This window comes from Neoarius graeffei, chromosome 18, assembly GCF_027579695.1.
Source record: "Neoarius graeffei isolate fNeoGra1 chromosome 18, fNeoGra1.pri, whole genome shotgun sequence".
NCBI classification, from domain to species: Eukaryota; Metazoa; Chordata; class Actinopteri; order Siluriformes; family Ariidae; genus Neoarius; species Neoarius graeffei.
Window position 1 is genome coordinate 1,711,333 of NC_083586.1, and position 72,089 is coordinate 1,783,421.

At 42.2% G+C, this 72,089-nt stretch overlaps 2 protein-coding genes, 1 non-coding gene and 1 pseudogene across 3 annotated transcripts; 1 reads left to right on the forward strand and 3 right to left on the reverse strand.

Annotated features, from left to right (window-relative positions):
* Positions 1-29,249: 29,249 nt before the first annotated feature.
* Positions 29,250-30,721, reverse strand: LOC132865879 (uncharacterized). Its single transcript, XM_060898392.1, has 2 exons — positions 30,531-30,721; positions 29,250-29,930 (listed from the first exon to the last, which is right to left on the reverse strand). Exons 1-2 carry the CDS (start codon positions 30,715-30,717, stop codon positions 29,491-29,493), a joined length of 627 nt encoding a protein of 208 aa, XP_060754375.1. The 5' UTR covers positions 30,718-30,721; the 3' UTR covers positions 29,250-29,490.
* A 1,072-nt stretch (positions 30,722-31,793) lies between these two features.
* On the reverse strand, positions 31,794-31,912 carry LOC132866868 (5S ribosomal RNA; annotated as a pseudogene).
* An 86-nt stretch (positions 31,913-31,998) lies between these two features.
* Positions 31,999-32,117, reverse strand: LOC132866862 (5S ribosomal RNA). Its single transcript, XR_009650634.1, has one exon. It is a non-coding gene; the product is annotated as a 5S ribosomal RNA (ribosomal RNA).
* A 14,884-nt stretch (positions 32,118-47,001) lies between these two features.
* LOC132865915 (zinc finger BED domain-containing protein 4-like) lies at positions 47,002-47,783 on the forward strand. The gene is made up of 2 exons (XM_060898421.1): positions 47,002-47,258; positions 47,459-47,783. Exons 1-2 carry the CDS (start codon positions 47,086-47,088, stop codon positions 47,610-47,612), a joined length of 327 nt encoding a protein of 108 aa, XP_060754404.1. The 5' UTR covers positions 47,002-47,085; the 3' UTR covers positions 47,613-47,783.
* Positions 47,784-72,089: the final 24,306 nt, after the last annotated feature.

A 72,089-nucleotide genomic window follows, 5' to 3' on the forward strand; every position in this document is an offset into this window, starting at 1 on the left:
TGATGTCCCTAAAGAGTGCTCTGCAGACCACACCCACTCTGGGACTGCCTGACCCCAATAAACCATTTTGCTCAAAGTGTAGATGAAAAGAAGGGTTTCATGACCTCTGTTCTTTTGCAGAAACACGGGGATAGATTGAGACCTGTAGCTTACTTCTCCAGCAGGCTGGATCCAGTGGCGGCTGGACTTCCTGTTTGCCTGCGTGCAGTTGCTGCAGCTGAAAAGGCGGTAACTGCCTCCAAAAATATTGCGGGGTATTCTAACTAGGGATGCACCGAAATGAAAATTTGTGGCCGAAACCGAAACCGAATAACAATTAAAATGCTTGGCCGAATACCGAAACTGAAACCGAATATCAAATGCGGTTAAGTTTTACATTTTTTAAATATTGCATAATAGCCGAAAATAACTGTAGACATGTTTTTTCAAAGAAAGTAAATGTTTATTTAATAGTCTTCAAATGTTCCCGTAGAACTGCCAGTAGGTATAGTTGTTCATTTGATTTTTAATTTCCTTTTTTCCCATTTTCATTAGACAAGGCATTCAAACAAAAAACTCCAAAACAACACAATCCAAATCAAGTGTATAATTAACTCAAACACTTAAACAGCCTGTATGAATCATGTACTCAACATATTACTCTCTGTTCTACCCTGGGGTATGACGGTAGACAAATATAGACCAAACATTAACCACTGCACCTGTGTATCAAGCCCCAAATAAAATGTATAAAAAAACTATTTGAACTTAGGTGGACCTCTTCTGTAAGCATTCCAACAACAACAAAAAAATGCATCAACGTGCAAAATCGCAAATGAATTATGGAGTGTCCTTCTGGCATAGAGTGTACTTAGCCTACTCCTTCAGGAACAGTGGCAGGTTCTTCTTTATGAACAGTAACTTCTCTGCTTTGTCACATGTCAGTCTGTTCCTCCTCTCATCAAGAACATTGGATGCAGCACTAAACAGCCTCTCGCTATCTGTGCTTGTGCATGGAGCAGCCAAGTACCTTGTATGGGAATAACATTGTAGGTTCAGTTCTTTATTATCAAGCAATAAAAAAAGACATGCAGAGAATAAACCATTCCATTATTGTTTTAAAATATTGTGCTTCATTTTTGTGCACTGTCGTTGTTGTATTCCAATATTGTTTTATATTACATTCATTAAATTAAACCTTTTGTTTTGTAAAACCTATTGACTTCTTACCTGCGTGCCATCCGTGCCAACTCAGGAAAGCGCCCTCGATTGGTCCTCCAATATGTTAGAGGATCATCATTCCTGGGGATCAGGACTTCTGACAGGTAACAGTCCAGCTGCTGAGCAGTGGCACTCAGCTGCCTGAGATCTGGGTCGCTTTCCTGGATGATTTCCTCGAACATGTCCGAGAGTGAGGGCGCACGCACTGACTCTGTAGTGCAGATTCTTTTTGTTTGAGTACCCTCGGCCCCTTCTCTGTGCTTCACTTCGCCGTCTCCAAGCGGGTTTAACAAGTCCAATTCAGCCTGGACCATTTCCCTTACTCTCCGTTTTTTCTCAACATCAATGTAGTAATCCTTATATCGTGGGTCAAGCACAGTTGCGATGCAAAACAGGGGTTCCGTGTCTGCCTGACAAAAACGTCTGTTGACAGCCTCTAACAGTGCACTTTTTGTTGTTTTGACTCCGTGGTCCATTTCACTTTCTTTCTTGAGAAGACGCGTGAGTGCTGCAAGCAACGGGATAACATCTGCAGCAGATGCTTTAGATGAACTTATTTCCTTTGTCAACTGCTCAAACGGGGCGAGAAGAGAAAGTGTGTTCTCAATTAATAACCACTGGTAGGAGGTGAATGTTGTGGGCAGATCATTATCGGCAGCGTAGGCAGCCAGGACTTGTTTTTGTGACAAAAGGCTCTGGAGCATATAGTAGGTACTGTTCCACCTAGTACTTACATCCTGCTGGAAACGTTTTGGAGGCATTCCAAATTGTTCTTGAAGGGCCTGGAGGCGAGAATAAGCAAGCGGGGAATGCTTAAAGTGGCCTACAATTTTCCTCCCTGTTGATATTATATCCACAATACTGCGCTGGCTCAACACACCTTCATTCACAGCAATCTGCAGAGTGTGAGCCATGCACCGTATCCCTTTCAGGCCATTATTTTCCATAGCTTTCACCATATTCCGAGCGTTGTCGCTGACCACAGCATGCACTCTGGCCCGGTCTATCTGCCAAGACTCAAACATTCTGTTGAACGCATCGGAGATGGCTCCTGCTGTATGCGATCCTTTAAATTCCTGTGACTGAAGTACGACCTGCCAAAGTTTGAAGTTCTCGTCGACCCACTGCGCTGTTAAGCTCAGCATGCTGGTTGGGCTGACATCGGAGGTCCATATGTCTGTCGTGAAGCTCAGGTAAGCATTGCTATCTTTGGCCAAGAGCTCGTGCACGCGAGTCGCAATGCTATGGTACAGCTCTGGTAGGCACACGTCCGCGAAATAACGCCTGCTCGGTAAGGGGTAACGGGGCTCAATGTACGCCATGAGTCTTCGAAATCCAGTGTCCTCCACAACACTGAATGGTTGGTCATCTAAAGCCATGTATTCCATTATTTTTTTAGTAATCCCTATTGCTTTGGGACTCTCAGAGGCGAATTTTTTTGTCTTTTCAAAGACGTCGGCCACAGATGGTGCGCTGCTAGCCTTTCTCTTAGCTGCAGCAGCAGCTGACTCTCTCGCGTATTCATCATGTTTTGCTGGATGGTTGGTTTTTAAATGGCTAATTAAACCTGAAGTGCTAAACGTCTTAGCATTAATACCCCCTCTAGACACTTTCGCGTCACATTCATTGCAAAGTGCAACCCTATTCTCGCTCTCAGATACTTTAAAATATTTCCACACCGCCGACATTTTCAAGAAGGCGCCATTTCAATGTTGCCAGGTCTGACAAGATGAATAAACAACTGGCACCACGAAAACAAGACAAAAAGCTAATGGGAAATGGGTCTCACAAAGGGAGAGGACGTTTGTGTTTTATTTTATTAGCATGTATCATTTTTATACCACTAAGTTCACTAACTTGGAGAACGTGAGAAAGAAAAAGTTAACATTCAGAAACGTTTCAATCAAACATTCGCGACTTCAGTGCTGGAAACCCTGGCCAGATCATCGCATTGTGTTGTTTCATTGCGTCTTTGCGCCACACGTAACTTTTCGGCCTCACTTCTAACTCAGTCCACCGAAAACCGAAAGTGGATTTTTTTTCCATTTTCGGCCGAAAATTTTCGGTGGCCGAAAATTCGGTGCATCCTTAATTCTAACCTCACCCTTTTGGTCCCACATGCTGTCTCCCTGCTTCTGTTGGAGAAAAAGACATCACATTTGTCAGCACAGAGATGGTTCAAGTATAACACTGTCATACTTGATATGCCTAACATCATTGTGAAACGTTGTACTGTTCTGAATCCTGCCTCTCTTCTCCCTAGAGGACAATGGAGAGCCACATGACTGTGTTGCTTTCACTAATGATTTTTGTTTCCCCAGGGCAGACTTAAAGAGTGACCCTTTGGAAAATCCAGACATGGTCCTCTATGTAGATGGTTCAGCCTCCAGAGACCCAGAGACAGGAAAGAAGAAAGTAGGTTTTGCCGTAGTCTAAGATCACGAGGTCCTCAAGGTGTCGTGTCTGCCCTCAAACCTGTTGGCGCAGGCCGCAGAGCTCTGTGCCCTTATCGAGGCATGCAAGTTGGCTGCAGGGCAATCTGTCAACATTTTTACAGACAGCAGGTACACATTTGGCGTTGTGCACGATTTTGGCACCATTTGGAAACACAGAAATTTTCTCACTAGCACAGGATCTCCCATTGCACATCATAAACTGGTCTCTGAGTTGTTGGATGCTATTCTACTCCCTAGAGCCATTGCTGTGTGTAAGTGTGCTGCCCATACTAACAATACTGATCTTGTGTCTCAAGGGAATGCCAGGGCAGATGCAGCAGCTAAGTGTGCAGCCTCAACTTCCAGTTCACCCTCTAACCTTGCTTTTCCTCAGGTTTCTACCCCCTGTTTACAGCTAGCGGACCTTCAGAGCACTGCCCCCAGGACAAGAGACGAGTCTGGAAACAGGCAGGCTGTATCTTTGCAAACTTGGTCTGGGTTTGTCCTTCGGGCCATCCCTGTCTACCAAAATACATGTTCCCTTTCTATGCAAAATTGGCAAATGGACCCACCCATGTGTCAAAAGGGGGGGATGGTAGCAGAAGTAACAGAGATGGTTCACAGAGGGGTTTTCAAATTATGCTGCGAAATTTTGCAAGCAATGCTTGATATGCACACAGCATAATGCAGGTCAAGGTATCAAACTAACTCAAGCAGCACACCCAATACCAGACAAACCATTTGATCATCTCCAAATGGACTTCATTGAACTGACACTTAGAGAGGGAAAATGGGTCCCTTAAAATAAACTAAGCAAAGCTTGTGCAGAAACAGGGCTCGGATGGACAAAGGACCTCCCTGTAGTACTCACACAAATGAGGATGCAAACTAGACCTAAACATGGGTTAAGCCCATTTTGAAATTCTGTTTGGACGAGTACCCAACACGGGGATAGGGCCAGCTCAAGGAACACTGCTGGACACCACACTGTGTGATGATGCAATGTTGAATTACTGTGCAACGTTGTCCTCTGCTTTGAAATCCATCCACAAACAGGCAAAAGAAGCACTTCCCAAACCCGCTGAGGGACCTCTGCACGATCTACAACCAGGGGATTAGATAGTGGTGAAGGACTTCCGACGAACCAAGTAGAACAAGCCAGGATGGAATGGCCCATTCCAGGTCCTGCTCACGACCCCAATGGCAGTGAAGGTCACAGGCAGAGTGATGTGGATCCACGCTAGCCACTACAGGAGGGTTCCTGAACCAGCTGAGCAGGAGGAAGAGGAAGGCCTAAGTGACCAGACGCTGACTAAAGCTCATGAGGAAGAAAGGCATCACTACATGGAACAGTGTGAGTATCACATCAATCACGCACGCACCCTCAATAGGGAAGAGTATTTCAGTGTCTAGCCGATAGACAAGTCTTAGGGTTTTGAGTTTCCTCCAAGTCCCGGTGAGGTGGGACGAGGGCTGATAGGGCGTGCCCGCCCTCTGAGCACCAATACACGTCAAGAAGGGCAAGGGTTAACTCGGTAACATTACTGAAGCACTGAACAAGATGTGCAAGGTTGCTGAACAATTATGAGCAGATGAACATGGAGGAGTCGAAGACAGCTGATGGCGTTGGTTTAATGGATGGAAGACTCTAATTCTATCCACCATACCGGTCCTGGGCTTAGTGATTGTGATGCTATGTTTGCTCCCTGTTTTCTGTCAATGTTGTCTGTCTGTGTTTCAGAGGCAGCTGACAAATATCGGTTACCAGATGGTGAAAATAGACTCGGACGACTTGCCTGACTGGCCTCCAAACCCAAACAAAGACCGTTCGATGACATCAGCACAGTTGACATGAAACTAGTCCTGACTTAAAACACTTTCATTATGATTGTTTCCTGTTCTATTATTCCTGATCTATGTATATGGCTTGCTAGCATTTATTTAAGACGCCTACGTCTTATAAAAAACAGCCTTAGCATTATCCCTGTACACTCAATGACGTGTTAAGTCGAATCTCTCTGAGAACTCTTATCACTGAAACCGTGTAGAGTTCTTTTCTTTCTTTAGCAATTATTATCCTGTAGGATAAAAAGGGGGGAGAATGTGAGGGAAATTTAGTGGATGAACATTCCTATTCTCTGTGTTTCTGTGTGTTGAGCTCAAGTGGCCTAATATACTGAGAAAGATGTTGTAATCGCTTTTCTGTGGCCTTGGTGGTAATGAGCAGGGTGCTTGAGTTCGTCCTAACTACGCATCTTCTCATGATGTAACCACCTTTCCTGACCTCGGTGGTGATAAGCAGGGAGCTTGAGCTCTCCCTAACTTGCATCTGCCTGCATGTACCAAAGCACAAATTGTCAACATTGAAAACAACATTGTAACAAATTGTCAACATTGAAAAAGAAAGAAGTAATCTTCTTCTGCCCCGGACAGTCTTTGGCTTTCTTCCGTTTCGTGCCGTGGGATGACATCTTTAAATGCCCAAGTGTCAACAAAAACAACTCGCGAACTACTTCTGTCAAAAGCTCCCGCGCCGGTGGGTGAAAGGTCATTCAGTCTCGAGAAATCTCGCTCTACAAGTCAGCTGACCTTGTATGTAACCCATGTGAAATCTCGCGAGAGCAGCCGCGACAAGTAAACAACTAAACAACATGGCGCCTCAGTCTGGAAAACGCCAATTCGGATTGTTTTTGCACTGTCTGGCGGTGTATCTACTATGATTGGAATATTTTTGGAGCAATTATAATGTATTTGATGATCAGACACATTGTCACGTAGTGTTGCTGGGATGTTTTCTCGGAGTCGGTAAGGGGGCGCATGCCGAGAGTAAGAGGGCGCAGCACCCCTGTTCCCCCGTTTAGACGAAAGCCTGATCGATACAGCCAAAAAACACAAATCAGAGTGCACGTACTCTCGGCATCAGAAGTGGTGTCTTCTCTTCTTTTCCTTCCTATTTTATATATCTGTTTATATGATCTACTATAATAAATAACTGAAAAGATGACTGCTAAGCGTTCTGAAGTGTTTATTAGAAATTTCCATTACAACAGTAAGCACAGGGACACCCCAAGGCTGTGTGCTCAGTCCACTCCTGTACACCCTCTTCACCTACGACTGCACCCCCACCCAGAGCAACACTTCCATCATCAAGTTCGCTGACGCCACCACTGTCATTGGGCTGATCACCGGCGGAGATGAGAGAGTCTACAGGGAGGAGGTGCAGGGGCAAAGACAGGTTTTTAATTTGGGCACCATGGCGAGCCAAAATTTTTTTTTTTTACTATTTTTGCGCGTAGCGTGCCGAAATTTTTTGACGTATCATTTTTAGTAATTTTTTTAACCAATTATAAATATATCGAGCAATAAAAATAATAGAAATTACATAATCATGTGCAAGTATAAAGTAGTGCTGTATCTAAAAAGTCAAAAGTTTTCTCCAACATTCTGAATAAATAAAGATAAAAATAGTTCATGAATTTTTTTATATGCATGAAAAATGGGAAACAATATGTAATATCAATCTATTTGCACAAGAGCATACTCTTGTGCAAATAGATTGATATTACATATTGTTTCCCATTTTTCAAAGAACTTTAAAATCCCAAACAGTGAAACAATAATGATCTAGAACAATCAAAATATAAAAAATAAATAAACTAATAACTGGATTTTTAATTGTGTGCAGCCCTTAAAGAATAATTATTATCATAATTAAATGTATGAGTTAAGCCATGTTTTTAAACATGAAAAGTAAAAAAATCAAGTACTAGATATAATAGCTTATGCTATATTTTGTAAGCCTAATTATGATCACAGCATCTATTTGGGCGCACATCCATTTCAATTCAACCTCCAATATAATTTGGTATAAATTAATTTGGGCATAAATGGGATAAAATTTTCACTTAAGTTTAAAAATAAGCTGCTACAAAGCAGATTACATAAAAGTCTCACATAAAATATGTAATAAAAATCCATAGCGTACCTGGCAACTGTAAGGCAGCTGTTGCAGACGACAAGTCAATGACCTCGACCTTGTCAACAATATTGTTTGATGTCTTCTGACTGTTCTGTCGTGTGATAAACCTCCCCATTCCCCCGCCTGTAGACTTAATAATGCCATCGATTGTGCGTTTTCCATGAATATATGAACTGCTGTTTTTATTATGCGATTTACCAGTTGTCTTAGGTCGACCACAACCCGGCATGACGACCACTTGTCAATCTATACTATCAACAGTATCACAAACCGACAGCCACGTGTTATCATGAATCGTTGAGAATTTCACAACATAAACAAAGGAAGTATATTTTATGACATTCAGACGTCAGAGACTCCGACACGGTTTACGGTAATCGCTAGACGCATTTCATGTTCATTTCATGTTATGAAGCGACTGAACAACAAATTGAAATATATATGCCAAAAAATAACATTTAACAATAATTTAAAAATATTTTGGGTTCTCCACCCTTATGAAACAGGATATTTTCTTCTAATTTGGGCCATTTTTGTAAGTTCTCTTTTGGGCCTTTTGACAAGCCCGTAATTTGGGCGCCGTTATACGGTATGTAATTGGGGCTCTATTTGCCCTTGTGTTATGTCAAAGACACTCAAAGTTACACAGTTATGACATCGGATTCTGACATCAGCCATCTCAGTAACCAAATTTTAGTTTTGTTTTTCTTAACCAACATGATCTTGTGTGTATATCTTATAACATAGATCTTCGTTTTCCTTGTTAAATGTATACTTACATGGTACTTGGTTAATTAATTGCAACTGATTGAACCAAATGACAAGACATAACTTGGTTTAAAATTTGGTCTCCCAGTGAAGCTGGTTTGGCATTGACTAGGAGACCAAATCTTGCGTGATTTTTTCGTGACTACGTCGCAAAAAAATCGTAGAATGCTGAACAAAGTAATAGCACACCGAGTCCGATCGAGCCGCACGTTTTGATGTATTGTTTGTCTGTGTGCGATGTACAGTTATTGGGTTATTCGAAATCAAAATTTGTACGGAAGATGAATAAGTTTAAGAAGAAGAAACACGCAGAAGAAGAAGAGTTTGCAGTGCCTAATAAAGCCCTGCGTATAAAACCAGCCCTGAGTTAAAGTAAGAGGTTTCATTGCTGCGAGAGCTAATAGACCAGTTCACACATATCGCCGTGCATGTGCAGAGGTCAAAGGTCGAGGCCTCATCGGAGATGAAAACATGGCGGCAAACAAGCCAAACCTTAGCAAATACGCCTTATGGAAGAAGGCAGAATTGCAGAGGCATATGAGAGAACGGGGATTGCCAACTACCATGGGGGTAGAAGAGTTAAGGGCGCTTGCATATGCCACAGATATTTTGAAAATCCAGCCTGTACCGTCCAAGGAAGATGAAGAAAAATCGAGGTATGTACCCGGTGATACTGCCACGCCCACTGCAGTTTTTGACAGGTCAACCTCTCATAGTTATAGTTCTATATCTGACACGGAGAAATAATATAAGTCGTGCTGCCTACCAGATTACAGTCGTCTGTTTTATTGTATCAGTACTAGTATCACTTACTACAGTGTTTCCGCTATGTACAATTGGCTGCGGCGGGCCGCTGCACCTTGATTTTTGCCGCCGCACCTTCAGGAATTCCTGAAGGGGGGGCCGTGGCCCAGGTAACTTTTTGAAAATTATTTTTGAAAATTATTTAAAAAATAGGCTAAACCAATATTTTTTGACGTTGAGCGGACTCGAGCCTGGCATGAACCGCTCCGACGCGCTATAATGACACCAATCTATCACCAGCCAATCAGGAGACTTAATCAAACGCATCCCCCGCCCACCAATCTATCACCAGCCAATCAGAAGACTTAATCAAACGCATCTCCCGCCCACTTGTGTCCGCGTCTGAGACGTTGAATTTTCACAGAAGGAGGGAAGAAGTAAGACTGTGTGATAAATTAACGAACTAATAAGAGAGGAATTTCAACATATAGGGCTTAAGTTTGTTACTGTTAAATAAGCATTGCTTGTACAGTAGCGTTATGTCGTTACAACGTTGACCCACTTTTAACGTGCCGAGTACCAACTGTAGTCGCTAACATGCTAATTAGCATGCTGTCAAAAGTGCAAAGACCTTAAATTGCTCTGCGTAAATTAGAAAATGGCGCAACTTCCTCTGTAGCCGTCAAGAGTTTTGAGCCGATCACAACAGGGCAGCACTGTGGCCTGAGGTAAAACAGGATAGTTTTAGTTTGTTTAAATTACAAAAATGAGTAACCCAATGACTGGCTCATATACTCTTCATATACTCACACTGTTTAAGTAATGCAATAAAACTAATCTTTAAAAGTGGTATTTACTCAAACTGTTTGCATAGAATGAACTTTGGGGTTAACAGTGTAATAGTGTTGCAGTGTTCTGCAAATTTGCAATTTAATATTTCAGATCTTGAGACATGAAAGTGCTATTTTAAAAAATAAAAGGTCAGAAATGTTTTCTTTGTCGTCTATTTAGTTCATTTTATTTCCTCAATAATTTTCCTTGATTGAGAAATCGGTCTGGGCTCTTATGGGTTAATCAGTAGCCTGCATGCTAGTATATGTTCCATTTACAGTCAAACATTTTGATGAACTCCAGGCTCAGTTTTGATTCATCAAAAATCTGCGTAGTAGTACAGTCTGAAGATGCTCTTGCACATTTGGTGTCAATTGAACAAAAATTATGGGAGGATATAGGTTTAATAAGTTTTACAATTTTTGAAGTGAGTGATGGATTGATAAGTTTAGATATGTTCAATATTTTCTTATCTTCAGACATAATATTGTAGATGTTTCTTTACCTGCTTGATAGTTTTGACCGGGACTCCAATCTTCCTCAGAAGAGAGTCATTAGTCCTTAAATTAAATTCATTATAGACATGAACTTGAAATCATTGTTTTATTTTATGGGCTCGGTGCCCTGGCTTTTGGCCTTCGTGCCCTCGGCATCAGCAGAGCATTCATTTTCCACACTTCGTCGACTGAAATCATACCTCCGATCCACAATGACACAAAAGAGACTGAATGACTTGATGAACTGCCATATTCACCGTGACATTCTGGAACAAACTGACATGACAGCCATGGCAAAGGAGTTCATGCAGGCCAATGACAGACGCAGGCAGGCCTTTGGGAAGTTTTAAGGGTAAGTCATTGGTTACTTCTATTAGCACCGCCGAGTGCACTGCTTCCTCTGTTTTCAGTGTTTCTATACTGCATTGGTACTGATACAAGCAAGTTGTTTAAGTTGAGTTAGCCTACTACCAAGGTGCTTTTGTTGTGTACTGTTGGCTGTTTTAGCATTTTATTCTGCGCAGTTATGTGCTGGCATGTTGTGGGCTAAAGTCATGACTGATGGATTAATCTATGTATAGCCTTCTGTGCTGTTGGCTGTTTTTATCCTCGTACTGGGGTGGGACGTCTGAGCGCAGGTCTTGCCACTGCACCTTCAAACATTTTCTAGGGGAAACACTGTACTATACTCATCAGTCATGTACTTCATCTACATCTGACCCTCAGCCTGCTGCCTCAACAGCTGACCTTGCTACGGTATATCAACTTTGTCCAAACCTGACTCTCCACCAAAAGGCAGGAACAAACCAGCAGCCAAAAAGACCAGGCGAAGAAAGACCCAAAAGGACAGAGGGGACATAACAGAAAATGATGACAATAGCGTAGGATGTGATCAGTGCTATAAGTGGTATCATTGGGGGGGTGTGGACTTTGATCTTTGCTGTCTTGATAATGACTGGTTATTGTTAAATTGTAATGTTACTGGTGAACTTCTCGCATGCAGGTCTTTTGTTAATACTTATCAATAGTTCATCAGAACTTCTGTGTTTTTATACCATTTTGTATTACTTTATCATGTATTAAGCTGTACTAGTAGTGTTAGTGTTTTATGTATTTAACCGTGTATTATATGTAGTAAACTGTAGTAAAAATATTACTTGCAAAATTTTTAATTCATTAAAACAAAAATATAGTTGATCAACATCTACTCCTGTTAACCAAAAGGTAGTGGGAATATGTGAAATGCATTATTCTTTGCTTAGTATATTTAATAGTAGACAAGGATGTTTCATTTTTGTATCCATTTACTTTTCATTTTGTGAAATCTGTGAAATTTAAAAATTAATATAAATTACAAGGCTTCCATCATTTTGGGACTAGTAGTAGTCATTGCTGGTGTAAGAACTACAGTCACAGAAACTTGTCAGATTTTTATTACAACCAACATTTTACATTTTAAGGCACATAAAAATCAAGATAATACTGTTGTTCAGACAATGATTATCAGCGAGAGTGAAAATCAAGGCGGGTCCATGAACATGAATCTGACAAGGTCGGGATATAAACGAACTTTTGCGTTAAACTGTGTGCTTGGATTCACATATTTTTTTCTGTATACACTCACTTAAATGTACACTACAGTCTTCTCGCATCCACTGTTCAAGCAGTCAACATCCATTGTGGCAACCGACAACACAACAGTGTCCCCACAGCGAGCCTGTAGCCTCCGCCATTGTTGACGTGCTCTACTTCCGCTCGTTTATGAGGCCTTAACCTTTGACCTTTCCCACAACTCCTTGCGCGTTGCCATGTTTGTGAACTAGTCTATAGAGGGCTACCGCGTGACGTCACCGTACCGCGTGATTTTGTTAGGGCGCCATATTGGAAGACCAAGTACATACATACATGCATACTCACAATACAAAACAAACTACGAGCGAGAGTGAAGTGATATTACAGCTGTTGTGAAGTGACACGATGGCTGATAATTCTGGTTATGTGAGTACATTACCAGCTGCAGAAAGGGCACGGTATGTGGAGAAACTGGCTATGATAGATGGGTTTGACCCATATGATAAGACTCGGGGCAAGGGAGAATGGAAACATAAGGATCTATGAATTATTTGGACATGGGGAAAAACTATATTTAAAATCCAAAGAGGGATGGAGGGAGGAAAATTAAAACAAAAAGAAATGAAATATATAACATAAATGTGATAAAATTAAGGATGTTTTTATTCAGTAAACATTTAAAAAAATGTTCTACAACACTCTAGCCTAGTGACTTAACAGTAACAAAATGGTCTGAACATATTCTGTACTGTTGTAGACTTGAAGTATTCAGATCAGCTCTGCATAAAGCAGCTAAATCCTCTCTCTGTCTCCTGGCAGAAAGCTCCTTGGTTTGCTCCCCTTGTGTCTCAATCACAGCTGGTATTCTGTAGAAAGACTTCTTTTCACCTTTCCCATCAACTTTGTTAGAACACCCTAACACAGCACAAAAGTTTACCATTGTAGGTTTTTGATGAATCAAGTGCCTCGTGGGTTCACATACCGCACGCTGCCGTTATTTCCCCCTAATCACGAGTTTGTTGGTCTTCCAATATGGCGCAGGGTTTGTTTACTTCCGGTTTCGGGTGACGTCAGTGCAAGGGGTCTATTGTTAGACACAGTTCTCTCTCTCCAGGGATCAGAGGCTTCAAGCTCAACACCATACGATTCTTCCAATAACAAGACCTCCCGGTTCGGGAAACCATGCCTAAAACAGTCCCCTATGATTTCATCCATTTTCATTTTCAGTGTGGAAAGCTTTCTGCTCAACACGCTGCAGAGGGGGTGATTCTGCCTGATTAGCTTAACAATAACAATAATACTACTACTAATAATGATAATTTAAAAAAATAAATAAAAACCCCGAGGGAAAAAAAGTCTGCGAGAAATCAAGTCGGAATTTTGAGAAATAAAAAGTCGGAATTGCGAGGAAGTTGCAATTTAGAAGAAAAAAAGAAAGCGATGGAAATGAACTTGAAGTGAAAATTTAAATACTTTCAATATACAACTAAACAGGTTAGCCAAACTACAACTCTCTCCTGAGTGGATAAATAGTGCACTATCTAGGGTGCACACGGCATTATTTCATACTGAACGGAGTTCCTAAAACAGTAAAGTGGAGATTTGGGATTCGACCACACACCTTCAGTCAGGGGCGTATCACCCGCGGGGGATGCGTACGTTTCATCCCCCCAACTTTTGTTGAAACACAATTTCATCCCCCGCACTTTTGTCTAGGGGTCGACCGATAATCGGCCTGGCCGATATATCGGGCCGATATTCTGCATTTTTAGGGTTATCGGTATCTGCCATAATTTCCACCAATATGCCGATAACATGCCTTTTTGCAGCCATTTCGTTCCTAACGCGACTGTAACTGCACGTCCTTTCCTGCACTCGCCTCTCTGAGTTCAAGAACACGGTCCCGTCCACCACAACATCTGATTTGTTTGGCACAAGAGATATAGCCAATCAACACGCGTAGCTAACTGCTGTGAACTGTTTCAAGGCGGCCATGTGGGCACTCGGGCAGAAGCAGATCCCACTTCAAGGTAAGGACACGCTGCTTTTGCCGCAATAAGTCACAAACACACAAGTTGCAAAAGCACAACATCATTATATATTTACATTCTTCATCTGCTACTCGTTAAAATTGTCCATTTGCATCTGTGTAGCCAGGCAAACTTAGCTTACAGAAGGAAGCACTTGAATTAGCCTACAACCAACTAGTCTCGCTGAAACTACATGTAATATTGTCCATAGTAAGCAGTCCCCAGCATAACGTAGGCTGCAGTCATTTTTAAATCCCCGTCTGGAAACGTTGTGAAGGTGTCAGTAGTTCTACTCGAACAGTAGAATGACAGCCATACAGAGAGGTGGTCAAGGGAAGACGAAATAAAACGTAGTGTTTGTGCTCTGTAGGCTAGCGCACGCCTACTGGCTATTTGTTATGGTGATGAGTAAACTTCATGACGTGACTCGTGCTCAAAAAGCGCATTGCACTTGTATATGTTGGGTAACTTTATAAAGCGCTATTTGAACATTTAAACAAGCCAGGTCTGATATGGTGCTAGCAGGCTATGGAATACTGTCGGGAGTTTGTCAGGACGCTTGTTGTGGGCTCAGTAATTAATTGTGTCGTGGATGCACACTTGCTTGGATAAACGGTAATGAACGAAATACATCAATTAAACTCTTGACTTAAATGTTCTTATGCTACTTCACATTGCGCTGTAATGTACTCCACTGGTATTTATAGTTCTTGCGCAAGTGATTCTCCTCGCTAGCGCTTCTGATTCGGAAAGCGATATACTCTTAAAGGAGCAGCCGCTCCTTTTAACCAGAGCTTTTAACATGCAGAGCAACTGTGCTTCCTTCACTACAATATAATCCTCCTAAATTGGGAATATTAGGCTTGGGCATTAAAAGCATTAGAATGTAGACGGTTACTTGTTAAGTTGTTACATAATAGAGAGTGATAGCCTACTGTATGTTTGATTTTACTTTTTAAAAAATGCTGCAGGCAGCTCCCTACACTTGATTTGTTATTTAAAAACTACTTGAAGTTGGTAAGTCTTACTTAGTTCTTAGTGTAAAAGAATCCAGAGTGTATTTTCATTTATTTTCCACTGAAAATGGTGAACTGTAATATAGTAGGGAGTGATTTATTTTTTTATTGGTGAATATTTATTTTATCATTATTTTATTTCTCATTTTATTCTAACTAATGTTTGACTTTATTGTACAAATGCTGCTGGCATCGCCCTGCACAAAATTTCATGTTCAATTTTACAATTAAACATACATTTCATGGATATGAAGGTCTGTGTCAGTGTGTGCTATGTTTAATTTCATGTGAATTGTAATGTTTACATTTATCAGTTGCACATATCGGTTATCGGCATCCCAATTCCATAATAATCGGTATCGGCCCTGAAAAAAACATATCGGTCGATCCCTACTTTTGTCAGATTAAAATGACATCATTATGAAAATTATACAGCTACTATAAAATGTGTAACAAGGAAGTAAACTATTGCCATAACGCATAGACCGCGGAACCGCCCGGGCCAGGGGGGCTGTGGCCCAGGTAACTTTTCGAAAATTATTTAAAAAATAGGCTAAACCAATATTTTTTGACGTTGAGCGGACTCGAGCCTGGCATGAACCGCTCCGACGCGCTATAATGACACCAATCTATCACCAGCCAATCAGGAGACTTAATCAAACGCATCCCCCGCCCACTTGTGTCCGCGTCTGAGATGTTGAATTTTCACAGGAGGGAAGAAGTTGACTGAGGTAAGACTGTGTGATAAATTAACGAACGAATAAGAGAGGAATTTCAACATATAGGACTTAAGTTTGTTACCGTTAAATAAGCATTGCTTGTACAGTAGCGTTATGTCGTTACAACGTTGATCCACTTTTAACGTGCCGAGTACCGACTGTAGTCGCTAACATGCTAATTAGCTTGCTGTCAAAAGTGCAAAGACCTTAAATTGCTCTGCGTAAATTAGAAAATAGCGCAACTTCCTCTGTAGCCGTCAAGAGTTTTGAGCCGATCACAACAGGGCAGCACTGTGGCCTGAGGTAAAACATGATAGTTTTAGTTTGTTTAAATTACAAAAATGAGTAACCCAATGACTGTCTCATATACTCTTCATATACTCATACTGTTTAAGTAATGCAATAAAACTAATCTTTAAAAGTGGTATTTACTCAAACTGTTTGCATAGAATGAACTTTCGGGTATATGTTCCATTTACAGTCAAACATTTTGATGTACTCCAGGATCAATTTTGATTAATCAAAAATCTGCGTAGTAGTACAGTCTGAAGATGCTCTTGCACATTCGGTGTCAATTGAACAAAAATTATGGGAGGATATAGGTTTAATAAGTTTTACAATTTTTGAAGTGAGTGATGGATTGATAAGTTTAGATATGTTCAATATTTTCTTATCTTCAGACATAATATTGTAGATGTTTCTTTACCTGTTTGATAGTTTTGACCGGGACTCCAATCTTCCTCAGAAGAGTCATTAGTCCTTAAATTAAATTCATTATAGACATGAACTTGAAATCATTGTTTTATTTTATGGGCTCGGTGCCCTGGCTTTTGGCCTTCGTGCCCTCGGCATCAGCAGAGCGTTCATTTTCCACACTTCGTCGACTGAAATCATACCTCCGATCCACAATGACACAAAAGAGACTGAATGACTTGATGAACTGCCATATTCACCGTGACATTCTGGAACAAACTGACATGACAGCCATGGCAAAGGAGTTCGTGCAGGCCAATGACAGACGCAGGCAGGCCTTTGGGAAGTTTTAAGGGTAAGTCATTGGTTACTTCTATTAGCACCGCCGAGTGCACTGCTTCCTCTGCTTTCAGTGTTTCTATACTGCATTGGTACTGATACAAGCAAGTTGTTTAAGTTGAGTTAGCCTACTACCGAGGTGCTTTTGTTGTGTACTGTTGGCTGTTTTAGCATTTTATTCTGCGCAGTTATGTGCTGGCATGTTGTGGGCTAAAGTCATGACCGATGGATTAATCTATGTATAGCCTTCTGTGCTGTTGGCTGTTTTGGCAGTTTATTCTGCGCACTTCTGTGCTGGCATATTGTGGACTAAAGTCATAACTGATGCTGGGGTTATTAGTGTTGGCTGTTTTGGCATTTTATTCTGCGCAGTTATGTGCTGGCATATTGTGGAAACGCACACACACACACACACACACACACATAGACGCGCACTCGCAGACACACACGCAGCTCTGACAAAACTGCAGGCATATTCCCATACTTTCCTCTGACCGAGCACTGCCAAGTGCACTTCTCTGTGTTCAGTGTTTCTCTCTATAGTGCTTTAGTACTGGTACAAGCAAGCAGTTTAAGTTGAGTTACCACCGACCACCAAGGTGCTTTTCTTGTGCATTTTAATCTGCGCGGTTCTGTGCTGGCTGTCATGACTGATAGCATTACGTGCGTGTCCGTGTATAATGTAGCCTATATGCATCATGTCCGACCTAACATTTCGGTGACACCCTCTTGCGATTGTGGCCCCCCCGTTCAAATGCGTTCCGCGGTCTATGCCATAACACTAGACAAAAAACAGCCACGCAATGGACTCAAAACAGTTTTTCTCACCTGACCAATCAGCAGTTGCGTGAATATAATAGCCAGTTTGCGTAGCGTGCCGAAAGCACTCAGTAATACAGTATCTGGCTGCAGAGCCAACACCAGTTTTACTGCTCCTGATTCACCGTTCCAGGTTTGACGTTGCATGCGGCGCTTACTGTGCCTGGCTCTGCGGCTCTGCAGACAGACCCTTCTCAAAGCGCTTGCGATGCCGTCGTTCAAACAGTTGTCCCAGGTGCCATGCCCTAAAAGACTGTGTTGAGATTTAAAGGCATTTCAAATCGAATGAATGTTCAATAATTGTTGTACAGTAATGTTATTTGGCCATTAAGTGTTTGTTGTATGTGTAGTCTATTGCATCATTTTCAAATTTTATGCATTAAACCTGATGTAATGCATGATGCAAACAAGTTTTGTACACGAGTTTGAATAATTAAAGACATTAAACGCAGGAACTGCCCCGTCTTATTTGAATGGTCCTTCCTGAATGGTCCTAAAGAGGTCCTTCCAGGATGCTGCGCTTCTCCAACATGAACTGATTAGCCATGCCTCCTGCTCACACAAAGTGATCCCAGTCCAAACTGTTATGCATGATGTGTATGACTTCTTGGCCTATGTGAAGTTTTTGGTTTTGTATATATCAGTGTATACCAGTGTAGGCAGCAATACTGACATCTCTGTTATAGAACAGTATCCTCATCTCATCATCTGTAGCCGCTTTATCCTGTTCTACAGGGTCGCAGGCAAGCTGGATCCTATCTCAGGCGAAAGGCGGGGTACACCCTGGACAAGTCGCCAGGTCATCACAGGGCTGACACATAGACACAGACAACCATTCACACTCACATTCACACCTACGGTCAATTTAGAGTCACCAGTTAACCTAACCTGCATGTCTTTGGACTGTTGGGGAAACCGGAGCACCCGGAGGAAACCCACGCGGACACGGGGAGAACATGCAAACTCCGCACAGAAAGGCCCTCGCTGGCCACGGGGCTCGAACCCAGGACCTTCTTGCTGTGAGGCGACAGCGCTAACCACTACACCACCGTGCCGCCCCAGAACAGTATCCTGTTACCTAGAATTATCACTCAATACTTTTTGCCTTCACTTACTGAATAATTACATAGCCCTGGCAGTAACAACACCAAAACCCAACATGATAGATCTCTGCATGAAATGCAGAACTTGGCTGGAGTCAACTGGATTTATAGGCTTTCTGGTGTCCTCCCTTTCATTTGCATCCATGGACCATGGGTATGAAAAAGTTCCATATCGGTCATTGACAGTACATCACAGTGTACACGCCGGGCGTGTATATAGCCATAAACTGATTTCTAATGATATGGCTTCCCCATTCCAGAACACCACCACTTTTGGAAAGCTTGATACACCCCTGCCTTCAGTTTAACTTACCTCAGGGTTTTAAATCCTCAGAGCCAGACACAATAACGTGTTTTTATTTTTATAACTCAAGGGACTAAAGGGTTTTAAATCCTCAGAGCCAGACACAATAACGCGTTTTTATTTTTATAACTCAAAAGGGACTAAAGGGTTTTAAATCCTCAGAGCCAGACACAATAACGCGTTTTTATTTTTATAACTCGAGGGGCTAAAGCGGCTCAGACGAGCAGCGTTTTTTTCTTCTCCAGTGTTTTCTGGCGGTTGGAGAAGCAGCTACTGGACGCGTTACCGCCAACACCTGGACTGGAGCAGAGTTTCAGGGTGGAGGACGCCTATCCCAGCCGAACCCAAAAGCCAGTATCTCACTGGGCTGCGACAAATTGCGAACGTCATGCGCGAGAGAGTTTCAAAAGTGTCTTGAAACATTCGCGGGGCTTCTCAATTTCCTCTCATGAGTCGCAAAGTGTCGCTCCTTCATCGCTGATATTTTGAGCATGTTCAAAAAATTAGTGCGACAAAATTTCTCTCAAAATAGCCGCAAACGCATCGCTGGTGTCACAAAGCTGTCACGAACATAGACATATAAACATAGACGCCGCATTGAGCTGGTGGCCCCGTTGCTGGGATACGTCAGAGTGTCCGCCATATTGGATGTGGCAAATCTTCCCCGTAAACCAATGCAAGTAAATGGACTGAACTTCATAAAGCCCCTTTCTACAATAATATTTAACTCGATGTCTTTTATTCACCCATTAAGACACACACGTATATATTTGGGAAACAAACAGGCATCAAAACAACACATAATATATAACTTTTAATGTGATGGTTATAAATAGTGTGCGAAATACCCTGTACACTGCAAACTAGCGACAGATACGCGATAGATAGCTCAGGTAAGCTAATCAGTCAGCATACCGTAGCAAGCTACCAAAACCTGAGGCCACAATAACCAACCTACAAGACTGAATATGATAAATGATGGAAATAGTGGAAAAACTGGAAATAGTGAATGAAAATAAAAATTTACTGTTTTATTTATTGAGTCACCACACAGACCTACTCTCGTTGAATAAAGTGAGCTGAATGACCGCCAAACTGAGTTCGGCCAGGTTCTAACGTCATACCAAAACAAAATACATCACTGATTCCTTCACATTCAGAAAGGTTAAAAACGTTCATCATACGTTCAAAAACGTTCATCATAGTGTGGCACTGTATTATCTAATTCTCACTGCTTATAACTCTACACCTCCCCGGTGGAGATGAGCTGGGAAACTGAAGACTGAAGGAACAGCTCCCTCTCTGATCCTGACTGTCTGACCTGTTCTGTCAAAATCCTCCGTTCTGAAGTGTTCACTGCAGAGCATGGATGACAGAGTAGCAGAAAACCCTTCCCGTCGCACAGCTGTCTCCCACTGCTTTTTTATGTCTTTATTTTTGGGAAACCTACATAGTACAGGGCTTTCCACAAGCGCCGGCTGCCGGCCATACAGCCGGCTACTTTAATGACTATTATTTTTGTAGCCCACAAGCTCTAAATATTAATTTTCGATTTTAATAAAATTAAATGTTTATCTAACGGACTGACAATAATGTCAAACTGAACTGCACTCATTTAAGTTGTGATTCGCACTGTTTGTACCGATAATAACCACAATTCCCCGCCGACTTCGTTGATCAAGGGAGAGTAACTCATCCGTGGCCCCGACATGCGGTGTGTGTGTGCGTGCACTCGGCGGAGGCAGTAGTGTGTCGGGGCTGTCGGAGGGGACAGAAGCAGAGATAACACTTATTTTGTCTCCGGTAAACCAGTCTTCTCTCGTTCAATTACGTGCTGGCATCAAAAGACACCATTGGTTGTAAATGAAACCAAACTGAGTCGCTGGAGTGTACTTTTATACATAAATGGAGAAATGTTCGCTGAGTGTTTAATTGTGTAGCCCCACTGCAGACCGTTGTCGTTGTTAAGGCCAAACAAAATAATATATGTGTTTCTGGTTACCCGACCGACCCTGTAAAAACACTGCGACCCTTCAACTGTTTATGACCACAATAAACAAACTATTTCTCATGCCCGACCCTACCTGCTTGGCAGCCACCTGGCGAGTCAAACGAGAACAGCTAGGGCGTGTCATATAAACCACTCGGTATTTGCCAAAAGACACAAGGCCCGTCAGGAGTAAATTGGGGAGGCTGGGACCTCCCCTGCCCGAGTTATGAGCGTCCAAAGTCGGGCAGGAGCCGCCAATAGAAAAACGAAACTAAAGCCGAGCACCGTGGCTCCTCGTCCGTAGGCGTGGGGCAAGCCTGCCCTGGCAGCGCTGGTTCGTTGGGGACAGGGCAGAGGTCTCATGCGGGGAAAATAATTTAGTGTGGATATGGCTAGATAGTGATTGAAATAATGCATACATCACAAGGAACTGTTTGCTCAGGGTATAAATCAGGTATTCAACACTTCCAATGCTATTCTATACTCAACTTAAGATGTCTGAATTGATAATAAATCTGAGATTGGAGGAGTTTGTGTCAGTGAAATGATACATTCCTTGATTTCCTCCTGATTTAAACCTTAGAGCAAATAGTATGAACCATGGGCTAACAGGGCTGAAAAATGAAAGCATTTGCATTTATTTTGCAACACAATTTACAAACACAGAATAGGAAACTTTAAATATAGGAAATTTAGTTTATTTATTTGAAAAGAAAATGGCATGGAGCAGCTGTATTCATTAGAACAACATAAGTGAATATTGCATTCATAGACAGAATAAGAAAAAACATGAAGCAAATATAATGTCATTAAGGCCGAGATGTTAGGCATGCACCCAATTTTGATAAACACACAAGACATCAGTTTTAAGTATGAAAGTCCCCACTAGTATATGAAAATATATTGTGGAAATGTTCAGAACTGAAGGGATAGATCTAGGTACTGGACCACCACTCTGGCCACCACCAAATAGATCATCCACCAAAATATTCCCATTTTACCTGGAAAATGAAAGTATGCCATCATTATTAGAACAATTTATATACAAGTGCATCCTTATATCATCAACGATATCTGATGACTAGGTTTAGTTTTGAACGAGTATTTTGCAAAAAAAAAAAAAAAAAAGTTTTCAAAGGAAACTTCTTACTTTTTCCTGCCTACCCGAGAAAATTTGTCATAAACTTTTGGGATAAACAAATTTTTTCCCTACCTACCTACCATATTTTGAAAACCCAGGAAACAGGAAACACATATATTATTTTGTTTGGCCTAATTCATTGCATGCTCAGTTGCGTGAATGTGTCATGCACCGAAAATAAGAGATTTACAAGCCAGGAACGCCTCATGATGCAATACGCAAGAAAAGAAAGAAGATTTACTTCCAAAAATACTTTGTATTTGAGTAAAGTGAATAAATAAATGGTCTGTGGAAAATACATTTAATCCTGGGAACTGCGTGCACAGGAGTTTATTTTGTGTTTACTCCCCCCCCCCCAGCTGGCTACTTATTTGTCATGGCTGGCTAGTATGAGCCTTAGTGGAAAGCCCTGATAGTATGTGAAAAGTTAGCTAAGCAACTAACAACAATCAGTGTAGTTACGAAGGAAATACTTCGTTGTTTGGAGACAGGTTTCACCGAGCGGCTATTATGCGCGAGACTTCATATTAGCCACAAAGTCAGAAAAATCTGTTCGTAAAATTACGTTATAATGACCAAATACAATGAAAAGTATTTTTCCAGTCTCACCTGTCAAAGGTAATCCCATGTGATCTTGTTTGGACGGTAAACCTGTTGGTACAGTTAAACGCAGCACATGAATGAGGCATCTTTATTCTCGGCTACTGTCTAGACGCTATACCAGAGACGGTTGAAGAATCTCCACTTTGCCACATCCAATATGGCGGCGAGGATGACGTATGATTCTACGCAGAAGACGACGTCTATGTTTATATGTCTATGGTCACGAACCCTTCTCAAGTCAGTTTCTGTGAGACAGGAAGTGCGAGTTCTTCAGTCAGTATCTCACTGGGCTGCGACAGCCTGCGGCTAGTTGGAGACACAACAATTGGGATAAAATATGTGAATATCAATTCAGTGTGATTCCAAGTGAAAATTGTCGCTAATTCATATATTTTATCACAATTGTTGTGTCTCCAACTAGTCGCAGGCTGTCGCAGCCCAGTGATATACTGGCTTAACCCTCACACACTTCTACTAATAACAATTATAATGTAATTTTAAAAAGTGTAATGTTGCATGCCTGGACCCATTTGGTTGTTCTGAGCATGTCCGGATTGGGTTTTTTTGTTTGTTTTTTGTTTGTTTGTTTTCTGCCAGAAGTTAAAATTCTCTGGGGCTGGAATAATAAAGACTCCTCTGAGGCTTTTGACAACATCAGGATTTGGACTCAATCTCTAGATGATAGGGTGAATGCTTCTCTGTTGCACCAATGCCCAAGAAGCTCCATCCATCCATCCATTATCTGTTGCTGCTTATCCTGTCCTACAGGGTTGCAGGCAAGCTGGAGCCTATCCCAGCTGACTATGGGCGAGAGGCAGGGTACACCCTGGACAAGTTGCCAGGTCATTGCAGGGCTGACACATAGACACAAACAACCATTCACACTCACATTTAGAGCCACCAATTAGCCTAACCTGCATGCCTTTGGGGGAAACCGGAGCACCCAGAGGAAACCCATGGAGACACAGGGAGAACATGCAAACTTCACACAGAAAGGCCCCCATCAGCTGTTGGGCTTGAACCCAGGACCTTCTTGCTGTGAGGTGACAGTGCTAACCACTACACCACCGTGCCGCCCCCTGCACAAGAAGCTTTCTGTCAAAATCTTGTTGATATCTACAAAAAGTGTCCGTCCAAAGGGAAATTCGGTGTTGGGCAGTAGCGTCACTATAAGTAGCATCATTAGTAACTTAACTAAATTTCTCAGTAACATCACTATTTACTGAATCAAATAGCTTTTCAGTAGCTTAACTCTTTTATTGATCAAGTAGCATGGCAATGGCCAACCAAGCGACTTTTTTATTGGGTATTTTTGTGATAAACACAGTGGAGCAGCTGCCTGCAGTCTAAAATTATCCCCGCAACACAAGCACTCTCTCTTTTTTATCTTTATTGAAAATAACAGCAACAAAATATAAATACAGTTATTAATACACACACAAACAACAAACCAAGAGCCAGGGGGAGTTTTCAAATAAAAACATTAAATAATAAGCACAAATGAAAAAAATTAGCAGCTTTCTTGTTTTTGGAGTTAGAGATGATTTTGATTTCCTTTTCAGTTTCCTTTTTGAAGGCTATATATGAAGGTTTTGAATGACTAAACTTGGCTTTATGAATATGGCATTTTCCTAAAACAAATTTATATATAATTCTTTTTATTTTGTTGTTATAGAAACCAAACAGTCCATATTTCCAACACAGAGAAAAATCAGAGTCAAGCTTGGTTGTAATGTACTGGGTTATTTCTGTCCAGAATGTGATGGTAAAGGGACATTGCCAGAACAGGTGCATTATTGTTTCCAGGTCTGTCTCACACAATGAACAGTCCACACAAATGTCTCTCTTAAACTTAAGCATATAATGCTTGGCAGGATAGTATCTATGAATCAGTTTGAAAGACACCTCCCTTACTTTGTAAGGAAGTATCTGTATGGGAGGTTCCACACACTGCTCCAGTTCAGGTCACCAACAAGACCAGTCCAGTATTGAACCACAGAGGGGATAGTGGTGATATCTGCCTGGAATAATGCGCTAATATTGTGATTATTGTTCTTGTCTGTGACAGGGAAGCATACCTGACCCACTGAGGTCAATATGGGGTTCGGAGATGGTAAGCAAACTGGTTTTTCAGCCCCTCTGAGAAGAGTTAGGATACCAGAGGGAATGGCATCCATTACAATGGCAAACTCTTTTGGGGTAATAGGAATACCAAATGTTTGGAGGAACTCAGTAATTTTGCAGATTTCTCTTATCATTGAGTAGTTGGGTTACTAGTTATGTTGTTGAACCAGGATTGAAAAAAATAAGGATTTATTTTTATATTTAATGTGCTGATTATTCCAGATGAAGCATCTATGTGGGGAGAAGTTGTATTTATAAGTTAGTGACCATACCAAGAGCATTTGTTTATGGAAATTGGACAGGATTAGGGGAAGATTCTCTATTTTATAATCACACAAGAGTACGTATTCAAGGCCTCCAATCAGAGAGAAAATGTACAAGCACTCAGGATTGTATGGGAGAGCAAAATATGCACACAGCTGTGTGCATCGCCAGTGGAAGCACTCTGTGGCCCTTTCCAAAACTAGCTACTTTGCCCTCCCCCTACTCACTTCCACTTGATTGATAGTATAGTAAACTTTATTATCTCTGTGAGGGGCAATTTGTTGTACAGCCAGCAGAGAATAAAACTGTTAAGGGTAGCAAGATGTGGTGAGTTAGGATCCAATAGCAGAACACAAACCAGAAAATCCAATGAATAAAAAATGATTTAATTAAAGTCCAAAAAAAGTCAACAAACAAAAATAGCAAAATAATCCAGACAACAATGAGGTAGACAAAGAGCTAATATGAAAAAACATGAAAAATAGTTCGGACAAAAACTGGAGACAAAAAACATAGTGCAAAAAAACTGTGACAAGACTAGGCAAAACAGAGAGCAGAAATCTCATCTCATTATCTGTAGCCACTTTATCCTTCTACAGGGTTGCAGGCAAGCTGGATCCTATCCCAGCTGACTACAGGCAAAAGGCAGGGTACACCCTGGACAAGTCGCCAGGTCATCACAGGGCTGACACATGCAACCATTCACACCTACAGTCAATTTAGAGTCACCAGTTATCCTAACCTGCATGTCTTTGGACTGTGGGGGAAACCAAAGCACCCAGAGGAAACCCACACAGACAACATGCAAACTCCACACAGAAAGGCCCTCACCGGCCACGGGGCTCGAACCTGGACCTTCTTGCTGTGAGGTGACAGCGCAAACCACTACACCACCGTGCCACCAAGAGCAGAAATCCAGGAAGCACAAAAATGGCACAAGAAACAAACAAGACGTTCTGGCAAAGTCCCCTTCTACACAGCAGAGCAGACCAGGAAGTGAATGCCAGCAAGATGGAAGTCCCGTCCCAGATCCGGATTGCGCTCACCAACTTCTACCAGTGCACCATACAAAGTGTTCTGAGCTATGGATGCATAGTGTGGTTCTCCAGCTGCACCTCAGAGGGGAGGAAAGATCTGCAGTGGATCATCAGGACTGCATCTAAAATCATTGGTACCCCTCTCCAATCCCTGGAACAGATCTACTCTGCCAGGCTGAGAAACAGAGCCACAAAGATTAGGACTGACTGCATTCACCCCGGACAATGTCTTTTTGACACTCTTCCCGGAAGGCTTTTAGGGTTAGAAAGTCACAAACAGCAAGACACCAAAATAGCTTCTTCCCCAGGGCTGTAAAAGCTCTGCTGGAGGCTTGATCTGGACTTGGACTCACATTCTGCACCTTACTGTTTGGCTACATTAAATAATTACATACTACAATTTATACTACCGGCTAGTGGTAGTGTGTCCACCTCTCGATCGGGAGATCGTGAGTTCTATTCACAGTCGGGTCATACCAAAGACCATCATAAAAATCGTACCTATTACCATCTGGCAAGGCACGCTGCAATACAGATGCGAGTGGGGAGTTAAACTCTCATGGTTACCAGAGGACTAGCCCCCCACTGTAACCCTAGCTATGTAATAGGCGAGAGGCCAAGGGCTGTGGAAACGGAGATCGGCACCACATGGCGCGGGAAGGACTTTAACTTTTAACAATTTATACTACTGCTTATATGCCATTATGCTGCTTTTAAAAGGTTGTGTGTGTGTGTGTGTGTATATGTATATATATATATATATATATGAGTGATTCCACGCTTATGGGTACTGAAATGGGGACATGAACTTATTTTTAAAAATTCACCTAAAACCATTTCTTTTTTTACCATCAGGTCACAAAACATGTAATCTTTAATGAATGATATGTTCAAAGATAACTTTAATTTTCTGAGATGTAATAAAAACAGATTTATATGCCAAAGTCAGAACGTAACAGAAGTGTTGTGGACATATATATTCTCAATTTTAACAATGTAGAATTACTTTTTGAAACATAGGAAGGTGATGTTTTAGCAAATATAATTAATAAACATGTGTAATAGAATAAACATACACATTCATTCAATAAGATTAACATGGTATATAGCTAGATTGTAATTAATTTGTAACAGACGCGAGATGGACAATCGTAACAGAAGTAATGTAACAGACATCATTTTGGAACTCATAGGCTTGACTTTGGCATATATGTTTTTATTACATCTCAGAAAATTAAAGTTATCTTTTAACATATCATTCATTAACGATTACATGTTTTGTGACCTGATGGTAAAAAAAGAAATGGTTTTAGGTGAATAAGTTCATGTCCCCATTAGCATGGAATCACTCGTGTGTGTATATATATATATATATATATATATATATATATATATATATATATATATATATAAAATTATTTATTGATATGCTGCTGTGATCTGAGCCCTCAAACAGTGTTTTGTTGTATAGTAATGTGCAATGACAATAAAGAATCAATGTTGTACCATATTTGTTATAGAAATTGCATGTTACAAATTTACTCAAAAATAACTTCATATTTTACAAAGAAAATATGTACAATTTCTGATAAATCCCAAAGCCAGAGGAATACATTTTCAAACTCTAAATGGAGTGTACCATCCAGTGATCTGTTGCGACAGTGGTTAATTACTGAAACCAGGAATTGTGTGTTTTGTGAAAATAGTGAAACCTCTGATCATTTATTTTTCCAGTGTATGTCTGCAGAAGCCTTGTGACTGGATGGATATGACTGGCTTGACCTGAAGGTTTTTCAGTTGGAAAACTTTATTCAACAGGACATTGTTTATGGACAACAGGAAAAATGACTTTTTGGTGAATGTCATTATTATCCTTTGTAAATTCTATATCCACAGATGGAAGTACATGAAGGTGAAACCCAGGTGTTGTGGATTTCATAGAGTTTCTTTCTTACACAAGCCATTCAGGTCACGAAAACGAAAGATGCAATTAAACTTTTAAACATAATTGAAGAGCATGATTTACAAGAAAAGCCTGAGCCTCATAAATGTGTTTTGTTTGTTTGTTTTGTTGTAATTTATATGCACCTGTTCCTTATGATCTGAAGGAAACATTAGTGCCAAGTAGTTTGTATATGGGTCCGTCTCAGAAACTGGTCTCTCATTTGGGACATTATGGTCAAAAAATACATTTTCTAATTTTACAGTTGTTTTTGCATTTACTTAACACTCAGTGTTTCTTTTGTCATGTTTAATAAGAATAAAAGATACCATCTTGCTTTATCTGTCCTCCACTGTGGAAAATTTTAATGATGTTCTGAAGTTCACTCGCATAACATGGAAACATGTATGCATTTAAAAACCCTCTTTAATAACCAAGGAATAGCTTTTTCTGTGCATATATTTGTTTCTTTAAATGCAATTATTGGACAGAAAAAAAACATTTATCATTATTTTTAAATTTTACTCCTTAGTTTCGAATGTTCATCAGTTATCGTACATTTTATTAAACTTTACTTTGTTGTGCCTGCAAGATATCATGTAGATACACCCCTTATTTTGTACTAAATTATCAATTAGCATAATAGTAATACACAGACAAAAGTTTGAAACTGTCACACAATATCCCATTGGTTTATTCAATTATTTGCTTTTTCATCACTCACGTAACATGGAAATACATGTTTTTTTTCCTTTACTAGTTTCTTTTTACAGTGAAGATATCATTACTTATATCACATCTGAACAAGTCGCAGATTTACACTCTGCATTAAAATGTAATCATTCTCACAACTTAAAGTTAAATTATATTTTGATTATAACCAGGTCAGAGGGCGCTGGTGTTGTAGGAGGCGCGCTGTGTGCTGCTTCAGTGTCTGGTCTTGGCACTCTACACACTCCCTGTATGCACACTTCTTTTGCCATATTCTGTCATCCCGATCACAGGTCAGGAGATCGATGGCATGGTAGCCATGCCTGATGAGAGCAGCATTGTCTGTCCTTCCAGTGATGGCATTTACAGTACGAAGCTTCAGGTCAATGTTTGTACAATACTCACACAGGCACATTCTCAGCTGCCAGTCTTGCCGTGGATAAATGTACCTGGGTTTGCACTTGGCAAAGTGAGAGAAGCTGACCTTCGTTGACCCTGCTGGTTGTCCGGCAACAAAGTCATCGTAGACTTCTCTCAAGGGCTTCATCAATAGTGATGCAGCCTGGCCGGTTTTTGATGAGACAAGCTTTTTGTCAGGGATGGGGCAGGAAACACTTTTGTAATATTCCTCAGTCTCTTTTCATCTTCTCTTGTTTCATGTGCTTTGATTCAGTCAGTGACAAACTGCTCCCCTTGCTGACTGCTCGGATGCTGCTGGATCCTCGAAGATTCAGGTATTTTTGACAGGTATTGAGGAGAACGTGGCGAGTGTGAAGCAGATCTTTATTTCGCCTGGTGTTGTTCTTTTTCAGCTCAAATATCACAGATTTCCTGATCCTGTGTTCTAATGACCCTGGCTGGAGCGTTTTGAATAGCTGCTTCTTACGAGGTGCAAGGGAATGTACAATATCATTCAGAGTCTCTACGAGTCTGCAAGGACTGTGTGGAAAAGTTGCATAGGCCCAAGCCTTTGCCTTTCTTCTGGCTCCTTGACTCCATGATGACAGTGGGGTGCAAGTGGAAGCCTGTGGTATGCTGCTGGATGGCTGGGAAGCAGCAGCTGCAGATACTGAAACAGTAAAAATGATTAAATAAACTTGTAACAATTTTTGAAACACAAGTGTGTAACTTGTGAAAAATATATTTTCAATAATACTATTTAAATATAATGATCAATATATTTCTATTATAATGTTTAATTTGCAGTGTACATGCAGAATTTCACAGCTATGATTAATTTCATAACCAGGATATAACACAAAGTGACGATTCTAAAACATCCATCAGTCTACAGTTTATAAAAAAAAATATGATAATCATTCACATCAACATCTTTAAAAATCTTTTTTTGACTGCATGCACTAGAACATTCAAAGAAAAATCATTCAATCAATATTTTAAATAGAAAAGTTTATGTTAATATTATCTTTCTTTTCACTACCGGTAAACACAAATAGATGGGAGATATTTCCAGAAAGCAGCTGAAGAATGTCAGTAGTGGCCATGACATTCAGATTAAATGGCTTTTACAGCTTTATATTTTAAGTGTTACTTAAAATAGAGAACTCTGAGAAATTACAACTTACACTAAACATTATAACTAAGTGGAATTTACTTCCCACTTTCCTAACTAGATTTAAGTTTATTATTACTAGACAATACATGGTACCTCTTTTGTTCGCTCGCTTTTCTCTTTCCGGCTGGGCTCTCTTCTCCCTCTGATGGCATTGTTTCTGGGGATGTAAGCTCACCCACCACTTTGCCTTCGCCTGCCTCCACTTCTCTCTCTGCTCCTCTTTAGCAGCTCGAGTCAATCTAGGTTGCTCTGGCTGCTCTGCTTTTTTTCGGGCTCTCATCGCCTGCATCTGAAGCCTGCTTTGTTCTCTCTGAATGGCCTGCGCGCGTGCGCGCACACAAAAGTTAGCTTTGTATTTGGCAACTTTTCAACACGTTATGATGAATAACCCTGTTACATAAAAATGAAACTTGCACTAATTGCAATATTCAGGTGCTTCGCTTCATTCATTTATACTGCCATACACATTCTTATTGACAAATATATCAACAATAGATGCATTTGCAAAATATGTCTAATGCACACTTTGATTTAGGTTTTTGTAAAAAACGTACTTTCTTTTCTTCAGAACAATTTTTTCTGTAGGCTTTTGTTGCCTCTCTGCCTCTTTGGATGTATTCAGCCCATCTCTCAGGTTCATTTTGTTGCAGTCGGTCTTTCCAATCGCGTGTCGCCTCAGCGGCAGTTTTCCTTTTTTTGAGCGGTGGGGATGGAGTAAGGCGGAGTGTGTGTCTCTAAAAGACAGATCCTTAGCCTTGCACTATGGTGCGAAGCCATTGACCTGATTAAAAGTAAAACAGCTTAATGATTTCTATTAGTAAATTTTGAATAAATTTAGAATCAATCCACAGCTATTGAAGGTTGTTTTAAAAAAGTATCAAGATAGTTAATTAAAACAAGAAATGGTAGCAATGCGTATACCAAAGCTCATCTGAAAGATTTAGTACAGTCACAAAGCATTCTCAATCTTCACAGAAAAATACTAATTATAGCAAATTATTCCTGTAACATTCTTGTGCATGCTAAAATACAACCCCGATTCCAAAAAAGTTGGGACAAAGTACAAATTGTAAATAAAAACAGAATGCAATGATGTGGAAGTTTCAAAATTCCATATTTTGTTCATAACAGAACATAGATGACATATCAAATGTTTAAACTGAGAAAATGTATCATTTAAAGAGAAAAATTAGGTGATTTTAAATTTCATGACAACAACAGCCTGGCAAGCCAGACTAAATGTGAATATTTAGTCTGGCCTCGATCTGTAGACATTTCTGAAGGGTGTAGCCTTTTGTCTTGCCTTGCGCCCAGAAGGAAAATTCAAACAGATTTCTGCAAGAAGACAAAATAAAATTCTTACAGTACCTGGTATTCTTAGGCAGTCTCCCACTCAAGTCCTCACCAGGCCCAACTCTGTTTAGCTTCTGAGATCAGACAGGATCAGGCGTTGTCAGAGTGGTTTGGCCGTAAGCAACAGTTAGATGGAAATGTGGCATTTGCCTTGCCTTGCGCCCAGAAGGAAAATTCAAACAGATTTCTGCAAGAAGACAAAATAAAATGCTTACAGTACCTGGTATTCCTAGGCAGTCTCCCAGTCAAGTACTAACCAGGCCCAACTCTGTTTAGCTTCTGAGATCAGACGGGATCAGGCGTTGTCAGAGTGGTTTGGCCGTAAGCGACAGTTAGATGGAAATGTGGCTTTTTTCTTGCCTTGCACCCAGAAGGAAAATTCAAACATATCTACAAGAAGACAAAATAAAATGCTTACAGTACCTCGTATTCCTAGGCAGTCTCCCACTTCACTATCACCACGCCTTGGGATGCTATTTACCCCCAGAGCGAGCTGTACTCCTCACCGTGCACTTTAATCAGACCCATGGCTCTGGGAGGATTTAAATTAAAAAAAAAAAAAAAAAAAAAAACCTCCCCCAAAGGACATCCCAGCCAAGCCAAATTTCGCCTGCATCTCCCTCTACACCGACCCCTATAAACCAACATGGTCAAGGCCCGCTTGGACCGTGCCTCAGGATGTTATTTGCCGTCAACTCCGCTCCTCACCTCCGGCCGGACTTTTAAATAAGAACTCTTGCTCACCAGCCAGGTGGGGCCACCCACTCTTAAGCCCAGTCAACCCAGGATCAGATTAAAACCTTCGATCACGGGCCTCCAAGTTGCACTGGCCCCTGGCAAAACCAAAAGTTGGGACTGTCATTTTTCCACCTAATGCCTATGGTAATCCAGAGCAGTCGGACTTTGTCATTTGAAACTGAATTATGGCAAGACAAAATTTGTAATAATTGGAACTCAACAGCTCAGGGAATTTCAAATTGACACGCTTGAGTGTTGAACAAAAAGCTATTTTTATTATTTACAAGCAAAAAAAAAAAAATCTAATCATAACCTACATATTTATGATATGCATTTTATACTACAGTGAATGCTTGAATCTCATCTCCTTATCTCTTGCCACTTTATCCTTCTACAGGGTTGCCGGCAAGCTGGAGCCTATCCCAGCTGACTACGGGCGAAAGGCGGGGTACACCCTGGACAAGTCGCCAGGTCATCACAGGGCTGACACAGACACAGACAACCATTCACACTCACGGTCAATTTAGAGTCACCAGTTAACCCAGGGGTGTCAAACCTGATCCATAAAGGGCCGTGTGGCTGCAGGTTTTCATTCCAGCCATGCAGCAGCACCCTGATTTGGCTTATTCAATCAACTGACACACCCACCCTTTAATCAAGGGTGGGTGTGGCTGCAAGTATTTGACTGTGTGAAGACAGTTCAGTTGATTGAATGAGCCAAGTCAGGTGTGCTGCTGCATGGCTGGAATGAAAACCTGCAGCCACACGGCCCTTTATGGATCAGGTTTGACACCCCTGAGTTAACCTAACCTGCATGTCTTTGGACTGTGGGGGAAACCACAGCACCCGGAGGAAACCCACACAGACACGGGGAGAACATGCAAACTCCGCACAGAAAGGCCCTCGTCGGCCACGGGGCTCGAACCCGGACCTTCTTGCTGTGAGGCGACAGCGCTAACCACTACACTACCATGCCACCCTGCTTGAATCTGATTTGATAAATTTTTGCATTATTTTAGCCTCACAGCACGGGTCGTTCTGGCTCTAACGATGGTTAATATTAACGCACTCACTCCAAGATATCGTTATTGTTTCTATAGTAACAGGTCATACACAGGAACTTGTACAGTGGATATAATCTGAGATAAATAATCAACGGATGTTTGTTCAAAAAGTAATTCTAATGACTATTAATGTGGTTTTTTGTTAGCAGACAATAATTTAACATTTTGGGAAGGAGTTTCAGTTACAATCCCAATTTGTTACACTGTCAGAAATCCAACGATAAATCACTAAAACGTACTATGTGTCATGAGTAAATTAAAAACTTACCGCTGGCAAATCACTCTGGTACAAGTGGAATAACACACATACACACACACACACACACACACACACACACGAGACCGTGGAGGGCAGTGGGGGCATGTGCCAATTTTAAAGAAAACAGACAGGCAATTTGTGTTATTCCTTAATCAAGCATATTTTAAAAAACTTACTTAACCTTAATATTAAAAAAATGTAATATATACACATTTACATAAATACATTATATGCTACCATTACCATGTATCAGTTTGATTCCTATTAATTTACAATATTCATTATCCTAAAACGTCATAAATACACATCCTACTGTTAAACACTGATGCTTTTACCAAAAACCAGACATATAAACACTGATTTAAAAAAAAAAAAAAAAACACTGCTATAACTGCTTTATTCTAAAATTATTATAATTATTATTCTTACTCATAATAAATTAATGATTACATATGACTCTCAGGGTAAAATACCACAGATACTTACTTCACATTTAAATTTGATGAATATGTGGTGATGAATGTGAGGTGTGAGGGTTATAGCTTCCTCAAAAATAGTAAGATAATTCTAGTTCGAGTCTACGATTGGGATGGGCCTCCTGATGAAACCTCCTCAAGCTATTCATCAGGAGTCAAGTGCTGCCTTCTACGAGGAGGGGCTTCATCATCATAGTCTTCATCCCTCCTCCTCCTTATCCTGTGGCATTGGACAGGACTCATCATACTGCTGATCAGAACCAGCAGATAGGGGAACAGGCCCAATGAAGGCAATGGGACACATTTCCCAAGGTGGACAGGGTCCTCAGAGAGGAGGGGTTCCCTAAGGGGAGATTTTCTGAAAGAGACAGGGTCTCTAAGGGGGACGGGAGTCTCAGAAGGGACAGGTTCCCAAAGGGGGATTGATTCTGTAAAGGGGACAAGCTCCCTGAGGGGGACAGGACCCTCAGAGGGGACAGGTTCCCTAAAAGGGACAGGGTCCCTCAGGGGGATGGGTTCACTAAAGTGCATCAGGGTCCTCAAAGGGGAAGGGGTCCATAAGGGAGTCACGGTCCTGACTGGGGTCAGAATCCAAATGGGGGTCGGGGTCCTCAGAGGGCTTGGGATCCAAATGGGGGTTGGGTTCCTGAATGGGGTTGGCACTGAAATGGGGTTTGGGGCCCGGTTCTGGTTCCCTGAATAGAGATAGGGTCCAGTTCTTAAAAGGAGACTGCTTCAATAAGGGGGACAGGGTCCCAAAAGGGGACAGGTTCTGTAAGGGGGATGGGATCCTTGTTGGGGTCCAGTTCCTAAAAGAGGACTGGTTCAATAAAGGGGACTGGTTCCCTAAGGGGGATGGAGTCCTTGTTGGGGTCCATAAAGGGGACAGGGTTTGGTTCCCTGAAGGGGAAGGGGGGACGACGACGACAGGGTCCGGATCCTAAAAGGGGACTGGTTCAATAAGGGTGTCTGGTTCCCTGAAGGTGAGGGGGGTCCTCAAGAGAGATAGGGTCCAGTTCTGAAAAGGGGAATGGTTCAATAAGGGGGTCTGGTTCTCTGAAGGGGAGGGGGTCCTTAAAATCACCTCACACCCATCATCTTGCTCACATTGATCAGGCCTATGATCTTCCTTCTCACCATCTCTCACCTCTGTGCTGTAGCTGAGCTGACTGACAGGATACGTCCTTCCTGTGTCCAAAGAAATGAAGAGGCAGTGAGACACATCTGCACGTCTTGTCAAATGAATCAGAAACCTTTCTTTTTATAACAGAGAGTCTGTTTTGTACAGCAGGAAATCCTCACTCCAAACATATTTTACACCAGACGCATTTACACAAGTGATGCTACTGCAAACTCAAACAAACAATTCAGGAATTTCATCTTTTTTTCTTTCCTTTTGTGAGAAATACATAAAGATGTGCAAAGACAATTCTGTACAGTGAATCTGTAATAAATAAACAAACATTCTCTTCAGTTTTCACCACCAGCCTGTGTGGTTTTTAAGCTGATTAAATACCATGATCCCCTCAAGAAAACCATGAAAACATTTACATTTCACAATCACACAGTGGAAGTTTCTATAAATGTTTGAAGTTCAATGCACACTAACCCAATGAAAAAAAAAATGCCAGTTGTCAAATACTTACCAATCTGCTATAAAACACTAACTTCCAAAAAAAAAAAAAAGTATCCAAGACACTTTTTAGGTACAGTCTTTGACAGAGCTTACGACACCTTCATTTTGCCTCCACTACCATTGGTTATTTCTCGGGAGGCCTGCAAATCTTGTCAAGAGCTAATGTTGTAGTTTCATTTCAAAATTTCACTTGATAAACGCTTTTCATAAACTACATACACATGCTTAAAATAATGGTGTAAATAGCAAGTTCTGTTACAGCAATTTATTATTTTACCAGCATTTTTGTTAAGAGAAGCAAGTGTCCCCCAGGCCGGCATGGTTTTTAAAAAAAAAAAAAAAGTTGGCACTGTAGTTAAGAATTATTTCCATTTTTCATGAATCTTTGCAGAAGTGGAGGCAAAGGGGAATTTGGATGAAGACTTGCATTTAAGAGAAATAGTATTTTCATAACTAACTTTATGCCAAACATCTCTAATGTACAGAGACGTAACAGTTTACACAGATATTAATCATGCTCATGTAAATCATGCTCATAAGTAGAGCATCCGTTACGTGAACATAACGTACGCTCTACTTAGATTTTCAGGAAAGCCCTATTTCCATAACAGAATAACTGTATTAATGCTGTCTAGATTAAATTCTGAATGATGGGTCATGCAGATCAAGGAAACAATGGCCAAAGAAAGTTACGATCACCATGTTAGATGGGACCGTAGAGGCTAGTCAGTGATTGATTTTTTTTTGAGTCGAGCTTGTCCTGAGTGGCTGAGTAATTTTGGTGGTGATGTTGTGTCTCCTGGGGCCAAAATATTATTCTGGAATGAGTTCTATGTGACTCTGGACAGTGGCCACTCGTGAGTTAAGCACACAACATAATTACTAATATCAGCAACCTAACTGATGTAAAAACGTACACTCTATAGTTATAGTCCATAATTAATCTACAGTGAAATGACAGGGACACATAACCAAATGTGTGGGAAATAAGGCCAGGCCAACAGACATTTATTGGTAATTTTCAAACTTGCCTGTCTGCATTTCAAAAGCATTAAAGTAGATGGCCCATGAAAAATTGCAAAGATAAGAGTCTAATCCGGGGCGGCATGGTGGTGTAGTGGTTAGCGCTGTCGCCTCACAGCAAGAAGGTCTGGGTTTGAGCCCCGTGGCCGGTGAGGGCCTTTCTGTGCGGAGTTTGCATGTTGTCCACGTGGGTTTCCCCCACGGTCCAAAAGACATGCAGGTTAGGTTAACTGGTGACTCTAAATTGAGCGTAGGTGTGAATGTGAGTGTGAATGGTTGTCTGTGTCTGTGTGTCAGCCTTGTGATGACCTGGCGACTTGTCCAGGGTGTACCCTGCCTTTCGCCCGTAGTCAGCTGGGATAGGCTCCAGCTTGCCTGCGACCCTGTAGAACACGATAAAGCAGCTAGAGATAATGAGATGAGAGTCTAATCTCCTTTTAAATTTTCTTCCGAATGTTACACTGGGCGAATACATTATGTCGTAACACAGCCTGTGACACGGGGCACCCAAGGACCCGATTTTAAAAATTCATAACTCTGCCACCGATTTGTTCTCGCCCCACCAAAAGTTATGGCCCTTTTCCACTACCCTTTTTCAGCTCACTTCAGCTCGCTTCAGCTCACTTCAGCCCGACACGGCTCGCGTTTCGACTACCAAAAACCAGCACGACTCAGCTCGTTTCAGCCCTGCTTAGCCCCTAAAACTCGCACCGTTTTGGAGTAGGGCTGAAGCGAGCCAAACCGTGCCGACTGAGGTTGGGGGCGTGAGCAGACACTCCCCTGTGCACTGATTGGTGAGGAGGCGTGTCCTCACATGCCCACACACGCCCCGCGAGCGCGCTGGGATCTGTAAACACCGCAAACCCGGAAGAAGAATAATTATGAATTACGAGAATTTCTGAAGCCTTATGCGCCTCGCCTCATCTATACGCTCTTGCCAGTATCTGTCCGCGTTGTCGGTGACAACAAGCCACAGCACCAAGACCAGCAACACTAACGACTCCATGTCCTCCATGTTTATTGTTTACTATTCGGGTCGTGAGACTACCGCTTAAAAGCTCACTGAATCAGTGACATACAGAGCATCGTGGACGAGTTCGCGGAGCGCAAGGCTCGTCGTATGCCCTTCAAATAATGCGCGCAGTAGGCTATTGATGTTTTATTATGAGCCATGTACAGTATGTCGCCTAATGTTTTTTTTTTTGTTTCTGAGTTACATGTTCGTTTGAAGGACTTAATGTACAAACTAACATAGTTGCACCCCGGAGTGTTGAAATTGGTAAACACAGTGCATTCAGTGAGGTTTGCACCGCCCTCCTTTTATTTCTGACTCTTCCTGTCACCACTCTGAGCGCTCATTCGTATGCCCTTCAAATAATGTGCGCAGTATAGGCTATTGATGTTTTATTCTGAGCCATGTACAGTATCCTAATGTTTTTTGTTTCTGAGTTACATGTTCGTTTGAAGGACTTGATGTACTAAATAACATAGTTGCACCCAGTAGTGTTGAAATTGGTAAACACCGCAGTTGCAGACATTTTGTAGCCTAAAATGATGTTATGATAAGCTTTAATAAAGGGCCCGGTCATTTGCCCCGCCCCCGGCCCGGCTCTGACTTGTTCCGCCACTGTCACTGATGTCACTGTTTGCGCTGCTTAACAGCATCACATGACGTCCACCCACTTTCGCTAACTCCACCCAGTGTGTCCACCCACTTCCAGCCAGCACGGTTCAGCGCGGTTGTAGTCGAAATGCAACTCCAACAGCCCCGCTCAGCCCGACTCAGCTCGACTCGACTCGGCACGGCACGGCTCAGCCGCGTTTGTAGTGGAAAAGCGGCATTAGAGGCACATCTCTCTCCCTGAGCCCTTTCGAACCAGCCAAGGCACAGCCCTCTAGGACTGTGGCTCGGCCCACTTTTCCCCCTGGAGGCCCCAAAAAACTTTAACTCGAGCCAGTCTTTAAAAATTCATAAGTCTGCCACCCAAAGTCCTAGCCCCACCAAACTTTACAGGCACATCCCTCTCCCCGAGACCTTTCCAAGAAGCTCACGCACGGCCTGATCTGACATCAGGAGCGAACACAGCTCGCAGAACACTGTAGCATGAGCCCTGGCTCCAGCCACTCTTGGGCACGCGCAGGGATTTAAAAATTCATAAGTCAGCCACCGAAGGTCCTAATCCCGTCAAAATTTACAGGCACCTCCCTCTCCCCGAGCCCTTTGGACCCAGCCCAGGCATGGCCCACTACAACCCTACCTCGGCCCGTTATTCACCCCTAAAACCCCTGCACGAGCGCTGCTCGCTGAAATTTTTAATATGAGCCCAGGATCGAGTAATGGGCGGCACGGTTGTGTAGTGGTCATCACTGTCGCCTCACAGCAAGAAAGTTCCAGGTTCGAACTCCACGGCCGACAGGGGCCTTTCTGTGTGGAGTTTGCATGTTCTCCCCGTGTCTGCGTGGGTTTCCTCCGGGTGCTCCAGTTTCCCCCCACAGTTCAAATACATGCAGATTGTACAGTGGGACCACTGTAATTGGTGCAAGCTGTAGTGGTTTCCAAGCCATAATGTACGTACATATATAGATCTTGCTATGGCAAAAAGCTAATCAATTAATTAAAAAAAAAAAATCAGCCTTTAAAAATTCATAATTCAGCTATTGAAAGTCCTTGCCCTGCCAAAATGTACAGGCACCTCCCTCTCCCCAAGTGGCATACTAAATAAGACAATGATAATACACTCAGTACTCACTGTTTTTACTGCATGATACAGTTGAACTAGTGTTTTAGGGTTGACAGTATCTGATCCAATCAGCTCAAGAGTCCAGTTTACATGAAACTCTGCAGTCCACTATTAAGTGCCAAACTGCTAATCAGTGGTTATATGCATTTTTTCATTCATAATAAGAATGACAGTCCTATGCTTTGATGGATTTAGATTTATATTTTAATAGAGTTTTTATTTCCTTCTATTTTCTAAGTTCTAGTCCAGCAGATTTTAGCCTGAATGCAGACTATGTCTAGTTTAAAGTCTTTTTAAAAGTCATTTTGTTACAAAGTTACTTTAAATCTCATACTCAAAATGTTAACTATTACACAAGAATAGTTGCACCGTTAATTAAATCCAGCCACTGGGGGTGCAAAAGTGTACTCTTGGTGCCGGTCCCAAGCCCGGATAAATTGGAGAGGGTTGCGTCAGGAAGGGCATCTGTAAAACTGTGCCAAATCTAACATGCGGAATGAAAAGAGAAATACCATACCGGATCGGTTAGGGCCCGGGTTAATAACGATCGCCTCCGATACTGTTGGTCAACAGGGTGCCGGTGGAAAGTGTGCTACTGTTACACCGAGAAGGAGAAGGGGGTGGGGGAGGCATGTTAGGAGAGAGTGTGAAAGATGGAAGGGAAGGAGCTTAGAATTGAGGGTAGGAACACTGAATGTGGGAACATTGACTGGCAGAGCGAGAGAGTTAGCAGGTATGATGGAAAGAAGGAAGTTGGACATGTGTGTGCAGGAGATGAAGTGGAAAGGAAGCAAGGCCAAGAACATGGGAGGTGGATGCAAGTTGTTTTATTATGGAGTCGATGGAAAGAGAAATGGTGTTGGTATTGTTTTGAGGATAAAGTTGGTCAACAGCATGATTGATGTGAAGAGGGTGTCAAATAGAGTGATAGGCATGAAGTTGGAGATTCAAGGAGTAGTAATCAATGTTGTGTGCGTACGCCCCACAGGTTGGATGTGAGAATGAAGAGAGAGTCTTTCTGGGAAAAGATGGATGAAGTGGTAGAAAGTATACCGAGAGAGGAGTGCGTACTGACAGAATCAGATTTCAACGGACATGTTGGCGAGGTTTCGCCCGTAGTCAGCTGGGATAGGCTCCAGCTTGCCTGCGACCCTGCAGAACAGGATAAAGCGGCTAGAGATAATGAGATGAGATGTTGGTGAGGGAAACAGAGGAGATGAGGACATGATGGGCAGATATGGTGTATTGTAAGAGAGAGAAATGTGGAAGGGCAAATTTTTCAAAGAGGATGAATTTGGCAATAGTCAATACATACTTCGAGAAGAAAGAGCAGCACAGGGTGACGTTTAAGAGCGGAGGAAGATCTACACAGGTGGACTACATACTCTGCAGAAGGGGTAACCTGAAGGAGATTGGAGACTGTAAAGTGATGGCAGGGGAGAGTGCAGCTAGACAACATCAAGTGGTCGTGTGCAGGATGAGCTTGAAAGTGAAAAAGAGGAAGCGTGAAATAGCGGAGCCGAAGATTAAGTGGTGGAAACTAAAAGAGGTTGAACATCAGAAGGAGTTTAGGGAAGAAATGAGACGAGCATTGAGTGGTCATGGAAGTCTGACAGAAGATTGGGATACTACTGCTGTACTAGTAAGAGAGGCAGCAAGGAAGGTGCTAGGGTGGTCATCAGGAAGGAGGAAGGAAGACAAGGAGACATGGTGGTGGAACAAAGAAGTGCAGGAAATTATAAAAGAGAAGAGGCTAGCAAAGAAGAACTGGGGTCAGGGCTCGAAATTAACTTTTTTTCTTTGTGTCCCCCAGTGGTCCCGAATTCTGTGTTGTATTGTCCCGAATGGAAGCAATAGTGTCCCCATTTTTTTCCTCTCTGAAATAACCAGTGGTTAATATTATCATATGAAGTTACTATTATATTTGTAACTATGCGATTTTGAACCCTTTATATCATTTTTACAATAAATCACAAAACACAAGCGACACATGTCCTATACATCATCTACTTCAAAATTAGTTATTGCATTTTCAGTTTATTAAACTTTGGCGATCTCACTGTATGAATAGATACCCGTTTATTTAAAGGGGCCAACTAGCTCATTCAGAAAATGTTTCAACTCCCTACATCTGCAGTACACTTTAATTGAAAATAAGACCCCTTTTATGTTCATTTCATCTACTTATACCTTGAATATCTGTTGGCACTTATAAGGCCAACTTATAATTTTCACCATGACCGTTATCCATTTTTATGAACTTTCCATTATCCATTACCGTTATCCATTTTTATGAACTTCCACTGCCGAAACGTGGGTGCAAATGTTAGCAACATCAGCATAGTGGCAGGTCCGAGCCTAGTTGTGCTGCTGACTGACTAAACTTTCTGAACTAGAAAGACACCCAAGAAAACTCACTTATTCTGTTGAACGGTATCTTCCGTCAATATCATCCACATCATTCCTGTTGTATTTTATAACGTGTCTAACAGTGTTCATTAAGTTCATTCAGTTGCTAGCGTTGCCTGCAGACCAGGCGATGACACTTTGGATCCTGAAGGTCCCGGAGACGTTATGTCTGGGCTTTCAGTTTCTTCCCCGCAGTCGGTCCGCTTCAACCACTTCAGCATTTTTGTTCTGGCAAGAGTCGGCGCAGCGTGTGCGGTAGCAATTCCATTCCAAGTCCATATAATGCGGACACCGGCCGAAGATTCTAGAACAGAATGCGCTGCTCTGTAGCCTACGGATGCAGGCGCATCGAAAGTGTAGCTACTATGTATTTTTCGCTGTTAACGTTTTAAAATTAAAATTGACAAATTAGGTGAATGTCTACGTATGGTTTACGGCTTTGTAAATAATATTAATGTAGAACTTTTTTTCTAGATCTGTTTTTTTCCATTGTCCCGGGATTGTCCCAGATATGATAATTTTGTGTCCCGATGACATTTTTTATGGTCCCCGGGACGTCGGGACACCGTTAGTTTCGAGCGCTGACTGGGGTGATCAGAGAGACGAGGAAAGCAGGTGGTTATACAGAGAGACGAGACAGAAGGCAAAAAGAGCAGTAGCAAAGGCGAAAGCAGATGCATACCAGGAGTTGTATGAAAGACTGGAGACCAAAGAAGGAGAGAAAGACCTGTACAGACTAGCTAGGCAGAGAAACAGGGAAGCGAGGGATGTACAGCAGGTAAGAGTGAAGAAAGATGGAAATGGAAATGTGAGGACAAACAAAGAGAGTGTATTAAGAAGGTGGAAAGAGTACTTTGAGGATTTATTAAATGAGGAGAATCTAAGAGAGAAAAGGTCAGATTCGTTGGAGACAGCAAATCAGGAAGCAGAGTTGGTTAGTAAGGATGAGGTGAGGGCAGCCATGAAAAGAATGAAGACTGGGAAAGAAGTCGGACCAGATGGTATCCCAATTGAGGCTTGGAGATGTTTGGGTGAGACGGCTGTGGAGTTCCTAACGAGATTGTTTAATAAGATCCTAGAGAATGAGAAAATGCCAAATGAATGGAGAGTGTGCTAGTCTCAATATGCAAGAATAAGGGAGATGTACAGAGCTGCAGTAATTACAGAGGAATAAAATTGATGAGCCACACCATGAAGCTATGGGAAAGGGTATTGGAGGAGAGATTGAGAAGAGAGGTAGCAATCTGTGAACAGCAGTACGGGTTTATGCCAAGGAAGAGCACGTCAAATGCAATTTTTGCTTTAAGAATATTAATGGAGAAGTACAGGGAAGGCCAGAGAAAGCTACATTGTGTGTTGTAGACCTGGAGAAGGCATACGATAGAGTGCCAAGAGATGAGTTATGGTCTTGTATGAGAAAGAGTGGAGTGAATGAGAAGTATATTACAGTCGTGCGAGACATGTATGAGAACAGTGAAACAGCAGTGAGGTGTGCAGTTGGAACAACTGAATGGTTCAAGGTGAAGGTGGGACTCCATCAAGGATCTGCTTTGAGTCCTTTCTTGTTTGCCATAGTGATGGATAGCTTGACGGATGAAGCGAGGCAAGAGTCACCATGGAACATGATGTTTGCGGATGATATTGTGATGTGGTGAAAGTAGAAAGGAAGTTGAGTTGGGTTTGGAGAGATGGAGGTATGCACTGGAATGAAGGTGAGCAGGAGCAAAACAGAATATATGTGGATCAATGAGAATGGGGATGAGAGTGTAGTGAAGATGCAAGGAGTAGACGTAAAGAAAGTTGGTGAATTCAAGTACTTGGGGTCAGCTGTGCAGGAAAATGGAGGCTGCGATCGTGAGATGAGAAAGAGAGAGTGCAGGCAGGGTGGAGCAGTTGGAGAAGGATTTCGGGAGTCACTTGTGATAGGAAAGTCCCAGCAAAAGTGAAAGGTAAGATGTATAAGACAGTCGTGAAACCAGCTGTGATGTATGGATTGGAGACCGTACCCTTAACGAAGAGGCAGGAGGCAAAGTTGGAGGTGGTGGAGTTGAGTATGTTAAGGTTTGCGATGGGAGTGACAAGGTTGGACAGGATAAGGAATGAGCATATCAGAGGGACAGCACATGTGGAGAGCTTGGGAATTAAGCTAAGAGAGATGAGAATGAGATGGTATGGGCACATCCTGAGAAGAGATGCAGAGCATGTTGGAAGGAGAATGTTGAAGATGGAGCTGCCAGGCAAACGAAAACGAGGAAGGCCAAAGAGGAGATACGTGGATGTGGTGAGAAAGGACATGTAAGTGGCAGGTGTGGTAGAGAAGGATGCGGAAGACAGGGAGCAATGGAGATGAAAGAGCTGCTGTGGCGACCCCTAATTGGGAGCAGACAAAAGAAGTTGTATTGTTAATTACTAAATTTCTTATGGACTAATTATAAAAACATAGTATAGAAATTGTCATTGTTGACAATGTTTCATGAATGTTATTAAAGTACCCATGTACGAGGACCAGTAACACTACGTTCACACTGCAAGGCTTAATGCTCAATTCCGATTTTTTTGTGAAATCCAATTTTTTTGTGAGGTCATTCACATTAACAAATATATGCGACTTGTATGTGATCCTCAGTATGAACGAAAAGCGACCTAAAAGTGTTCCGCATGCGCATTGCAGGATACGACGACGTCACACACAGTGAGCATGGCCAGTGTTTACGGAAGTAAAACCGCCCGGTTGCGGTATGACCCATCCAATCTAGCTTGAATAGCTGTATCCCCCCAAATGGAAATCAGCTCCCTAACCTCTGCGTCCTTCCATTGAGAAGATTCAGAACCTTCACAGCCCAAAGCGTCCCTCGCATTGATGTCATGCGCAGGGGCGCAGATATGTTTTTTGAACTGGGGGGGACAAAGCTGCCAGCAAACCAACCCCAACCCCGATATGCCTGTCAAACTTGTTGTGGGTTACCATAGCAACCAAGCTCGAGCTCGCAAACTGTGCAGTCTGCGCAGCTCAACCAACCGAATATCAGTCTTTGTTTTGTTTTATGTAAGGATGCACCGAATTTTCGGCCACCGAAAATTTTCGGCCGAAAATGGAAAAAAATCCACTTTCGGTTTTCGGTGGACTGAGTTAGAAGTGAGGCCGAAAAGTCACGTGTGGCGCAAAGACGCAATGAAACAACACAATGCGATGATCTGGCCAGGGTTGCCAGCACTGAAGTCGCGAATGTTTGATTGAAACGTTTCTGAATGTTAACTTTTTCTTTCTCACGTTCTCTCACTAACTTAGTGGTATAAAAATGATACATGCTAATAAAATAAAACACAAACGTCCTCTCCCTTTGTGAGACCCATTTCCCATTAGCTTTTTGTCTTGTTTTCGTGGTGCCAGTTGTTTATTCATCTTGTCAGACCTGGCAACATTGAAATGGCGCCTTCTTGAAAATGTCGGCAGTGTGGAAATATTTTAAAGTATCTGAGAGCGAGAATAGGGTTGCAGTTTGCAATGAATGTGACGCGAAAGTGTCTAGAGGGGGTATTAATGCTAAGACGTTTAGCACTTCAGGTTTAATTAGCCATTTAAAAACCAACCATCCAGCAAAACATGATGAATACGCGAGAGAGTCAGCTGCTGCTGCAGCTAAGAGAAAGGCTAGCAGCGCACCATCTGTGGCCGACGTCTTTGAAAAGACAAAAAAATTCGCCTCTGAGAGTCCCAAAGCAATAGGGATTACTAAAAAAAATAATGGAATACATGGCTTTAGACGACCAACCATTCAGTGTTGTGGAGGACACTGGATTTCGAAGACTCATGGCGTACATTGAGCCCCATTACACCTTACCGAGCAGGCGTTATTTCGCGGACGTGTGCCTACCAGAGCTGTACCATAGCATTGCGACTCGCGTGCACGAGCTCTTGGCCAAAGATAGCAATGCTTACCTGAGCTTCACGACAGACATATGGACCTCCGATGTCAGCCCAACCAGCATGCTGAGCTTAACAGCGCAGTGGGTCGACGAGAACTTCAAACTTCGGCAGGTCGTACTTCAGTCACAGGAATTTAAAGGATCGCATACAGCAGGAGCCATCTCCGATGCGTTCAACAGAATGTTTGAGTCTTGGCAGATAGACCGGGCCAGAGTGCATGCTGTGGTCAGCGACAACGCTCGGAATATGGTGAAAGCTATGGAAGATAATGGCCTGAAAGGGATACGGTGCATGGCTCACACTCTGCAGATTGCTGTGAATGAAGGTGTGTTGAGCCAGCGCAGCATTGTGGATATAATATCAACAGGGAGGAAAATTGTAGGCCACTTTAAGCATTCCCCGCTTGCTTATTCTCGCCTCCAGGCCCTTCAAGAACAATTCGGAATGCCTCCAAAACGTTTCCAGCAGGATGTAAGTACTAGGTGGAACAGTACCTACTATATGCTCCAGAGCCTTTTGTCACAAAAACAAGTCCTGGCTGCCTACACTGCCGATAATGATCTGCCCGCGACATTCACCTCCTACCAGTGGTTATTAATTGAGAACACACTTTCTCTTCTCGCCCCGTTTGAGCAGTTGACAAAGGAAATAAGTTCATCTAAAGCATCTGCTGCAGATGTTATCCCGTTGCTTGCAGCACTCACGCGTCTTCTCAAGAAAGAAAGTGAAACGGACCACGGAGTCAAAACAACAAAAAGTGCACTGTTAGAGGCTGTCAACAGACGTTTTTGTCAGGCAGACACGGAACCCGTTTTGCATCGCAACTGTGCTTGACCCACGATATAAGGATTACTACATTGATGTTGAGAAAAAACGGAGAGTAAGGGAAATGGTCCAGGCTGAATTGGACTTGTTAAACCCGCTTGGAGACGGCGAAGTGAAGCACAGAGAAGGGGCCGAGGGTACTCAAACAAAAAGAATCTGCACTACAGAGTCAGTGCGTGCGCCCTCACTCTCGGACATGTTCGAGGAAATCATCCAGGAAAGCGACCCAGATCTCAGGCAGCCGAGTGCCACTGCTCAGCAGCTGGACTGTTACCTGTCAGAAGTCCTGATCCCCAGGAATGATGATCCTCTAACATATTGGAGGACCAATCGAGGGCGCTTTCCTGAGTTGGCACGGATGGCACGCAGGTAAGAAGTCAATAGGTTTTACAAAACAAAAGGTTTAATTTAATGAATGTAATATAAAACAATATTGGAATACAACAACGACAGTGCACAAAAATGAAGCACAATATTTTAAAACAATAATGGAATGGTTTATTCTCTGCATGTCTTTTTTTGTTGCTTGATAATAAAGAACTGAACCTACAATGTTATTCCCATCCAAGGTACTTGGCTGCTCCATGCACAAGCACAGATAGCGAGAGGCTGTTTAGTGCTGCATCCAATGTTCTTGATGAGAGGAGGAACAGACTGACATGTGACAAAGCAGAGAAGTTACTGTTCATAAAGAAGAACCTGCCACTGTTCCTGAAGGAGTAGGCTAAGTACACTCTATGCCAGAAGGACACTCCATAATTCATTTGCGATTTTGCACGTTGATGCATTTTTTTGTTGTTGTTGGAATGCTTACAGAAGAGGTCCACCTAAGTTCAAATAGTTTTTTTATACATTTTATTTGGGGCTTGATACACAGGTGCAGTGGTTAATGTTTGGTCTATATTTGTCTACCGTCATACCCCAGGGTAGAACAGAGAGTAATATGTTGAGTACATGATTCATACAGGCTGTTTAAGTGTTTGAGTTAATTATACACTTGATTTGGATTGTGTTGTTTTGGAGTTTTTTGTTTGAATGCCTTGTCTAATGAAAATGGGAAAAAAGGAAATTAAAAATCAAATGAACAACTATACCTACTGGCAGTTCTATGGGAACATTTGAAGACTATTAAATAAACATTTACTTTCTTTGAAAAAACATGTCTACAGTTATTTTCGGCTATTATGCAATATTTAAAAAATGTAAAACTTAACCGCATTTGATATTCGGTTTCAGTTTCGGTATTCGGCCAAGCATTTTAATTGTTATTCGGTTTCGGCCACAAATTTTCATTTCGGTGCATCCCTAGTTTTATGTGAGTTGTTGCAACCATGTATACACTGCCGTGCACCTCAATAAACCGAATGGTAATTAGTCTTTTGATTTTTCCGTGAGGTTTGCCTTATGCAAAGTGGGGGGGACCGAACGAAGTGAATTTAAATCTGGGTGGGACGAATCCCACCCGTCCCACCCTCTATCTGCGCCCGTGATTATGCGCCATGTTGTTGTAACTTTTTTTGAGAGACCCGCCGCCTACTTCAGCGCAGAATAGTGACGTTTGTGGCTTGTTGATGACGTGCAAGTCGGATGAATGCGACCTGGCGGTTCAGACTGAAGTCGCATATGAAAAGAGCGGATAGGAATCGGAATTAGGACCACATATCCAAACGGCCTGGGTCGGATTTGAAAAAAAATCGGATCTGTGTCGTTCATATTGTCAATAAAAGATCGGATACAGGTCACATATGGGCGAAAAGATCGGATTTGAGTCACTTCAGCCTGCAGTGTGAACGTAGCCCAAGTTGCAACGAACTGGAACATCCATGCCCCCCCATACTTTTTTCTAGACATGGAACTGACTGGCGTGTGCTACTGTTTTCTTGGGTAGAACTTTAAACATTTTAAACATTTTAAACTCCACTGAGAGTACTTGGTATGCGGTGAAACAGTTAACTGAAGACAGTCGCTATAAAAAACACTGCATCAGAGCTACTTTTCAGAGTACTGTGTCCAAAAACAACATCTTTGCATATATGATGATAAATTCTTGGATTTCTTGAATTTAATAAAAGGTGTTCAAAACAGGGAAGCTATGGCCTAATGGTTACAGAGCAGCTTTGGGACCAAAAGGTTGCTGGTTTGATTCCTTGGACCAATAGGAATGGCTGAGGTGCCCTTGAGCAAGGCACCTAAACCTCAACTGCTTACCAGTCTGTATGTTGCTCTGGATTAGAGTGTCTGCTCAATGCCATTAATGTAATGTGTTCTGAATGGCATTTTTTCCACAAGTATTATTGGGGGCTTCTGCCTCCAAACCCCTGCTTATTAATTTCATTCTTGCTCGGTCATTGAATCAGCTGATCAGGCTCAAATGCCATCACATTAGTTAGAAAGAAACTCCACCCCCTAGCATCGACACACACACACACATGCCCAATGTAGTTTCCGGGGTGTTACTGTCATGATAGCACAGTTGTCCTACACTCCTATAAATAAATAAATGTATTAATTTATTTCATTTCATTTCATTTCAGTCTATGTTGAAAACACATCCAATGAAAATGTCCTACCTGTTGTGGTGCTCTGTTTTGCCTTGGCCCACTTCAGTACCTCACAGTGACTATCAAGAGACAAAGAAGTGAACTCCAAATGAAGCTACTGTAGGTAGTTCGCATGCATGCACGCACACACACACGATTCCAACTGAAGTTTTTTTCTGATAATGTTACTCCAACACCAAACTTATGACATTATCAACTAAATGTCGCCAGATAACAAAATCTATCAATTTCATGTGTAAATAGTTTATTTTGGTCAGATTATGCACACTAGGGTTGCCACATTCCATGCAAAAAAATAAAAGACACCTATCACAGCAGGGCCCCGCTCCTAGGGGCCACAACCACCACGAGCCCAGTGACACAGCAGTGATGGTAAATTATAACTTAAATCATGGTCTCAAGAAAGTATTAAGGTTCATACTGAATATTTGAAGTGCTTTATTACCAATGGACATTAGAAATAAACTGAATGGATAAGTTTTCAGTTATAAACTCCGACTGGTATTGAAATCACTGTTAACAGATGAACTCAGTCACTTTCCATCACAACTTCACAGGCTTCTTTCGTGGACATATTGTCACAGCTGAATACATAAGCCAGTGCTTAAGTGTGACACAGAGGCCACAAAAAATAGGCTTTTTAAGGTGAAGTGTAAGAGAGTTAAAAATGCACTTAATTCATTATTGTTTCTAATTTGTATTTGTGAAATTTTATTTATCATTTAATTATTCTGTTGAGTATTTGTGAATTTAATCTCAGTGAGTTGTTTTCATTTACTGTTATTTTTATTTATGTTTTGCATGGAAAATACTTTTTTGGCCATCACCTTTTCAGTACCTCTTGGGCTTCCATAGCTCCTCCTGTCTTCCCCTCACGGTGCCGTTACATCTGCTGAGGGAACAGAGGTGCAGAGAAAAAGACCAGAAGGCAATTAATTGTGTTGTATTGTCTTCTGCAGGAGCAAATAAATGCAGGAAATCAGTTCCTTGTCTCGTCCCTGTCTATGCCCCACCCACATCCGTTACAGAAGCATAAAATAAAATTGTTCAAAATTGCTAAAATTACACTGTTACACTTTAACAAATTAAATTAAACTTCAGGATATAAGTTATTCACCTTACTCTTACATAACTTATTAACTATAAATTAAACAAATGCATTGACACTCAAAAGATCATTGAAAAAAATCACAAAAAATTATATCAGCCCTTTTGTGTTCTGCTTTTCCACAAATGAAAAAAAAGAAAAAAACAAAGTAAATTATGCGTGTAGAAATAATTTATGAAACTGTAATCCATTCCTCCTTATCTTCCCTGAACAGTCAACAGTTCTTTCTTTCTTTTCTGTGTGAAACAGTAGACCATGGTCAAACAGTCAACAGCTCCCTCTCTTTCTCTGTGTGTGTGTGTGTGTGTGTGTGTGTTACTTCCTTCTCCAGGTGGACTTCTTATCACTCCTTGCAGCACTGAGTATCCATTTGTCTTTCAAAACCATAATAATTATAATAAATAATAATAAATTAAATTTATATAGTGCCTTTCTCAAATCCCAAGATTGCTTTACAATTATATGGAACAAATAAAAAAAAATAATAATCATAAAAAAAGTCCACCAAATAGAGGCCAGGATGTCATTAAAATGGTGTAGCAGCCACATTCCCACCAAAAGGCACATGAAAACAAGTTCCATGTCACCAGCACAGCCACCACACCGCCGCCGGCGACATCACTCGAAACACCACGCCAAGCACTAAAGCACAGAGCGCTGGACAACCAATGTTAAAATGAGCAACGAGCTCACTGCAGGCCATAGCTCAGAGCACAGGCATCACCCACGGTGAACCAAGGCCTGGAGGGAACCAACGCCCAAAACTGGGTCTGGGAGCTACACCACAACCGGTGGACAAAAAACACTCAAACAAAAACAAACATCAAATGACACAAACACACACACAAAAAAAATAAAATTAAAAAAAGAGAGAGAAAATAAGATAAAAAATCTCTGGTGAGAAGCAGCGCACGACATACTCTCAACCGGAAGCGGAAAAAGGATCAAACTATGGAGTATAACTCTAAACAGGACTGCTCAAAGTTGAGTGATCAAGAGCTCACTCTTCATGAACTCTACAGAGCACCTGTTCTTGCTGTCAGTCCCTTTGTTGGGCAGTCTGTGAAAGATCCTTTCCACATCTACAACGGATGCACATACAGTACTTGCGCAGTCAGCAGAGTGGTGCAGTGGGCGCATGCTGGGCCCATAACCCAGAGGTTGATGGATGGAAACCATCCTCTGCTAGTTCTGTGTTCTTTAATGCCAATGTTTTCCATGAGCTAGGGAATGTGGAGTGACAGGTGAGCAGAGTTCCACAACGGAAGCATGCTGGGCCCAGAACCAAGAGATCAAAACCATCCGCTGCTTTTTCTTGACAGTATTCTTCTCAAAATTCCCAGCAGAGGCAATAAACTTCATCTATCTATCTTACAATAAATTTATTTGCTGAAAGCAGCTCATTGGCCCACCGTTCCCTGACCTCGAAAATTGTCCACAAGGAGGCCTGATTTTCAGTGTTCTGTCACTAGTTTGGCATTGATCAGTGTCTTTGTATCACAAAGACAAGCACATAGACATTAGGTCAAGGTCAAGGTTTTTTTAATTTGCCATTTGTGCATAAACCAACAGTCCAGACACATTGGAATTTTTGTGCAGGGCTCTCTCAGTCAACAGATTAGAAAATAAAAACACTATAATAAAAATATAAAATATAGAAACACTATACAATATGTTGGGGGGGAGGAAAAAAGTTATATGCTCAAAATTTTAAATACAAGTATTAAACAGAAGGAGAGGGCAAATGTTAAATAACATTAATAAAATAAAAGGCTAGTCCTGAGTGCTGTTCCTGGATTATTAAAAAAGGGGAAAGTCTCATCTCATCTCATCTCATTATCTGTAGCCACTTTATCCTGTTCTACAGGGTCACAGGCAAGCTGGAGCCTATCCCAGCTGACTACGGGCGAAAGGCGGGGTACACCCTGGACAAGTCGCCAGGTCATCACAGGGCTGACACAGAGACACAGACAACCATTCACACTCACATTCACACCTACGCTCAATTTAGAGTCACCAGTTAACCTAACCTGCATGTCTTTGGACTATGGGGGAAACCGGAGCACCCGGAGGAAACCCACACGGACACGGGGAGAACATGCAAACTCCACACAGAAAGGCCCTCGCCGGCCACGGGGCTCGAACCTGGACCTTCTTGCTGTGAGGCAACAGCGCTAACCACTACACCACCGTGCCGCCCCAAGGGGAAAGTTATATGGAAATATTGCACATTTTGGGAGCGGAATGAAAGTTATGTGGGGATATTGCACAGTTAAAATATTGCACATTTATCAAAGGGTATATGACACATAATCCTGTTTCACAGATAATAGTATATCACATATTGCATATGACAAGCGAAGTGAGGTAGTAATGGTTATTGTTACGCTTATTCAATAATTTTGTTTTGCCATCAGTCTGACTGTGGCAGGGAAGAAGCTGTTGAAGAACCATGTTCTATGACTGATGATGCTGTCCGATCTGCTGTGTCTCAGGTTGTACATGCAGTGTTTGTGTCTGAGCAGAGAGTGAGCTGGGTGGAGTGAGTCTCTGATGATTCCCTCTGCTCTGTTCCAACAGTGCTGCACATAATAGAGTCCATGGAAGAAAGTTTTGTCCCTATAATCCTCTCCGCAGTCTTTATGACTCTTTGCAGAGCCTTCCTCTCTGCCTGTGTGGTGTTACCATACCAGACAGTGATGCCTGTGGTGAGGATGCTCTCTGTCAGTCCTCTGTAGGCCAGGGTGAGAGGGCGATGGTTCAGACCAGCTTTCCTGAGCAGCCTGATGAAATAAAGCCTTTGCTGGGCTTTTTTCACTTTTTTCACAGATGTAACGTGCAGTCCCAGGAATCTGTAGCTGTTGGCCCTCTCCACCTTGATCCCTTTATGATGAGAGGCTGTAGAGGGGGAGGATTCTTCCTAAAGTCCAGTATTATTTCTTTGGTCTTGTCTGTGTTGAGGATGAGGTTGTTCTCCTCTCCATAGACAAGAATGTTACCAGGGTCCTGTACCCTGACTCGTCTCCCCCCTTGATGAGCCCCAGAATAGTGGTGTCATCAGCATATTTGATGATGAAGGTGTTGTCCTGGGTGGAGACATAGTCATGGGTGTACAGGGTGAAGAGTTTGGGGCTAAGGCAGCAGCCCTGTGGGGATCCTGTGCTGACTGTGAGCTCAGCAGACACCTGTCCTCCCATTCTCACCACCTGTGGTCTTTCTGTCAGGAAGTCCAGAATCCAGTTGCAGGTGGGAGTTGGGACGCAAAGGTCTGTAAGCTTCTCGATCAGCTTGCCCGGGCGGATGGTATTGAAGGCAGAACTGTAGTCCAGGAAGAGCATCCTGGCATATGTTCTGCTGCTTTCCAGGTGTTGCAGAGTGTGGTGTAGGGCTATTGCTACCACGTCATCCACTGAACGATTGGGGTGGTAGGCAAACTGAAGGGGGTTGACAGTGTCCGGGACCGTGTGGTTGATGTGTGTGAGGACTAGTTTTTCTAGGCACTTCATGGTGACTGATGTGAGTGCCACTGGCCTGAAGTCATTTAGGGTGGATGTGTCTGGACTTTTGGGGAATGTTCATTATGGGAATTAAATAATGCCCACCCCCAGTACCAACTGCTGTTACAGTATGTTACTCATGTCTAAGACTCACAACTCAGAGCTGTTTTGGTATCAAAGTGAATAAGGAAAAATCAGAGTCGATTTCATGGTTTTCTAACATTTTTCACCATGTTGTTCTTAAGCACAAGACATAAAAAGACATAATAGGCAGACACAAACAGGACAACGTAGTGTATGCAATTCAGTGCAGTGAGGAATGCACGGACTTGTATATTAGGGAAACAAAACAACCGCTTCACAGGCGTATGGCTCAACACAGGAGAGCCAGTTCCTCAGGCCAGGACTCTGCTGTCTACCTTCAGCTTAACAACAAAGGACACTCATTTCAGGATTGCAATGTACTCATTTTAGCCAGAGAGGATCGTTGGTATGAGCGAGGAGTTAAAGAAGCCATTTTTGTCAACCTGGAACGGCCATCACTGAACAGAAGTGGGGGTCTAAGCCCATGTTTACATTAGACCGTATCAGCGGATCATCAGATTAACGTTTTTAAAATGATTAACTTGCACACAGCAACACCAATACACGATTCACCTGCACACAGCAACGTCAATACACAGATACGCTCGGCTCCGCAGGCATCCTGCACTCCAAATCACTCCACCCTGAACAGCGAGTGCCCTCTGGAGGGTGCGCACTCCGGCCTTGTGCAGCTCACACAGCGCGCGAGTGAAGTGCACGAGCCACGATTCGGGACTGAGCCGCTGTGTGTGTGATCCCAGCGCATATCACTTACCACTTGCAAGTGGAAGGATGGCAAGCCTAAAGACAATCATAAGTACACAATGGGCAGTATTTGCATCAGTATTTGCAGTATTTTCATACTTTTATACTCTTTAATGAAAGGTGATACAAGGCGGAAGTCCGCGCCGTTTTTCAGCAGTCGCGTCACATGACCAACACCAGCGAATCAGGAAGGTGGATGTCACAGTGACATTGTCCAATGACTACGCCAGCTAGAGCTCAGCACAGCGTATCCGCGTATCTCAATGTTTACACAGCACCGGAGCTGACACGATCTGGATTGAATACGTGGACGCTGGCGGATTCCCGTTTCCTGGCGTTTCCAGGTGGTTTAATGTAAACGGACAGTGCATCCATGAAGAAAACGAGACAGATACAGTCTAATGTAAACTTGGCCTAAGACATCATTTATCAGCCACCTACAATACAGTCCTTAGCACACTTCCCAGACAACTGAATGCACACCAAAACCCAGCTGTTTTCAGTGACTCACAGGAGGACAGACAGAATCAGCATTCCATTGATCACCTTAACGGGCAATCCATTGATCACCCTAACAACTCTCAAGGCCATTCACATCCAGGCCCCAGTGACCCACACCAACAGGATGACTCAATGACACCTTATGGCCCTTTTCCACTACCCTTTTTCAGCTCACTTCAGCTCGCTTCAGCCCGACACGGCTCGCGTTTCGACTACCAAAAACCAGCACGACTCAGCTCGTTTCAGCCCTGCTTAGCCCCTAAAACTCGCACCGTTTTGGAGTGGGGCTGAAGCGAGCCAAACCGTGCCGACTGAGGCTGGGGGCGTGAGCAGACACTCCCCTGTGCACTGATTGGTGAGGAGGAGTGTCCTCACATGCCCACACACGCCCCGCGAGCGCGCTGGGATCTGTAAACACCGCAAACCCGGAAGAAGAAGAATTACGAATTACGAGAATTTCTGAAGCCTTATGCGCCTCGCCTCATCTATACGCTCTTGCCAGTATCTGTTGGCGTTGTCGGTGACAACAAGCCACAGCACCAAGACCAGCAACACTAACGACTCCATGTCCTCCATGTTTATTGTTTACTATCCGGGTCGTGAGACTACCGCTTAAAAGATCACTGAATCAGTGACAGACAGAGCATCGTGGACGAGTTCGCGGAGCGCAAGGCTCGCCGTATGCCCTTCAAATAATGCGCGCAGTAGGCTATTGATGTTTTATTATGAGCCATGTACAGTATGTCACCTAATGTTTTTTTGTTTCTGAGTTACATGTTCGTTTGAAGGACTTAATGTACAAAATAACAGTTGCACCCCGTAGTGTTGAAATTGGTAAACACAGTGCATTCAGTGAGGTTTGCACCGCCCTCCTTTTATTTCTGACTCTTCCTGTCACCACTCTGAGCGCTCATTCGTATGCCCTTCAAATAATGTGTGCAGTATAGGCTATTGATGTTTTATTATGAGCCATGTACAGTATCCTAATGTTTTTTGTTTCTGAGTTACATGTTCGTTTGAAGGACTTGATGTACTAAATAACATAGTTGCACCCAGTAGTGTTGAAATTGGTAAACACCGCAGTTGCGGACATTTTGTAGCCTAAAATGATGTTATGATAAGCTTTAATAAAGGGCCCGGTCATTTGCCCCGCCCCCGGCCCGGCTCTGACTTGTTCCGCCACTGTCACTGATGTCACTGTTTGCGCTGCTTAACGACATCACCTGACGTCCACCCACTTTCGCTAACTCCACCCAATGTGTCCACCCACTTCCAGCCAGCACGGTTCAGCGCGGTTGTAGTCGAAATGCAACTCCAACAGCCCCGCTCAGCTCGACTCAGCTCGACTCGGCACGGCACGGCTCAGCCGCGTTTGTAGTGGAAAAGCGGCATTAGATGACCTTTTCATCCATGAGAGGATAAATACCTGATACTCCCTACTAGTCAGACAGAACTGAAGAAGCCTTTCGGATGAGAGGTGAAACATCTTCAAGAATCTTCAAGCAAGTCCAGTTGCTCTCTTTTACCACCCACAGTTACTCTGACCTGGATGACTGAGAATCTTCACAGACAATCCCTGAGTGGTTGCCAAAATGGAGCAAATTCGAGGCTGAAAGCATCATTCCTTGTCTTGGGACTTTTTTTATTATTATTTTTCTTCATGCTGGATAAGAGAAGAGAAGATACAAAGAAGAAGACCATCTGTCTGTGATTTTGTCACAAATGATACCCTAAAAATGTCTACTACCTTTCTGAATCTTTGGTAAGCGCTATTTTTTGGAATGGTTTTGAGTGATTCAAGCAAGTAAAGATACATTTTAGATTTTATGAAATTGAAGTTTAGTTTACATTTTATGAAATTGAAGTTTACATTATATGTAGACACAGATGACCAACACCCATTACTACCATCAGTCGTCAGTAAACTGGAAAAGTATTGAATGAAGAGTAATGGTGGTAATGCCCGTTGGTACCGTAACTTGTCTCTAAAATGTGTAGTAGGGGATGGAAGCAATTTAACACCATCTACATGTTTGCCGTGCTCTGATTTTCTTTTATTGACCAGGAGAATAATAGATGTATATTGGGGAAAGGTCTTTGATGGAAAAACTGCTCTGGGTGTTGCCAGGTTTCCAATGCTGAAACAAATTTTTACTGCTTTGCTCTGCCTCCCACAGAGCAATGCAGATAGTGAGAGGGCTTTTTCATTGGTTAGGAAAATTCATACTGAGTACAGAAAAAATATGGCTGCAGACACATTAATTGCATATCTGCAAATTAAAATGAAGTGTGATGAGGAGCTACAACTGCTACCCAAGCAGTGATATTATAGCTAGTGCCAAATCTGCAACATCTTTGTACAGCAAAGAACACTCCAAAAAGGAATAAGATTTAAATTCTTGTTATAAATTACTGGGAAGATTTTCAATTTAACTTCATAATTTATTAATATTTTCATTTATCCTTGTTTACATAATATACTTGATGTGGTTCAGTCATCTTTAGTTGGATCCAACACTGCTTGTGGTGTCAACACTTTTTTCTCAAATGGAACTTTTACTAACCTTCACTTACTGTTTGACATGATTATATATAATTTATTGGTTTATTTGTTAGTTTATTGGTTTATTTGATAGGGACATTACATCTTAATGAACATTAGTATACATACGTAGTATAAAGACATCGGAATTAGCATAACTGCTAATTTTCATCTGTTGTCCCTAGGCAGTTGACAAAAAATAGCCTATCTACAGACACACATTACAACTAAACATTTGCTAAAACAAAACCAAAATATAACAATACCACAATACACAACATAAAAAAAACAAAACAGGACAAAAACAACAATTAAAAAGAAATAAAAAACTGTATCAGATATATGACATATTAAAAATGACTGCAATTCTGGTTTACCATCAGCCATAATTTGACATGGACTTTAAATTGGTGGTATGTAGGGTACTCCCTTAAAGTAGGTGGTAAGCTGTTCCAAAATTTGCAACCCTTTACAGATACTACTTTTGGGCAAACAGTACTATGTCTGAATGGTATTATACAGTCACCTTTTTTTTTGAAGCCCTTGTAATGCCACCATCAACTCTTTTAAAAAATTCATTTAATGGAGGTGGAGCAAGCCCATATAAGGCTCTACATATAAAATATGTATACTTCTTAAAATTCTCAAAACTCAAAAGATAGTTTTTTTTAAATATCACAATAATGAAATGATAATGCTTTCTTATCAAATATTTTATAGCTTTTTTAAAAAACAATTCTATTGGTTTAAGTGTTGCTGTACTAGCTAATGACCAATTTATGAAGCAGTACTCAATATGTGAGAAAATCATAGAATGTAGAAACATCTTAGCAGCTTTCATGTTGAGAAATGGCCTAATTTGCCTAAAATTGTGAATGTTGAATTTTACTTTATTTGACACCCTTTTAACATGACTTTTGAAGGTTAATGTGGAGTCCAGGGTTACTCCCAAATACTTAAACTCATTAACAAGATCAAGCTCTTCTCCTCTAAGGCTACGTTTACATTACGTCGAATCAGCGGATCATCAGATTAATGTTCTTAAAATGATTCGCGTTTACACTAAAACCGTTAGCCGTGCACACAGCAACACCAATACGCGGATAAGCTCGGCTCCGCAGGCATCCTGCGCTCCAAATCACTCCGCCCTGAACAGCGAGTGCCCTCTGGAGGGTGTGCACTCCGGCCCTGCGCAGCTCACAGAGCGCGCGAGTGAAGTGAACAAGCCACGATTCGGGACTGAGCCGCTGTGTGTGTGATCCCAGCGCATATCACTTATTACTTGCAAGTGGAAGGATGGCAAGCCTAAAGACAATCATAACTACACAATGGGCAGTATTTGCATCAGTATTTGCAGTATTTTCATACTTTTATACTCTTTAATGAAAGGTGATACAAGGCGGAAGTCTGCGCCGTTTTTCAGCAGTCGCGTCACATGACCAACGCCAGCGAATCAGGAAGGTGGATGTCACAGTGACGTTGTCCAATGAGACGCCAGCTAGAGCTCAGCACAGCGTATTCGCGTATTCTCAATGTTTACACAGCACCGGAGCTGATACGATCTAGATTGAATACGTGGACGCTGGCGGATTCCCGTTTCCCCGCTTTTTCAGGGGGGTTAATGTAAACGGACAGTGCATCCGCGAAGAAAACGAGACAGATACGGTCTAGTGTAAACGTAGCCTAAGGAACACATTATAATGTGTCAACTTAGTAGCCTGTTTAGAAAACATCATACAGACTGTTTTTTTGGTGTTCGGATATAGACCCTTTTCAGTCACGTGACCTTCATAAACGCGACCGCCATTTTGGACATGTAGTGGACTTCGGCTCGAATCGGTTTGAATGCGAGGAAGGCAACAAACAAAAAACATAAAAGAGAAAGGAGCGAGATGCAGAAAACACCTTCACTATCCAGTGACGTAGGGCATTTACAGGGCGAGCAGAGGGAGAGGTATTTGCAAAAATTGAGGTTAGCAGGCTTAGAGAACAACGTTTACCTGCTTCCACCAGGATTGTTCACTGACGTACGGAAGTACACGAAGCCCTCGTCTTTACCTGACTTCGGCCCACATGATCTGTTTACCTATGTCATTAAAAACCCATCGCCATACACAGGTATTGATCTGAAAGCGTATAACAGTTTGGATCCCTACAAATATTGTGTGTCAGGCTGGGTAACATGCCTACATCAGTGGGTCGTCCCTGGAGCCGGTGGTCGCCATCTTATTACAGCTAAGGTTTGTTCACATTTTCATTTACTTTCGGTCCTCAGGATAAACAAAATATTATTAAATGTCATTGATATAACTTCTTAGTCTGTTGAGACATGGCCCGTTATAAATTTGCTGTTACCAGGCAATGACCAAGAACTGTATTATTAGGGTCGGTGTCTGTGTTGTAGCAGTGTACTACCAGCTAGCTGCTAGCACTAGCTAATGTCAACAACATAGTAGCTAGTATGTTACTGTAGCAATGTTTACGTTCAGTCATTTGGATGACTGTTAAAACCTTTCAGTCTCAAGTTTTTCCTTTACTGTATTTACTAGTTTACTGTAATTATGATCCGGCAGCTATTTACACCGGATCCAGTGTAAATAGCTGCCGGAGCCAACGTCCAAGGTTCCGGAGTGTGCTCTGGCTTGCTCCCCCTCAAATTAAGCCCTGTTTGTAGGACATTACCTCTGATCTGTCCTACAGTCTACCAACAGCAAAGGAACACAACGTTAGCTAATGTCGTTAGCTAACAGCTACTACAGAAGAACAAAGGTTACAATGGGTTGTTTTAACCTATTTGGTTACACACTCGCCGCCACAGAATGTTAACAGCAATGTAATGCATTTTCTGGCTAATTTTATTCATCTTACCTCCAACGAAGTGGTCACTACACAAGCGTTGGTATGCCGAGGGCTGCCAATCTTTCCTGTTAATGGCCGCTATCCATCTTCTCCGTCGGTCAGCATCCGTCGGGATCCGATAAAATGATAAACCTTGCCTTGTTTGTTGATGGTTACTACATCCAGGTGCACAACAATATAGTGGCATGATGGAAGTCTTGCTGAAAGTAACAACTTTCTTTGCTGCCATTCCTCAATGTTGGCTGTGGTAAACTACTGGTAGTACATGTCCAAAATGGCAGCCACATTTGTCATGACGTCACGTGAAAAGGGTCTATAGGCATGATTCAGTTAGCCAGTCCTGAATATGAGTCATTACAGATGTTAAAGTCGATGTAACTTGTTGGATGTTTTTAGCATGCGTATAAATTACTACATCATCCGCATACATGGTTGTTAACACTATGACAGACATCAGGTAGATCATTTATATATAATGTGAATAGAATTGGACCAAGTATGGAGCCTTGTGGGACTCCTACAAGGCAATCAAGAAGGGGAGATTTGGTATTACCAACATACATACATTGCTTCCTGGAAGACAAGTAAGAATTCATCCACTGAAGAGCTTTCTCGGAAAAATTAAAATAAGTTAACTTAGATAAAAGAACCTGGTGGTTAACACTATCAAATGGTGGCCAGGGCTCAACATTAACAGTAGCCCGATTGCCCGGGGCAACCATTCAATAGATTCGGACAACCAGACTCTCACAAATGCTTGCCCGATTGGGCAACTACCCAAATATGTCAACTTACGTGAAAAATGATGTTTATTCATTCATATTATGGTGAAATTCCATTACAATTTGCGATTGTTTGACTCGGAAAGACCGCGTCCATGTTATCATTATGGGATGTTCAACAACTAACGGAATTCACATTTGCACATCGCGGGCTCGCAATGCAGTTTCCCATTGCTAATAATTATCACATAGTGCATATTCAGTGTTCTGTTCAGACCCTCCAGGAGTTCGCAATGTTGCGATTTGCAAATTCAACCAATCCCCGGGAATTCAAGGCGGTGTTGCAATTATATCCAATCACCGCAACTTTCCCGCAAATTTGACCAATCGTTGGCGTCGTCTTGATGTGACGTCGACAAACTACCTTCCGCCTTACTTCCATGTACAGTGGTGCTTGAAAGTTTGTGAACCCTTTAGAATTTTCGATATTTCTGCATAAATATGAGCTAAAACATCATCAGATTTTCAAACAAGTCCTAAAAGTAGATAAAGAGAACCCAGTTAAACAAATGAGACAAAAATATTATACTTGGTCATTTATTTATTGAGGAAAATGATCCAATATTACATATCTGTGAGTGGCAAAAGTATGTGAACCTTTGCTTTCAGTATCTGGTGTGACCCCCTTGTGCAGCAATAACTGCAACTAAACGTTTGCGGTAACTGTTGATCAGTCCTGCACACCGGCTTGGAGGAATTTTAGCCCATTCCTCCGTAAAGAACAGCTTCAACTCTGGGATGTTGGTGGGTTTCCTCACACGAACTGCTCACTTCAGGTCTTTCCACAACATTTCAATTGGGTTAAGGTCAGGACTTTGACTTGGCCATTCCAAAACATTCACTTTATTCTTCTTTAACCATTCTTTGGTAGAACAACTTGTGTGCTTAGGGTCGTTGTGTTGCTGCATGACCCACCTTCTCTTGAGATGCAGTTCATGGACAGATGTCCTGACATTTTCCTTTAGAATTCACTGGTATAATTCAGAATTCATTGTTCCATCAGTGATGGCAAGCCGTCCTGGCCCAGATGCAGCAAAACAGCCCCAAACCATGATACTACCACCACCATGTTTCACAGATGGGAAAAGGTTCTTATGCTGGAATGCAATGTTTTCCTTTCTCCAAACTTAATGCTTCTCATTAAAACCAAAAAGTTCTATTTTGGTCTCATCCATCCACAAAACATTTTTCCAGTAGCTTTCTGGCTTGTCCACATGATCTTTAGCAAACTGCAGATGAGCAGCAATGTTCTTTTTGGAGAGCAGTGGCTTTCTCCTTGAAACCCTGCCATGCACACCATTGTTGTTCAGTGTTCTCCTGATGGTGGACTCATGAACACTGGCTAATGTTAGTAATGTAATGTTAATGTTCAGTTGCTTAGAAGTAACCCTGGGGTCATTTGTGACCTCGCCGACTATTACACGCCTCACTCTTGGAGTGATCTTTGTTGGTCGACTACACCTGGGGAGGGTAACAATGGTCTTGAATTTCCTCCATTTGTACACAATCTGTCTGACTGTGGATTGATGGAGTCCAAACTCTTTAGAGATGGTTTTGTAACCTTTTCCAGCCTGATGAGCATCAGCAACACTTTTTCTGAGGTCCTCAGAAATCTCCTTTGTTTGTGCCAGGATGCACTTCCACAAACATGTGTTGTGAAGATCAGACTTTGATAGATCCCTGTTCTTTAAATAAAACAGGGTGCCCACTCACACCTGATTGTCATCCCATTGATTGAAAACACCTGACTCTAATTTCACCTCCAAATTAACTGCTAATCCGAGAGGTTCACATACTTTTGCCACTCACAGATATGTAATATTGGATCATTTTCCTCAACAAATAAATGACCAAGTATAATATTTTTGTCTCATTTGTTTAACTGGGTTCTCTTTATCTACTTTTAGGACTTGTGTGAAAATCTGATGTTGTTTTAGGCCATATTTATGCAGAAATATAGAAAATTCTAAAGGGTTCACAAACTTTCAAGCACCACTGTATACGTTCAAGAGAAGCAGCATGTGCGCAGTGTTGCCAGGTTGGGCAGTTTTAAGTGCTATTTGGTGGGTTTTGAACATATTTTGGGCTGAAAACGTCAGCAGTATCTGGCAACACTGCATGTGCGAGTCAGTGTTTATATTGAGGTATTTCACTCACGTGACCAAGTCATGTGATGCTGCCATTTTGGATGTCACGGCTCGAATCAGTTTGAATGCGAGGAAGGCGACAAACGAAAAACATAAAAGAAAAAGGAGCGAGATGCAGAAAACACCTTCACTATCCAGCGACGTAGGGCATTTACAGGGTGAGCAGAGGGAGAGGCATTTGCAAAAATTGAGGTTAGCAGGCTTAGAGAATGACATTTACCTGCTTCCACCAGGATTGTTCACTGACAGCTAAGATTTGTTCACATTTTCATTTACTTTCAGTCCTCAGGATAAACAAAATGTTATTAAATGTCATTGAAATAACTTCTTAGTCTGTTGAGACATGGCCCGTTATAAGTTTTTCCTTTACTGTATTTACTAGTTTACTGAGCGCGCTCCGGGGCTGGCTGGCGCTAGCTAGCTAGCGCTCCGGGGCTCGCTGGCCGGCTAGCTAGCGCTCCAGGGCTCGCTGGCTGGCTAGCTAGCGCTCTGGGGCTCGCTGGCCGGCTAGCTAGCGCTCTGGGGCTTGCTGGCCAGCTAGCTAGCGCTCTGGGGCTTGCTGGCCGGCTAGCTAGTGCTCCGGGGCTGGCTGGCCGGCTAGCTAGCGCTCCGGGGCTGGCTGGCCGGCTAGCTAGCACTCTGGGGCTGGCTGGCCAGCTAGCTAGCGCTCTGGGGCTGGCTGGCTAGCTAGCGCTCCGGGGCTGGCTTGCCGGTTAGCTAGCGCTCTGGGGCTGGCTGGCCGGCTAGCTAGCGCTCCGGGGCTGGCTGGCCGGCTAGCTAGCGCTCCGGGGCTGGCTGGCCGGCTACCTAGCGCTCTGGGGCTGGCTCCGGGGCTGGCTGGCTGGCTAGCTAGCGCTCCGGGGCTAGCTGGCCGGCTAGCTAGCGCTCCGGGGCTGGCTGGCCGGCTAGCTAGCGCTCCGGGGCTGGCTGGCCGGCTAGCTAGCGCTCCGGGGCTGGCTGGCCGGCTAGCTAGCGCTCCGGGGCTCGCTGGCCGGCTAGCTAGCGCTCCGGGGCTCCCTGGCCGGCTAGCTAGCTCTCCGGGGCTCGCTGGCCGGCTAGCTAGCGCTCCGGGGCTCGCTGGCCGGCTAGCTAGCGCTCCGGGGCTGGCTGGCCGGCTAGCTAGCGCTCCGGGGCTGGCTGGCCGGCTAGCTAGCGCTCCGGGGCTGGCTGGCCGGCTAGCTAGCGCTCCGGGGCTGGCTGGCTCAGTAAACTAGTAAATCCAGTAAAGGAAAAACTTGAGACTGAAAGGTTTTAACAGTCATCCAAATGACTGAACGTAAACATTGCTACAGTAACATACTAGCTACTGTTGTTGACATTAGCTAGCTTGCCGTCCAAAATGGCGGACACCGGGGCGTCACGTGACCCTGTGACGTCAGGTGAAATACCTCAGTAGGCTTAAATTCTGTTACTGAAAGTGTGTTATGTTTACAGTGGGACTGTGTGCACTTTACATTATTTTTTTACTTAATACAAGAAATTAATGGATGCCAACATTTTTGCCAAAATGGTATTTTCCATTGTTTAGGCAGCTTCAGCATCATGCTGTGAGATTCTGTTCAAATTGTTTTTTTGCCTTCTATGAAGCCTGAGCCATTTATTTTATTAGTTTATAATTATTGTTTAATTTAGTCTTCAGGAGAGACTGCCTGCACACAGTACTAGTATTAATATTTTTTTTTCTTACATGAAAGCTGAGGCATTTATATTATATTTTAAGGTAACTTCATGTTGTGCTGTGAGGTTCTATGCACTTTAACTTTTGAACCAACAGGTGCATTTGGATAAGTAAAGCCTATTTTTCTGCATTTTTGTAGTCCTGGTAATCTTTTATATTGGTAAAGTTGTTTATAAGACCATTTCTCAGTGTCTTTGTTTTTTTAATCAATAGTTTTTCAGTAATAACTTAATATTTAACACATCACTCAATTTTAATCACAAAATGAGAAAATCGCGACAATTTCTCGCAACTTTCGCTTCCTCCCGCAATGTAATCGCAACAAAAACCTAAAAAACACCGCAACTTTCATCGCAATTTTTTGGAAAACCCCCGCAACATCAGACATTTTAGCCCACAACAATCACAAAAAAGGCCCGCGGAATCCTGGGGGGACTGGATATTGGTATGTCCTTCACTACATGACTAATTACCGCATTACTCGCACGGGGCACAAGTGTCAATGCTTGTTGATACAGACAGCATCTGAGAAGGTTGAATAATAAATAAAAAAATAATAATATGTAATATTTGGGCAACCATGTTCTGAGTTCGGGCAACCAGATTTCTACAAATGGTTGCCCGAATGGGCAACCATGTCTCAAAGTTAACGTAGAGCCCTGAAATGCCCTCTTTCAATCCAAAAACACAGCATCTACATAGTTGTTATCCAAAAGGCATTTTATCTTCTCTAATAATAAGCAATTTGCAGTATCTGTAGAATGATGAGTATGGAAACCGAACTGCATGGGGTGCAAAGGATTATGTCCTATATTTAGATGTTCGATCAATAATTTAGCAACCCATTTTTCTGCAATCTTAGACACAATGGGAAGGATGCTGATAGGATGATAATTGGCCATTTCTGTTCTTTCCCCTGATTTAAATATTGGTGTAACCATGGCCACCTTCCAAGCTGATGGGACAACAGAATGTTTAAAGGAAAGATTAATCAGATAATTATTGGGTGAACTAGAGACTCTTTGTATATTTTTAAAAAGTTTGTATCAAGCCCGTAGACATCTTTAGCCTTGGAGGTTTTCAGTGCATTGATAATATTAGCCACCTCTGTTTCTGTTATTTCTTCTATATTAAAAACAGATTGTTCATGGTTTATAGGAGAAAGTGTGTGGATGGGTGAACTGAACTTTTTAGTTATCTCATGAACAGAATCAATAAAAAAAAGTTAAGTTCTTTGGCTAAGATGGTTGTATCTGTCACAAGTTCATTCTTAATTCTAAGTTCAAGTCCTTTATTATTATGGTTTTTATCTCTCCCTATTAATTTGTTAATATTTTGCCAAATTCTTTTCCCATTCCCTTTAGCCTCTTCAGTGATGTTCATAAAAAAACTGACTTTAGAACGTCTGATAGTCTGTATTACTTTGTTTCTTACAGAGGTAAATTTTTTGCCTGTCTGTTGACAAACCTGATTTTAGGGATTTTTTTTCAATAATTGGTCCCTTCCTCTCATTAACTTCCAACATTCCTCAGTTAACCAGGGCAGATTATTTCCCTTTGCTTTCTTTTTGCTAATCTTTTTGATAAAAGGCATCACAGTTTTGTTAACTGTTGAAATAAATTGATCACTGTCACTCTCTATATTCCCCTCAGAAAGGACTTTATCCCAGTCAACCTGTCTTAAAGCTGCCACAAGATTTTGCTGTTGCCTAACTGGGACTATATTATAGCAAGATCTAGTTTTATTTGAGGAGAAATGCTGTTTTGTTAGTTTTCTTGCGAAGAAAATTACATGATGATCTGACAAGCCAATCAAAAGATTGCATGTCTTAATGATCCTTTCAGGTCTATTTGTAAACAACTGAGGTTTTTCACCTGACGTCACAGGGTCACGTGACGCCCCAGTGTCCGCCATTTTGAAGGTCAAGCTAGCTAATGTCAACAACATCATAGCTGGTATGTTACTGTAGCAATGTTTACGTTCAGTCATTTGGATGACTGTTAAAACCTTTCAGTCTCAAGTTTTTCCTTTACTGTATTTACTAGTTTACTGTAATTATGATCCGGCAGCTATTTACACCAGATCCAGTGTAAATAGCTGCCGGAGCGCGCTCCGGCTTGCTCCCCCTCAAATTAAGCAGCGCGCTCCGGCTTGCTCCCGGAGTGCTCCGGCCGAGGTTCCGGAGCGCGCTCCGGCTTGCTCCCCCTCAAATTAAGCAGCGCGCTCCGGCTTGCTCCCGGAGTGCTCCGGCCGAGGTTCCGGAGCGCGCTCCGGCTTGCTCCCCTTCAAATTAAGCAGTGCGCTCCGGCTTGCTCCCGGAGTGTGCTGCTTAATTTGAGGGGGAACAAGCCAGAGCGCGCTCTGGCAGCTATTTACACTGGATCTGGTGTAAATAGCTGCCGGATCATAATTACAATAAACTAGTAAATACAGTAAAGGAAAAACTTGAGACTGAAAGGTTTTAACAGTCATCCAAATGACTGAACGTAAACATTGCTACAGTAACATACCAGCTACGATGTTGTTGACATTAGCTAGTGCTAACAGCTAGCTGCTAATACACTGCTACAACACAGACACCGACCCTAATAATACAGTTCTTGGTCATTGCCTGGTAACAGCAAATTTATAACGGGCCATGTCTCAACAGACTAAGAAGTTATTTCAATGACATTTAATAACATTCTGTTTATCCTGAGGACCGAAAGTAAATGAAAATGTGAACAAACCTTAGCTGTAATAAGATGGTGACCACCGGCTCCAGGACAACCTGCTGATGTAGGCATTTTACCCAGCCTGACACAAAATATTTGTAGGTATCCAAACTCTTATACGCTTTCAGATCAATACCTGTGTATGTCGATGGGTTTTTAACGACATAGGTATACAGATCATGTGGGCCGAAGTCAGGTAAAGACGAGGGCTTCGTGTACTTCCGTACGTCAGTGAACAATCCTGGTGGAAGCAGGTAAACATCGTTCTCTAAGCCTGCTAACCTCAATTTTTGCAAATACCTTTCCCTCTGCTCGCCCTGTAAATGCCCTACGTCGCTGGATAGTGAAGGTGTTTTCTGCATCTCGCTCCTTTTTCTTTTATGTTTTTCGTTTGTCGCCTTCCTCGCATTCAAACTGATTCGAGCCGTGACGTCCAAAATGGCAGCCTCACATGACTTGGTCACATGGGTGAAAAACCTCAATAGATCTATTCTTGTTTCAGAGCAAGTGGTTATTCTTGTAGATTGTTCTACTAGCTGTGTAAGATTATAATAATCAATTATTTTCTTGAGGTTTTTCCTTGCATTGTTATAATTCCAATTTATATTGAAATCACCCATGATAATGACCTCGTTGTTAAAATTACAATGGCTAAGAAGAACTTTTGGGCGGCACAGTGGTGTAGTGGTTAGCGCTGTTGCCTCACAGCAAGAAAGTCCGGGTTTGGGCCCTGTGGCCAACGAGGGCCTTTCTGTGTGGAGTTTGCATGTTGTCCGCGTGGGTTTCCTCTGGGTGCTCCGGTTTCCCCCAAAGACATGCAGGTTAGGTTAACTGGTGACTCTAAATTGACTGTAGGTGTGAATGGTTGTCTATGTGTCAGCCCTGTGATGACCTGGCGACTTGTCCAGGGTGTACCCTGCCTTTCACCCGTTGTCAGCTGGGATAGACTCCAGCTTGCCTGTGACCCTGTAGAACAGGATGAAGCAGCTACAGACAATGAGATGAGAAGAACTTTTAATTGATCATAAAAATCTAGTTTTGACGAGGGTTTTTGGTATAAACAAATTAAGGTAAATGACATTTCAGTAGATAGTGACACATTAACACCAACACATTCAATATCAATATTACATTGTCTTGGCCATTCAATTTGCTTACATTTTAAAGTATTTCTCACATATAATAGAACACCTCCTCCCCTACCTCGATCTCTGTCTCTTCTAAAAACGTCGTATCCTGGCATAGATATTAAGGCTTCTGGAGATGAGCAAGTTAACCAAGTTTCAGTCAGACCAAAAAAAATCAATATTGGAGTTGCAAAGTAAATGTTCCAGTTGTTCGTATTTGGATGTCATACTCCAGATATTTAAATGTCCGCCAAATAAGCCTTTGTCTTTACACCGTGGATCCCAGACAGTTTTAGCATGATTCAACGTTGAAAAGAATTTTGTGGGCCGGTGTTTTTTCATTACAGGATTCCTGGCTTTAGTCGGTGTAGCATTAATATATGGGCTTAATGTGGCATGGCAATCCAAGAATGGAATTATTGGAAACTCACCACTGATAGCCCGAGTAACGCCAAAGTGCTCCGGTGTCGAGCTCGCTTCCCTGCTGTTTAATAGGCCCAATCCAGGTACAGCCAATGACCACAAAGATGCCGCCAGACCACCAGCCTCCCCAGCCAAAGGAAAACACCCACCAACAAATGCGAGGGGTGAAGTAACTGCTGGCAATGCCGGGGGTAAGTAAGTCACGGCTGCATTGATGAAAGGATTATTATTAGGATTTACAAGTTGAACACCATAAAATGGTAGACTCGTCACATATTCCTGTAAACATATGGTCGCAGCATCTGTAGGTTGTGGGCCTGGGTTTAGTTCAACATCACCAGCTAGTAATAATATTGCGGTGAGTTGGAAGAGTCCTTGCGAGTTAGATGTCTCGCACAACTTTGGAGGCACCCTCATTTGTCCATTGATCAAGAACTTCGAGTATAACATATTAACTCCTTTGAGTGGAAGGGAGGACATAATTGCCGTTTTCTTTGGTAAAACGATGTTGAACAGATATCAAAAGCAGAGTAGTTGTTTGTTTAAACCATCCAAGCCATCTAAATGAACATTGCATCACTGGCTCATAACGCTGTATGTTGGATACAGCATCATGAGCCAGTGATGCGATGTTAATTTAGATGGCTTGGATGGTTTAAACAAACAACACGCAGCACCTGCCAGGCCGCAGTTGTGAGTGTCACCCATCTTGTGATAAGTATGCCTTAAGGGTATGATGCATTATTACATGTAACCTACTATTTTAATTAACATACCTACTTAGTACTGTTGTTATATTTCAAGTAATTTTCTTTGGTGGAATGTAATATTGTAGGTGATGTCAACACTTGTCAAATAGAACTTTGTGTAATTTTTATGAACTACTGTATTTAATATTAATACATTTTTTGGGAATCAGATTTGTCCATTACTCCTGGTGCCGACTTCTGGACCCAAATCTGTAAAAGCATCTACCTCATGACAAAAAATAGCAATCTACAATTAATACAATACAAGGTTCTTCACAGATTTCACTTCACTGCACAGAAACTATATAAAATGGGCTTTGACTCTGACTTGTATTCTCACTGCATGCAAAATAACCCAGACACATCCCTAGTAACAGAGGACGTAAAGGGAACGTTAGAATTTGGTTCTCTAAAGGTTAGGTTATAACCAAACCAAAAACTACCATTTAAAGAATGTTCCCTTTGGTTACAGCAAAAACCAAACAAAGGCTAACGCTCCTTGAACTTTTAGGGAACCACTCATATGAAACGTTAGCCAGTAGTTATACTGCTACCACCACACAACGTTATGCTTGGTTGTTTTTTGGTTGTTCTGAGAACCAGTGCTGACAGTTTTTGTTTCCTTGATATTTTACACTAGGCCAGCCTAGTGTGACATTATTCATTAATTTCTCCTGTTCATTTTTATGGTAGGGCTAAATTGGACCAATGTGCAAATAGAGTAAAATACAAAAAGGTATAATATTTGTTTTAAATTCAGTGAAATGGAGACATACACAAAAGTAGGTCTAACTTACAAAGAGTGCAAAGAGTACCATACAAAGTGAATTATATTGCAAGTTGCATTCCAAACGGGGTTCCCCTTTCATTGTGTGTGTGGTAGGCAAGAGCCTAATTACCTGATAATGCAAGCCATTGGTAGGCTGCTATTAAGATTCCACATATTAAATGGCTGATTAGCTGGCCATTGCATTTTATCTTTTGCAAACTTGTTTAAAGACAACATTATTGGTGCTGGATTTGGTGGACTCCTTGCATTTGTGGCCTTAAAAAACAATATTTCAAATTATATCCCGCAGTACAACAGTTTTTTTCCCCTAATGATTTGGTATGTTCTCTCCTTTTTCTCTTGGCTATGAAAAACTGTGTGCATATCACTGTATTAGTGCAGCCTTCATTCATTGTTTCTCCATTCATTGTTTTTATAGCACATTAATTGAACCAAAGCTGAAATAGAAAGAGTAAAGTAGGCTACAATAAAATAAGTACAGATGTCTCAAGTTGTTTTAAGTTGTTTTAAATTCAGTGAAATGCAGACACACACAAGTAGGCCAAGAGCCTAATTACTTGATAATGACAGCCATTGTTAGGCTACTGCTATTCAGATTCCACACATTAAATGGCTGATTAGATGGCCATTGCATTTTATCTTTTGCAAACTGGTTTAAAGACAACATTTAGGCTACATCCACACGACAACGGCAACGAGATGTTATTTAAAAATATATCGTGTCCAAATGGGCAACGATCAGTAAAATATCAGGTCCATATGGCAACGCAACGCTTGCTGAAAATGATGCAATACACATGCCACACCTCTAGGGGTGCTGTAAGACGGTCCCTTCGGAGACACCAGAACAATAGAAGAAGTAAGGACGCATGC

Coding starts and splice junctions, on each gene's coding strand:
- LOC132865879 (XM_060898392.1), bottom strand. CDS start 30,717: ATGAGAGCCCGAAAAAAAGCAGAGCAGCCAGAGCAACCTAGATTGACT. Junction 29,931..30,530: donor AAAGCGAGCGAACAAAAGAG/GTACCATGTATT, acceptor TTACTGTTTCAG/TATCTGCAGCTGCTGCTTCC.
- LOC132865915 (XM_060898421.1), top strand. CDS start 47,086: ATGTTCGAGGAAATCATCCAGGAAAGCGACCCAGATCTCAGGCAGCCG. Junction 47,259..47,458: donor TTGGCACGGATGGCACGCAG/GTAAGAAGTCAA, acceptor TTCCCATCCAAG/GTACTTGGCTGCTCCATGCA.